Source organism: Sesamum indicum, linkage group LG13 (genome assembly GCF_026168435.1).
Source record: "Sesamum indicum cultivar Baizhima isolate 11 linkage group LG13, ASM2616843v1, whole genome shotgun sequence".
NCBI classification, from domain to species: Eukaryota; Viridiplantae; Streptophyta; class Magnoliopsida; order Lamiales; family Pedaliaceae; genus Sesamum; species Sesamum indicum.
This window is the reverse complement of record NC_142669.1, coordinates 15992383-16063904: the sequence shown is the minus strand read 5'-3', so window position 1 is coordinate 16063904 and position 71522 is coordinate 15992383. Positions and strand designations below refer to the sequence as shown.

General features: G+C 32.4%; 7 protein-coding genes across 13 annotated transcripts; all 7 read right to left on the bottom strand.

The window, feature by feature from the left end:
• Positions 1-1828: 1828 nt before the first annotated feature.
• On the bottom strand, positions 1829-4310 carry LOC105158563 (ribosomal RNA small subunit methyltransferase). Its single transcript, XM_011075351.3, has 3 exons — positions 4104-4310; positions 3276-3701; positions 1829-2652 (listed from the first exon to the last, which is right to left on the bottom strand). The coding sequence occupies exons 2-3, from the start codon at positions 3600-3602 to the stop codon at positions 1909-1911; spliced, it is 1071 nt and encodes a 356-aa protein (XP_011073653.1). The 5' UTR covers positions 3603-3701; positions 4104-4310; the 3' UTR covers positions 1829-1908.
• Positions 4311-15770: 11460 nt separating this feature from the next.
• On the bottom strand, positions 15771-18862 carry LOC105158562 (transcription factor bHLH18). 2 transcript variants are annotated; one of them, XM_088876932.1, is made up of 5 exons: positions 18754-18862; positions 18563-18635; positions 17137-17718; positions 16486-16854; positions 15771-16227 (listed from the first exon to the last, which is right to left on the bottom strand). In XM_088876932.1, exons 2-5 carry the CDS (start codon positions 18596-18598, stop codon positions 16153-16155), a joined length of 1062 nt encoding a protein of 353 aa, XP_088733058.1. In that variant the 5' UTR covers positions 18599-18635; positions 18754-18862; the 3' UTR covers positions 15771-16152. The 2 variants fall into 2 exon arrangements, with proteins under 2 accessions (XP_088733058.1, XP_011073652.2); XM_011075350.3 differs by having other exon boundaries at positions 18563-18627; positions 18754-18838.
• Positions 18863-29387: 10525 nt separating this feature from the next.
• Positions 29388-30963, bottom strand: LOC105158560 (transcription factor bHLH25). 2 transcript variants are annotated; one of them, XM_088877006.1, is made up of 3 exons: positions 30591-30963; positions 30162-30521; positions 29388-29636 (listed from the first exon to the last, which is right to left on the bottom strand). In XM_088877006.1, exons 1-3 carry the CDS (start codon positions 30783-30785, stop codon positions 29562-29564), a joined length of 630 nt encoding a protein of 209 aa, XP_088733132.1. In that variant the 5' UTR covers positions 30786-30963; the 3' UTR covers positions 29388-29561. The 2 variants fall into 2 exon arrangements, with proteins under 2 accessions (XP_088733132.1, XP_088733134.1); XM_088877008.1 differs by having other exon boundaries at positions 30162-30477; positions 30591-30962.
• A 1372-nt stretch (positions 30964-32335) lies between these two features.
• LOC105158707 (transcription factor bHLH25-like) lies at positions 32336-39215 on the bottom strand. Its single transcript, XM_088877232.1, has 3 exons — positions 39084-39215; positions 32586-32954; positions 32336-32495 (listed from the first exon to the last, which is right to left on the bottom strand). Exons 2-3 carry the CDS (start codon positions 32952-32954, stop codon positions 32427-32429), a joined length of 438 nt encoding a protein of 145 aa, XP_088733358.1. The 5' UTR covers positions 39084-39215; the 3' UTR covers positions 32336-32426.
• Positions 39216-39307: 92 nt separating this feature from the next.
• LOC105158559 (kinesin-like protein KIN-8B) lies at positions 39308-47117 on the bottom strand. Of its 2 annotated transcripts, XM_011075346.3 has the most exons (17): positions 46916-47117; positions 46233-46775; positions 46042-46113; positions 45841-45957; positions 45054-45142; positions 43603-43747; positions 43419-43514; positions 43100-43191; positions 42852-42953; positions 42614-42760; positions 42336-42486; positions 41793-41855; positions 41474-41710; positions 41162-41266; positions 40968-41081; positions 40040-40624; positions 39308-39930 (listed from the first exon to the last, which is right to left on the bottom strand). In XM_011075346.3, the coding sequence occupies exons 2-17, from the start codon at positions 46278-46280 to the stop codon at positions 39679-39681; spliced, it is 2415 nt and encodes an 804-aa protein (XP_011073648.1). In that variant the 5' UTR covers positions 46281-46775; positions 46916-47117; the 3' UTR covers positions 39308-39678. The 2 variants fall into 2 exon arrangements, with proteins under 2 accessions (XP_011073648.1, XP_088733357.1); XM_088877231.1 differs by lacking the exons at positions 45841-45957; positions 46042-46113; positions 46233-46775; positions 46916-47117 and having other exon boundaries at positions 45054-45178.
• Positions 47118-55594: 8477 nt separating this feature from the next.
• Positions 55595-60281, bottom strand: LOC105158558 (uncharacterized). 4 transcript variants are annotated; one of them, XM_011075343.3, is made up of 10 exons: positions 60021-60281; positions 59154-59235; positions 58838-59064; positions 58264-58381; positions 57759-57833; positions 57552-57675; positions 56956-57449; positions 56733-56872; positions 56535-56621; positions 55595-56222 (listed from the first exon to the last, which is right to left on the bottom strand). In XM_011075343.3, exons 2-10 carry the CDS (start codon positions 59172-59174, stop codon positions 56114-56116), a joined length of 1395 nt encoding a protein of 464 aa, XP_011073645.1. In that variant the 5' UTR covers positions 59175-59235; positions 60021-60281; the 3' UTR covers positions 55595-56113. The 4 variants fall into 4 exon arrangements, with proteins under 4 accessions (XP_011073645.1, XP_011073647.1, XP_011073646.1 ...); XM_011075345.3 differs by having other exon boundaries at positions 58838-59061; positions 60021-60280; XM_011075344.3 differs by having other exon boundaries at positions 56733-56869; positions 60021-60279.
• A 2511-nt stretch (positions 60282-62792) lies between these two features.
• LOC105158557 (phosphoenolpyruvate carboxykinase (ATP) 1) lies at positions 62793-69487 on the bottom strand. Its single transcript, XM_011075342.3, has 13 exons — positions 69345-69487; positions 68872-69149; positions 67512-67687; positions 66901-67054; positions 66710-66794; positions 65339-65439; positions 64777-65075; positions 64423-64596; positions 64222-64287; positions 63926-64104; positions 63680-63849; positions 63203-63371; positions 62793-63105 (listed from the first exon to the last, which is right to left on the bottom strand). The coding sequence occupies exons 2-13, from the start codon at positions 69138-69140 to the stop codon at positions 62962-62964; spliced, it is 1986 nt and encodes a 661-aa protein (XP_011073644.1). The 5' UTR covers positions 69141-69149; positions 69345-69487; the 3' UTR covers positions 62793-62961.
• Between the last annotated feature and the right edge of the window lie 2035 nt (positions 69488-71522).

The window sequence follows — 71522 nt, the reverse complement described above, 5'->3', positions numbered from 1 at the left end:
GTGGAGTGAGGTTAACATCATTACATTTTTCCCTTATAAGTACAAAATTATTATATGAGAATATTAAATAAGGGGTGAAATTACAAAGTGTTAAATATGGTTACCACCCTAAAGTATTCACCCCACATCAATTACTCTCCTAAAGTATTAAAACCTTTAAAAAATCGCCTAACCTCAAACTTTCTATTTTACCCTTACAAAATTACTTTCTGAAAAAGAAAAAAAATTAAAGACATTCTTAAAATACCAAAATCAATATTTGCTTAGTTCTAGTTTTACTTGTTTATCGAACTCTTTTTATTTTGTAATCCTAAAATATTTGTAGCTTATTTTATTTTGATTTTATTTATTTGTCAAACTAAATTATGCATATGTTATATCTTTAATATTTATATTATTTAATTCATTTTTAATACTTTCTAATAGAAATTTTTATTCAAAAGTAGATTAAAGTATCTAATATTATATAGTTTATATATGTAATTAAAACTTATGGAAAATCACCTATTGTACCCCTACTTACTAGTTAAATAAAACCAATTATTAGTTATATCACTAGAAAGAATATGAGTTTTCATAATGGTCAATTGCCATCCTCTCAAATAAAAATTATGATTAATTATCATAACTAGAACTAAAAAATTGTGACGGATATTAGTTTACTACGGCTTAGACAATGTCAATTAGCCGTGTACAAGCGATGTCAAAATATTTATTATAGCAATAAACTGTGGTAAATATTTTGGTCATAAGTAAAATCAAGAGGATATTGATTAATTGTGATCAAAACTTCTATTTTTTCATTGATTTTGTTTGACCTGATAGATAGTATTGATTTACCATTATATTTAAGTCGTAATAACGTATAATATAGGGTAATAAATTTATTTTAACTTGGTTTGACAAATAAATAAATTAAAATAAAATGTGCTACAAGTACTTTAGGATACAAACTAAAAAGAGTTCGATGAACAAGTGAAACTAGAATTAGATAAATGGTTATTTTGATATTTTAAAAGTCTATTTATTGTTTTACACAAAGCAATTTTTGTAAGGGTAAAATCGATTTTTCAAACTTAAAAAGTAAAGGTCATGAGGATTTTTGAATGTTTTAATACATTTGGGGTATTGATGTGAGGTAAATATTTTAGGTGTAGTAATTGTATTTAACCCAATTAAAAAATTATATAATTTTTTTAGCTAACATTAGTATTTTTTGTACAAACTCTAATAAAATGGGATTCGGTGTAAATCGTGAATTCTTAAAAGAGGTATAAGAGTAATTTTAAAACTTTTTTAAGAAATTATAATTTCATAGTTTTAAAGAAAATTTAAGTGTGGTTAACCTATAGAGAGAGAGAGAGATGAGGGAGAAAAAGGGATATAGAGAAACGAGATTTTGAATAAAAATGTAGGAAGAGAGTTAGGGAGGGTTGTTGAATTCGATTCATCTTTTGAAAAGTGAGTGAAGAGGAATGAAGGAGTGATGTCTTTGATGCATGTGTTTTGTCTTAAAAGTGGCATATTTTTGTAGTATTGTTTTTTCATAGTTGCTGTTCAAAAAATGTGAGTAGCTTAGCTTCTGACAACAACATTTTACATGGGATGGGATTACTTGCTTTATATGGCCCGGATAAAAGAGAAAGTGAAGCATGCGAATTTTTGGTCTTCCTTTTACCCTTTTGGTCGGTATATACGGCAAATTAGTAAGTTTATCACAAGACTCAAAGAATCCATACTCTCACCCACGCCACTGACCATCGTTTGTCATATTTTCATATCACATGTAATTTATTGGAAAATAGATGCATCTATGCATAGAGAAAAATAACAGCAAACCATATTCATAGATGCATGATGGAAAATAGAAGAGTAGAAGACAAAACTGGGACAAAATTGTTGCTGTTATTAAGAAAAATGAATTCCAGCCTTATTAAATAAGGACAGCAGGTGCATAAAATCTGCTTGAGTGAGTTTGGAGGCTCTTTTTTCTTCAAAACCTCCTAGTTTAAGTACACTCAAAACTTTGTCTTTAAAGTTAGAGGCCTTTGTCTCCCCATCATCCATCTCCATATCCTCATCATCATCTTTACCTTCATCAGCATCCATGCTCAGGTCCCCAAGAGTATCACCTAAAGCAGATACACACATTGCCATTTCTTTGTCGTCTGAAAACTCTTCAGATGTGAGCTGTAATGCTTGCAAGGTTTTGTAGTTCTTCTCTAGCAATGAAAGGACAGTCTTTTGTCTAAATAGAGAACCCAAAGTTTTATTTTTCCGGTTGAAGCAAATTCGAACTAAGCCGTCCCACTCCTTAAAATTCATCGGAGGAAGTGGTTTCCTTGGTTCGATTCTGACCACAGAGGAGTCAACCTTGGGCGGAGGCCTGAAGTTGTTCCTTCCCACTTTCAGCAAATGGTTAACACGAGCCAGTAGTTGAGTATTGACAGAAAGACGACAATACAGGGTATCACCAGGTTGAGCAACAAGCCTCATGGCGAATTCTCTTTGGAACATAATTACCGCACACCTGAATAAGGGGCGATGAGATAACAATTTGAAAGTAAGAGGGGATGAAATTTGGTATGGTATGTTTGCCACGCAAATATCAAAGTACGGAAGATCACACTTCAGAACATCTCCTTGTATGACCTGCAGCGAGAATATTCCAATGAGAAATCAGCCTCGAGCATTTTTTCAGCAGTCTCTAATTCACACAAGGTTCAATACTAAAATTATGCATACATACATCAAAAAGAGAACAACATTGAATCAACTCAAGTTCCTTGTCTGTTATTTCCCCAGAACAAAAGAGTTCTGAAATAGAAAACTTGTGTTTTCATCTGATCCCTTTTCTACTTTTTTCCTCTTGCCTTGAGAATCTTGGAAAAGATTAAAGGCTTCATCCAAAGAAAGCATATAAAGATTAACATATAGCATTCCATCCCTTCCTCTACCTTCATAGTTTAACAGGACTATCTCACAGCGAACAAAGATTCAATCTAGAAACAACACGTGGCACAAAATTTTGTCAACTTACTCATGCCTGTCATACCCTACTCATCCTATTACTGTAAGATCGTTGTTTGCATAACACTACGGGGAGCTCAGAATTGATTTTGGAGGACCATGCTTTAGTTTAAGGAACACCAATCCAAATTAAACAGTCCCTTTTCCCAATTCCAACTCGATTGATAGAGTGCAGAACAGGCCTAGAACATCAACAAACTCCAATCACAAAATCTTTCATCAAGAAAATAAAAAAGATCGCGCACCTTCAATCGACTAGAATAGGGGGTACCCTGAAAACGGCGCTGCAACTCGAGCACCATACGCGGATCAAGCTCCACAGCAATAACAGATTTGCCCGCTTCAAGAAGCTTCTTCGTGAGATTGCCCGTACCGGGACCAATCTCAAGGATAACGTCAGTAGATTTTATGCCGGATTTCTGAATAATTGAGTCGACCAAGAGTGGGTTTTTCAGTATGTGCTGGCCCTTCGACTTGTGGAAGGGAATTCCGCCCTGGAAATGAGGGTTCGATGCTGCCGTGGCACCACTTCCTCTCTGCAACTTCTCTCTCTTAATTTTACCTCCCGCCATTGTAGTAGTAGGCGTGCCAGAGTTTTTATAGCATCAGGGATTGGGAATTAGTAGCAAATCGGTAGACTGGAGGTGGCAACAAGAAATGTAGCAACCAGACTGTAACAGAAGAATTTTCATTAATAAAGCAGAATAACACAGATCACCATGACATATTTGAATAATACTTTCCCAAACAAAAACAATAATCTAGCCAACTCTGTATCAATAAACAAATGCGGCAATAAACAAGCAGTAACAGACATTAACAAAACACTTTACTAGAACCGCAGTATCGTATGCCAATAGAAATTGAATTGGAATACTCTATTGTTATTTTTCCTCGTATTGTGGATCACGGAATTCTATTAATCACTTCTATCCAAAGTTCTGCAGCGTCTTAAGTAAAAATACCTAAGTATTCTACTAAACATCTGTGTATATAAGACAGATCAAACCACGGATTTCGAAAAAAAGAAATCAAGACAAAATCAAATATTTGCATAAACCGACGTCAATTACCTTGAAATCGGCTAAACCGGGATCAAGATTGGAAAAATCAAATGCGACAACGCCGAGATCGATCGGAAACGACTGCAGAGAGATAGGGTGTGATGATGAAAATTTTGGGGGCAGCGAAGCAGCGTGAGATAAAGCAGGGGTCTATGCTATCGTGCGCTTGTTGGTTGAGGATAAGAAAGGTAGCCGGACCAGATTTTGGTTCGAATTTTCTCCTTCTATAAAAACAGCTGGACTTTTCCAGCCCGATTAGGACACATGTCCGCATCTCTGTGGGTCTCGTAGGTTTATTTATAAGGTAAGATTTTTTTAAGTTTAGAAATTACCTATATATATATATTGTAATTTATAAATAATACATAATATTAAAGAGAAATAAAAAGAAATGTATGAGGGGGAAAGAAAAAGATAACTACCAAAAAATTGATTTTTGAGTAATTAATTTTAGAAAAAGTAATTATAGATTTTCTAAATTCGCAGTCTACTCGACACTAACTTTTGATGTAATCATGTTTTTTCTTGCTATATTCTCAGTTGCGTGTTAATGTATGTGAATTATATACTATAGGAGATATTTATGTACTTTATATCTAATTTTTTGTTATGTTTAATTAATGGGACTAATTTTGGTTGTTTAAAAAGCACGAGATTAATATTATAAAATATCCGATCATTAAAATTCCAATTTAATGACGCGACAAATTTCATTAATTGGTCAGAATGGACACATGCTTCATTCCGTCAAAAATTAAATGGCGATATGTATTTTGGACACTACTTAAGTTGTGGAGTGTTTATTAGAGTTTTGAAAAAGCGTTTCTCAGCTTTCAATTTCATAAAAGCGTTTTTAAGGTATTTGAAATATCAACTTCTGCTTTTGAAATTGTTATCAAAAAAAAAAAAATCATTTTTAAGCCAAAAATTGTTATTTGAGACATTGACTTCTGTTTCCAGCTGCTTCGTCTTTTTTGTAAATAATTTAACTTCATTTTGAATTACTTTATACTCATTACAATAATATTAATCTGTTTTTACCCTTTTAATTTATTTTTAAAATTATTCGGCTAAAATTGATGTTACATTGTTCAAATAGTTTAAATAATTTATCACTAACAAAATTTATAATTTCACGTATTTAATATTTTATTCTCTATATTATTTGATATTATTCCTATATCATGTAAAAATATAAATTAAGTTGTATTTCCAATTAAAACGTATATCTTTGTTTTTTAAGAATCATGCAAGTTTGTTATTGTGCATGAATGAATAATTATATTACACAGTGGAGAAATTATTGAATTTAATATTTAGCTTCTCTATTAGTATTTAATATTTTAATAATATAAATAAAAAATATTTTAAAATATCACATATTGGTTATACTAATTGAAATAAAAATTTATTATTTTTTAAAGAAAAATAATTAATATTATCAAAAGACAAGTGCAAATATTAAACGAAAATAGTATCTTTTAATTCATATGGACAAAATTATATTTAATAAATTAAGTTTGTTTTAAAAATATTTTTTTTTTCTCAAATACTACCAAATTCAGCTTTATCTATTTTTTATTTTTTTTTAACAAATATTATCTATTTTTTTTAATAAAAATTACTTTTCAAAAATACTCTCTGAAATGGTCTATTGTGCAAAGTATAAAACTAATTTGTCAGTCAACCCACACTGTAGGACTAAAACTATAATTAAAAAAAAAAATTCGAAATGGGTACAGCATACAGCTATTATTTTGTTCGTTGGGATATGGGTAGTCAAACAATGACGCCGGAGAAGTTGCGTTTCACGGTACCCCATGGCCATCCAAACCCCACAGTACCCCAGATTATTGTAATTGAGCCCCTTTAATATGCGGTAATTATCATTGTGCCCCTTAGTTTTACGGAATTATATTTCTAGACAGCTTTCTTGACTCAAATCTTGACTAAAAATTTCGTTTTAAGTCAAGAAATGTTAAAAATTGATTATCAATTTGATGGGGAAAGCCCCAATTTTAGAAGTGAAGTGCCGAAAATACCCTTAATGAAGGGTATTTTCATTTTTCAAGAGTTCAGGATCTGCGCATCTGTGAGACAGGTCGGGTAGACCGAAACCCAAACCCGTTAAGAGAAAGAAGACCCCGAAAATTTGAGGACCGTTCGATCGAGGACATTTGCTTCTCAAATGAGAACACGTGGCCCAAACAACAGTGACCACTTAGGCCTTATAAATACTTCGGCGAACTGTTATTTGAAGTAATTGGCATTTAATTATCTTCGACCTACTTTGCTTTGATCCCACATTTTCTATTCGATTCAACTTTTTCTAACTTGAGCGTCGGAGGGTCAACGTCGAGGACGAACCTGGCGAGCCTCACGTACTTTCTTGTCCTCAGGATCCAACACCGTCTTAGTAGAATACGCGGCTGAACATGAGGTTGCTATGGAAGGTCGCTAATTTAAATCAAGATCACAGTTTGCGAAAAACTTTTTTGGACCTGCACCATTTATTTAAGGTCTTTTATTCTGACCTCAATAATTTTTTAAATTCTAATGTGTATGGAACTATTTATGACTGTCCGATTATTTTTTTGCGTTTGGAATAATCGCGCTCCATACTCCATGTACAAGTTTTCCTGCCATAGCATTTCTTACGGCCTTAAACATGTTTTACTTACAACTTACATGACTTAAGCATCAACGGGCTACTACCGGGACTTTTCTGGTGTGGTTCTGACAGTGTCCGATCTTGTATGTCCTTATCCATAAAGATTTGAGGCATTTTTTCTGCGTTAAGGACAACATAATCATACATACTCTAACCTTAAATACTTTATCCCATAAAAATAACAAACAATATTAAGAAGTTCATGAAAAAAAATGTTTTTTTGAAGGATAAATTCAAAATTATTATCATTAAATAAAAATAAAAAATATTTTCATTATCATAGTACAACACCACGTATGAAGATTATAATCAAATTATGTATTTTGTAGGTTTCTTGAACTGTCATATTTGGCAGCAAGTTGTAGGGGCCAAACAGGTGACACTGAGTTTCTACCACTGGGCTGGAAAATGACCATTAAGTCCTTTTGTCAAACCAAGGGAAAGCGACCGTACAATGTAAGACAAAGTGTCAGAAGGGCATGCATCTATTCTTCTCTATGGTCTCCACTCCATAGCTAAATTTGGCCCAAAATTGCTTCTGATCATTTAATGAAACTTAGCACTCGTCATTTTTCATGTGCCCTATTGGTGAGTTGTAAAGCCTAGGCCTATTTTGGTCATTTCACATGACTAGGCAAGTGTGGCTGGGAGTTTAGCCTATTTTGGTCATTTCACATGACTAGGCAAAACTCCTTATTTAGCATCAGTTGAAGTTATCATTTTATTTGGTACCTATCACATCACATCCTACAATTATTTTAGTATTTTAGATTCTATTTAATTTAATCAATAAAATTATACAGCTAAATGTTAAAAAAATATAGATTTTAAGTTTTTCTTATTTTTATATTCATAAAAATGATTTTCTTTTAATATTTTTCATATACATTTATGTAACTAGTGATCCGTGTGACAATAATTGTTATCGTGGCGAGGATACAATCAAAACTTAGTGTATTAGTTTATTACGATTCAAAATTTTATATTGTACTATCGTTAAATGTATAGTTTGTTATATGATGATAGATAAGTCAATGAGCAAATATTAATTTATTTAGACCAATAAATATTCGTAATTGTTTCTTATATAAACTTTATCCGATACCTACTCTTAAAACATTTATCAATCGTCTTATCTATTTTATACGTGAATCCTACCAAGCTAATAATTGATTTTATGGTGGAAATACAATCAAAATATGGCGCCTATTGACATATGATATAAATATTTGAATTACATCATTGCTAAAAGCTATAATTCTAGGGATTGCTCCCACTCAATTCAACTTTGGCTCATGTTTTATATATTTCTTTTGGTAAATAAAGAGTTTGAGTGACTTTTAAATCTTAAGATTTTCTTTATCTAGTGAAGCGTCTTTTCAAGTGCAAATCATAAGGCTCCGACAAAAGCAAATGATACTTTGCACAAACAGGACTTTGATTACGTTGTATTTCGGATCATTTGGCATCATCTATCAAAATAAAATCATGGGCTCGTCTCTAGTTTCCAGTTTGGTAGCTAGTAAAGTTAGAATGCATCCCGCATCAATTGCAAACAAAAAATTTAAATGCCTTATAAGCTCTAAGTTGTTTACAGGTCAACGAATTGTCTTTTCAAAAATAATACCATGATGTTAGAAATTAGAGTAATAATACCCATGTTGTGAGATTCCGATCGTATCGCATGTCCTATCACATATTTATAAATTTGTGAGATGTAATCAGTCAGACCAACCTAAGTTATTCAACATGGCAATGTTCGGTAACAATTGTTCAATTGTAGAAAATTAATTTGACAAAACCTAAGTTATTCAACATGGCAATGTTCGGTAACAATTGTTCAATTGTAGAAAATTAATTTGACAAAAATATAATTTGAGTCCTGTAATTTAGGAGGTATCATTTTTGTTCCTACATGAATTAATTTTCGCAATTTAATTCTTAAATCTTAAAATTTTGGCAATGTTGGTACATCTTTTGGTCAATTCGGTCTGAAAATTACATGTGATGTGTACATGACCCAATTAAATTATATTTTAGTCCTATAAATCAATTTATATAAGACAAAAAAATCAAAGTTGAGTCATATGATTAAAATTGTAATTTTTTCTGCTAATTTAATCAATTGATACCGAATAATTGTCTTATTCTTGGCTCTATTATTTACCAATGTTGTGAGAAACATCATCAACATTATTTGAGTAGATCCGACCTATTACATTTTTACAATTACTCTTAGAAACAGTTTCACATAAGAATAAATAATATTTTATGTTGTACTTTAAATCATTAAATATGAAAGTACCGTTGAGCATCCTATAAAATTTTACTTGAAAATATGTATTACTTAACTACATGCTTAAATAATTAAATGATGCATTTTAATATTCAGTATATAAAAAAAATTCTTATCGAAAATCAGGTTTAATTGAATTCAATTAATCATATAAAACTGCATATAATTGATCATTATTCTTGAATTGTACATCAATCACATGATAAATATACTATTAATTTAACATCATTAAACTTGTAAAGTTTTTGATAAATCAATCGACTAAAAAATTGAACGTGAATTCAAATTGACAAAAAATTTAGCCAAGTTAAAATATTTTTTTCATGCTCAAAACTTAATTTTTCTTAAAATAAGTTCTTAAATTTTTATGTAAATTTAAAATATTGAAAATTTTATTTTGTCAAATTTATCATAAAAAAAATAATACAAGATTCAATGGGTAAGACTCAAACGAACTCAGATGTTATGGGTATAATTTAGGTAATACCATTATAAAAAAAATATTTTATAGTAATGATTTTTGCAACGACCAAGTTAATAATTTAGAACAACCTTTTTAATTTGTAAGGGCACCCCCTATTGCAGCTTTTTAATTTGAGCATTACAAAATTTTTGTAACGGCCAAATTAACGGCCATGAGAGATTTACAATAGTAGTTCAATTGTAAAAATTGCATTTGTACCTGTTTTTGGAACGATCAAATTAAATTATTATTGGAACGATGTTTATAACACATATAGGTATGGTTAGGGGTGGCAGACGAGTCGAGTTTTTTTTATCAATTTTCACTTCACAATTTTTTAGATTTCTATTTTATTGGGTTATATATTTTATTCTTATTCATAATATATAAAAAATTATTTATTATATATATAAAAATAACATATCACAATGATAATTTATTTTATACACAAAAAAACAGCAGTTATCCCATATGAGAAGGTGAATGGTGGTCCAAAGGGGCAGATTGGAAGAACAGCGACGACTCCATTTACACCATTATGGGTATTGTCAAGAAGTGGCACCCAATCTATATATTAGCACATTTAGACAACATAAGATGTGAAAGGATGAAATTAGGTTTGTTATTGTGAGCGTAGTATGATAGTGATTTAGGTATGTTTAGTGTTGGGTGAGTTCTCATTAGTTTTTGTACTCATTCATTACTTAACTTTGAGTTTGTAAAATATAATAAAATTCCAACTATTTAATTAACTGATTATATTTTACTTTATTATAATTAAAAGATATTTTTTGCAATTAATTTTTTTAATTAAACTTAAAATATAAAATATTTTTTAAAAAAAATCTTTGAACTATATATACATATAATATAAGAACAATATTGTCCAAAAACTTAATTTTAGGGGGTAAGTGTGGGTAAGTATTACATAAAAAATAGTTCAGGGGGCAAAATATATTTTACCCTTATAATTTATTTTTTTCACAAATATTTTTGTTATCATTTTATATCCAAATTTTTTTTATATGCTCGAGAAAATTACGATGATAACTAGTATCTCCAAAAAATACATATAATTCACTACGCTTTAGGGAGTGTTTGCGCGTACCTCAGAAAAACACTTTTCAATTTTTGACTTCAAAAAAACACTTTTGAAGTATTTGTGATATTAACTTCTATTTCTGAAACGGCTCTAAAAGCGCTTTTAGGGCAAAAGCTAGAAGCACCTTGAGTGGTGCTTTTAGCTGCTTTGATTTTTTTGTAAATAAATCTAACTTTATGTTTTACTACTTTACCCTTATTATAATAATCTTAATTTAAATTTTATAAGCTCTTTTAAAAAAATACCAAATATTTTATTAAAACTTATAAGCTCTCCGACGTTTGATACGGTGTTTTTAGGAAGTTATAAGATTAGATCAACACCGTCTAAATCAAGCCCAACCCACTACCTAGAGACTAGTCAACTTGAGTGGGCTTGGTCCACTCCAATAAAGATTCACCGATTTAGCAAATGAAATATTCATGTCGAGATTGAATTTGATTAAATTTAAATAAATTGCACAATAAATATAATATATTTATTATATGAATGTACAATTTAAAAAATAATTAATTACACAATAATTGTATTATATTTATTGTATAATTAATTTATATTAACAAAAACTTGATTTGAATAATATCTTTTCTACTAGAGTTTTCCATAACTAAAATAACAAACAACTCGCAACGGGTAAACTTGAGTTTTTGACACCAAACGCGCATAAGTGTGGTGGAGTGTAAGAAATTGTGTTTTTTTAGGGGTCGATTATAATTACATCATAAATTTCAATCATCAACTATTAATACATTTTTGACAACGTCAATTGTGTATAACTAACGAAGAAATACTATTACAGCAGACCAACAACTATTATTAAAATAGACAATGTCCATACATAGATGGGATTTAAACCCATACCTTTCTAGTCATGAGGCCTTAATTTGATCAACTAAATTAGAGTTTATCGACATTTATATACCATACTTCTCTTATTGGTATGGAAGTTTGGATGTAAAAGTGTAAATCAGTCTGCCCACCCATGTATAGGATTCCGAAATTTGAAATTTCCAATGAAACATTATTATTTGATGGAGACATGACATTCTTGACTCCAACACAATGTACAAAACTCTCTCTGTCCCTCTTTAGTAAAACAGAAACTAACTCGACAAGATTGTACTAAAAAATAATGGTTTAACAATCATTGTATGCCTGTAATAAATAAATATTTATTTTTAATTATAATAATTAATTATTATTAAATATTAATTTTTTTTAATATTTAATCGAATGAAAGATGAACCAAATTCGAGTGCAAACATATTTAATTTATTATAATTATCTCACTAATAGAATTTTGATTTTTTTAAAAAATTTGAAACTAAATTTGATTAGGTCAATTCATTGGTATAATAATTATTATCGATCATGATTATTATATGATTGGATATTCATTCTAAATTATATTAATCTATAAATTATTTAATTTATTCAATATAATTGAATGCGATTTAGATTAAAACTTCTGATGAATTGCATTCATATACATAAATATCAGATATATATTGTATGTATTTATATCTATACTATTAATTAAGTGCCATAATTTTAAAGAATATCGAGTGTGTTATTATTGCTAGTAGAATCTATATTATTTATACTTTATTATTAAGAGAGCACTCTTTTGGTGTTTTATCTTTTTAATGTCTGTCAATTTTTTATTTTTTTATTTTTATTTTTATTTCTCTCCCTTTTCTCAACTTCACATTCTCTCTTTTCTCAGCTTCCACATCTCATTTTGTTCTCTGTTTTTAATTGTATGTATATTAGCCATTGTGGAATCTCATTTTCGTATGCATATTATAAATCATTCTTCAAAATTTAAAATATATTATAAACCAAATAATTGTCATATTTAAAAATTGGTGCAACAGTGTCACTAACCATTCAGAAACGACGGCTTGTGACATTGCGACATCAAATTTTTTTTTTTTGTAGATAATATTCTTAAGTTAATTTTATTTATTTAGTTATTTTTTAAAATGGATATGTTGGTTTATATATTTTATTCTTATATATAATATATTTTAAAGCATAAAAGTTTATTTGTTATATGTATGGAAGGACGGCGTGCCATAAATGCTAATGCTAGTTATAAAGAAAAGAGGTGCTATAGACACTCAATTAATGTTTTGAGACCACTGCACCAAATTTTTGTGATACCAAATATACCCTTCACCTGATAAGAAAACCAGTTTATTAAACTTTTCAAATTTTATATTAATTGATAAATTAATTTTATTTTCTTTTCTTTATTTAATATGGCCTGTTAATTTATATATTTTATTTTTATTTAAAATATATTTTAAAACATAAAAAATTACGTAGAAACAACATATGTCCGGTGAAGAGAAGCATAGCAGTCTAGTGAATGGGCAAAAATGCACGTGATAGCCATTCTATATGATTGGTGATGATGGATGAATTCTGCTTCATCAGCAGCAGACTTCATATATTCGACCCATATCATCTAAAATTGTAATGATATGTGTGTGGGTGCTGTTGCTGAACAGTTCAAATAATGTGAATGATGAGTTTCTATCACTCTGCAACTCTCCAAGGCGGCGGCCGTGTCTGTATTCAGTCACCGCCTCAATTATATATATGGCATGCAGGCGGAGTTCAGTACACTGACATGGACTCAAATTTCAATCATACATACACTTTTACTACATCCCTCAGTAATTCTTGGCTTTGTACAAATTGAATGATGTTTTCATTACATCATATATACATACAAAACTTGTGGGCTTTTTCGTGATTCGACTTTTAAGGTGACGAGTGATTTTCAATAATGCAAAATGTTTTTTTGGTACAATTAAATAAAATTGTTATTTATTCAAGTATCATAATTTTGGTAAGTATTAATTTTAGTTTCGTAAAACACAGATTTCAATTATTTTGGTCCTAGGTTAACTGTAGAAAAAACGTGTATCGCGCATGTCAGTTAACTGCCGTCGGCTTCTGTTAGACCACATGACTTTGGCTGCTTTTGACTTTAGAAGTCCTATTTAACAGTACTAAAAAAAATGTTTTAGTAAAATTTTATTTTATATATATAATAAAATAGCTTTAAAATTATAACTAGTTGATATTTGGATAATCTTTAGGATCTTTTTTATTATTCTTTAAAGTTAAAGTATTATGTAGTCTGAAAATATTTTAATATTTGACCATAAACTGTAATAAACAAAATTTATTTTTTAAATAAAAGTATTAAAGTGCCTTTTTGACTTTATTATTTTAGTTCAGGGGGTTTTATATCCACTGCTACTGGACATGAACTTGGGGAATTTCATGAAAAATCATGACTAAATTCAGGAAAGTGCAGATCAATTTATGCATTTGCAGATTGCTGGAGGAAAATAATCAAATCAAATAAGGTAAGGATGATGTTTTTGAAATGAAACGTAAAAGTCAAACTTATCAAATTAATATAATACAATTAATGAATTACTAAAATAACCCCGCGTAGCCATGTAATAAAAGGTAAATGAGGATTAAAGTAGTATTTTACCCGTACCTACACTAAACATCATACAATTGTATTAAGATAAATACCACCTCATTTTCTCAGGGGGAAAGGGAATCATTTGTATCAAATTCTAATGTAAAATGTGTTTGTGGAAATATAGGTTCATGAGCTTAATTGAAGCTCCAGTCACCATCACTGCTTCACAGCGGCAAAGACGCATTTCATCCACAAAAGAGGTTTTTCACTTGCTGCGTTTTATCTTGGTAGATAGAGTCGTAGGTTTGGTTTCATACGCTTTTATTAGTACTTTATGTTTCTTTCTTTAGAATAGCAACTCTTAATTAGTTGAGGGTAGTTAGTTAGTTCACAGCAGTTAGAAGCCCATCTCATTTGTATAAATACACAACACCCAACATCTTTCTTCTTGGAATGAAATATTTTAGAAAATTAAAATGGCTGCTTTCAATTTCTGCTGCAATTTTTTCACAGTGTCAAATCGCGCACTTATAATATAAATTTAATCCATCCTACTTTTTGGCTATATAATAGATATATTAATGGAATATTTTCATGTTTGCCGTATCGTACATTCCTTGAATCGGCGGTACGTATCGTATGGTAGATTTTGTACTTATTAAACATACATCCATATTTGTAGAGTTTTGTAGCTTCCCAAAGTTCTGGTTAGGAGGACTCTTCTTGGATGAGACATCTTTTGATACAGTGTTTGTAGTCTCCCAAATTTATGTAGGATCAGGACTCCTTTTGTAAACACCTATAAATAGGTGCTCCTATGTATACAAAAAAATACAATTCATACTGCGTGTGTTCTCACACAATACCTCTCCCAAAATACTCTCTCTATTCTCTCTTGGAGTATCACAAAAGTCTCCAAGGATTTAAGGCGTATAAACTTGGGTGGATAGCTTTGGTAACAATCCACAAGGGCGAGAAGAGAGTGCCGATCCAAAAAAGTAACAAACGACGCGTTTGTAGATCCAAGGAATCACTTGGAAACTAGTAAACAAGTCGTAGAGATTTGGGATTTCTCGATTCATTTCGGTTTCAAAACCAAAGTGTTGAGAACACTACTTCTACAGGCATATCTAATAGGTAATAAAGTAAAAAAACAAATAAATAAAAACAACCCTTATATATATATATATATATATATATATCATGCCCCATATTGTTATTTTACCAGTGAAAATAAAAGAACCAAATAGATGATAATTTAATTTTAATTAAAGGTTAATTATACTATAAAATGGAACTGTCGATAAATTAATTTAATTCTTGAATCGACTAGTTCAATATCATTGAAATTATATAATTTATTACTATTTAAGAAATTAATTAATTAAATTTCAAGTTTTACAAAAAATATAATAGATATATGCCACTTGTTGGTAGATTAAGAACCCCACTCATAAGTATATACATAAATTTTGCCTACAAACCCTAATTTAATTGACGAAATTGAAGCCGCATAACTATAAAGTTATGGGTTTGAACCCCACTAACATATGGGATAGTTCTACTTTAATAGTAATTATTGATTAGATATATTTATTTGATTTGATGATTGGTATATGATTAGTTATTAGATTTAGATATATGATATTAATAATTATGAATCGATCTCATTTTAAAAGAAAAAAAGAAGTACAGACAAATATTAATTCAATTATTATATTAGAAATTTACATCAACTGTAAATTTATAAAATTACATTTCTACATCCACAAAACAGAACAATAAGGGTCCAATGTGAATTCTTGGAGGGATGTAGAACCACTTGGAAACCATCCTAGCTCCTCTCATACTCGTATACTTTAACCACAATTACTGCAGATTTGATTTGCTTTTAGTTGTTATATACGTACGCTGTCTGGACATAGTAAAACTCCTCCTCCTCGGACTTTGATTCTTAACCTTGCACCTCGTTTTTATTACCAGTATTTGTTAGGACTTTGAGATTCGATAATCGTCATGTCATGTTCACCACTTATTGGAAAGACGAGTACGTCGAGATTGATAATTTCTGGTCACTCAATTCGCAGAAGAGCCGCACGCAGTCTTTTTACTACATCTTTTACTGTCAGGTTGAATTCTTTATCCATCTGCATAGAGAAGCAAAAGCAAAAAGTGGATTAATCCTAAGAACTTCTTTTTTCACAACCCTCTTTGAATGAGACTATTAGGAGTCGTCAAATATTCAATTTGAGCTATAACTATTGTTTGATAAATAAATTTTACAATCACACAGCAACTGTAAGACAGTTTCAATGTGATTCATTGCACTGGACACCAATCACAGGACAAATCGGTTATACTTGTTATGTGATTGATTTAAGTTTGAAAATACTAATTTTAATTACCTCTGCAACAATAGTAATATCGAGTGCCAAACTTCCGAACGGGGTGACATTGGTGTTGACAACAGTGAGGTTGAGTTTCTCCACTTTGCTGAGTAAATTCACCAGAACTCCCTTGTGCTTCTCGCAATGGACTCTGAGAAGGATGTGGCTGTTGCAGACTCGGGCTTCGATTTCCGGCAGCGGCTGCTCATCGGAACTTCCGCTTTTCTCGTCGGAGGAGCCCTCGTCCTCCACCATTATTTGTGACTTCTTGACGAGCACCACAGATTCCATGGTCTGCTTCGTCGCTTGTTCCTCCAATACCTTCACTCTTTCTTGCAGGTGTTTCAAGTACTTGATCGCATCTCCTAACACAGAAGTTTTATCCATCTGTAGATTAATTGTAAAAAAACGTAATTAATCACACAAAAGAGATAATTATAAGATCATTTTTAACAGGAAAATTAAAAAAAAAAAACGAAATTTTGTGATTGTATTATATTGCGTCTTTTATTTCATTTAATATATACACATAAAATTCATCGTTTCTTAAATAAAATAAATAACCTAATTTCTAAATATTTTGCACTAGCGCAGGGTAGTCCTGACCGGATTTCCAGGCAGGAAATTGTGAAGGCAAAAGTTCCCAAGAGAAAGAAGCGATATATGTACCTTCTTCAGGCCAGGAACAATAGTTGAGAGAGCAACGAATCTCTGGCTGAGCTGCTCCCTCCGTTTCCTCTCAGCGATGATGTGATCGTAGGTCTGCGACGGCGGCCTAACACGGCTGGGTTTTTTCGTCGTCGGCTGGGGACGTTTTGATTGCTCTTCAGGATCCGGGAGGGATCCCTGAGACCTCAAAACTTCAGAGACAGCAGCCTCTTCATCGGGGTTCAACGGCCTCGGGTTCACCTGTTGAGGGTTTTCAGCTGCATTTCCGAAGTTGAGAATTATAGGAGTGGAAGAAGCTCTATCAGGATTTGTTGGCAGGTTTTGATTGTTAATCGTTGAGAAATTGGAGTAGTTGTTTGGCTTTTGGAGTTTGTGTGGTGGTTCACAGCCCATCTTTGGGGATTCCGTGTTCAAGGAATTGATGGAATTGCTGCTTGGAATGTTGATCAAAGTTGAGGAATAGGATGAGTTGTTTCCAGCGGACAAACAGGTCTCAAAGTCTTGCCCGAGTACTGCAGCCAGTTCTTCGTCAAAACAGTCCATGAAATCGTGTTGATCCATGAAAAATGAATTATCCAGCCCCTGTCATGTTATAACATGTGAGACTCAGAGATGATATAATTATAACGTGAAATACCAAAGGAAGTCTAACTAATTATATTAATACTATATAGTGTATAAAATCCACTACTCATTAACTCAATGTATAAATATAAAAATTTGTCCACCCACTCAAATTTCATTTTTGGATTCGTCATTATATGCATGTGCCCTATATATGAAGTGCTTTACAATATAAGATTCGGGTAGAGTATTTGTTCATTTTTAAATAATTAGCAATACTATTTTGTGATATATTTTCTTTTTCCTTACATTTCATTGGACCCTTTAGGAAGTACAGCCTTCTGCAGCACCGGTCGTGCATGTTTGGTTGCATGTAAATGACCGAGACTCCACATATAAATCTCAGCAATTACAGATTTGTATTTTAGCCATAGGTTCAGGTTTTATACATAGAGCCAAAAACCTGTCTGATTTATATATCTGAAAAATAACAGTGAAATTTAACAAATTATATTACACACATATATATAGCCTTCATTTATGTTCTGATCAGTTTGGTAAAAGAATATTTACCTAATGTCCGTGTCAGACAAGTATCAAAGTATTGTATTAATTAGGGTTGAAAATTTAATGAAGCCACTAGATACTAGATGGAAACTCGTTTGAATTCGATATCTCATCTGGAAAGAAGTAATGCAAATTTGAAATTTTTTCAGTATTGCTTATCTCATCTCGAAAGAAATTTAGGTTTAAAGGGTCAGCATTCAAAGTAACAATATATATGTATGTATGTATATGACTTCACGACAGATTTAACTTCTATAAGGATGTAATGAGCAGACAGGCCTGAGAAAGAAATTACCATTTCGGACAGCCATGCAACTTCTGAGGAATCCATTGATACTGATGATAATCCCCTCTTACTTCCTGAATTTCTACCAACAAAAAAAAAAAAAAAAGGAATTCGAAATTAATTTCTAAGAACGTTGTTCATTAGTAAGAAGACAAAGGGCTTCTGTAATGCATATTCTTTGAAGAAAAGAGAAATTGCACCTCTCCGGAAGAAGCTAGCGCTGTTTGAGCTCTCACAGTAGTAGTGGTGTGTGGACCTGACGGGGGAGGACTCAACGTACTTCTTCGACTTATATAGAGATAAATATGTGAGTGTGTGTGTGTGTGAAAGAGAGATATCACTATGAGAGGCTAGAAATCGTCTAATCTCTACTATACCCTGATTGTATGGACAAATATTGGTTGCTTTTGATTGGCTCAAAATGTAATTTAAATTGGGTGTCTATTTTGTATTTTTTTTTCTTTTTTCTTTTTGACTTGTTTTTGGGAGGTGGTATATATATAAATAATAAATTTAAGTGAAAAATGAAGTTCTACGACGAGGGAATCTTGCATATCTACAACGATACAAATATTGATTTTGTTCATATTCTATAGTTTCTTTTGGTCAGGAACGTGACATAAAATTTTACACGCCTCAATAAGGAAAATAATTTTTTTTGCGGGATGGTCTTGCCTTGTTCATATATGTATCAATTTTTTACAATAAATTATAATTACTCTAACTTTTTTTTTCATACATTATTATTGTTACAATTCTGATTATGATCTATAAAAATTTTATGTTAATTATTAGTCATCTATAAAGAACCTCCCTTAACTAACTACTTTTCTAGTTATAGCATATGGTTTATTATATAATTGCTCAGTACCTACATTTTTAAATTCAAGATCTGAACAAATACATATAAGTAATTTCATATACATTTAAAGAAAGACAAAGCAACAAAAACTTCTATAAGTAAAAGTCCATATCTATCCAAATTTATGGAATTTGAGCCGACAACTTAATTGTGACGACTCAATTTTATGAGGTAGTTGTGATTCTAGTCTCATTATATAGGATGGTTTTGCATAATTAGTCCCGTACTTTTCATAATAGACAGTTTTAATTAGTCCATTAATTTTAATGATGGTGTGTAGAAAATGTCCTGCCAACAATTTTCTGACATAATGGCCATGTGTTGCTCACGTGGCCGTATGTCCAACTCATCAAAGTTCTCGGTAAAATATTTTGGGGGAAACTTACATGATATGATAACTTACCATTCTCTGGAGGCAACAAATAAACGGTTTTCGTCTTACATCTCTATAACTTCTCAACCTAAATATTTAAATAAATTTGTTGCTAAATGCATTAGTAAGTAAATTTTTTATATTAATTGAATTTAGTAAGAATTTAATTTTCTTGATAGCTAATTAATTCGATGCTAATTTTAGCATCAAAATTTTTATAATTATTGATTTATTTTTTTGTAGTGAACGTGGCCCATATATGCAATGGTAAACGGGATGATTTTGAATAAATTGTATGAAAGATGAAATTTCATGATTGTATGAGAAAATCAAGAATATGGAGGCCGATATTGTACACCTTTGAAGGAGGAGAAACATTTACCTTGTGTTGTTGATAATGTTATACTTCTATTACGTTTGAAGTTGTTGCTTTGATGATAGAAAAGAGTTGTCCATAATTCCACATTCAAGCATATAAGGTTGTCTTGTTCTGCAGGATGTTAGTGTCCTATCTTGGAGGATAAAAAATTAAAGATTTTTTAATTTTTACATTTTAGTTAGCTATATTTTGGATGTATTCCTCATATTTTCTTCTTATTATATTGTAAGTTGTATCGTGTGGGAATTGTATACTTGCACTGTGAGATATTTATGTACTTGTATTCCAATTCTTGTGAAATAATTTTGAGTTATGGGACTATTTTTACTGTTTTGAAAAGCATTTGAGTAAATAGTGTGTGATTATTTTGCATTAATAGCGAGTCGAATATTTTTAACTTCTGGATTTAACGACCCTTGTGATTATCTGCCAAAAATTTAATGGTGGGATGCTTTATGCACAACATCATTAAGTTATCCGATCAATCCTACAAAAACACTATAATATGAGACTAAAATAACAATTAGCTCAAATTCTATCATTTGAATAAGACTTCATCGGTTGTTAAGTAGCTACTCAAAATAACTACTATGAGTTCATTATTTTAAGTGTTTTAGGACACCTTTATCTTATGTTCGCATGTGCAAATACAAGAGTCGAACACTACTCCTGTTAATTTGGGTTGGAAAAACTAGGAAAAGAAACTAAGGAAAGAATGAATCACTACACACACACAAAAAAGAAAAAGAAAAAATGATTATCAGTGATTGATGGATATATCAATAGTCATAAATTATAAGGGTATGAAATAAATTTTTATACCTAAGATACTTAATAAATGGTCTGCTTGTTATGTATTAATTAGCTTCACCTCTTAAGCTAATAGAGCTGGACAAGTCCTTTGGGATTTTGAAATTTTATACCGTAGGTATCATCGCTTCCTCCATCCCAACTCTAGTGAGCCCCATTTACTTTGTGTGATGGAATTGATAGAGAAACAAGCGTTCATGTTCTGCTTGTTAATAAGTTATACTGACAAAATTTGGAGGATTCATTTTCCATCTATTTAGTCGTCAGATTTTATTAAAGGTAAAATTTGATTTATATTCTTCCGTTATGTTTAACCGAATAATTTGGGATTTTCTTTTATTTATTTACATTGTTAAATTTGGGCCAAGAGCACTTTGTAACGAGGGCTTCATGTTACTATGGCATCGGACTTGGTGGCATGGCTTGATGACCATATCGTGACCCCTGATCCAGGACATGATAATTGAGCTACGTCAGTGGAATTAGCATGTTGCCTTGCCTAGTGTCCAACAAGTATGATGGTAGCACCAGGGACTGGATTTTTTCTTGCTGACTAGTTATCTCTTTCGATTATTGGGTTTGTTATACTCACATTCATTTCAAATATTTTCCACAGACGATGCCGATGATGCTTATAGTAGTCAACAACACCAAAAAATGACAAAGACTGGTTGGGGATCCTAAGATATTTTTGTGGATTAACCTACAAAACAAAAGTTAGTATTCTCATGTTTTAGTGAGTAATAGCTTTGGCTAGAATTAAAACAAGAATATATTAAAAATATGTTGGAGAAATTGCAATTTTCATCTTGCTAGAACTCCATTTGATAATTAATTCCTGCAATTTAAAAAAATTGACATATTAAGAATAAAATTCATTAGAAATTATAATCTGGCTGGAATTTGGTGTTCACTCGAGGGATATGCCAAATTCTGATCAGATTTACAATTCTTGATGAATTTTATTCTTAATGTGCCAACTTTTTCAAATTATATAACTTAATTGTTAAATTGAATTTCAATAGCACTAAAATTGTTACCAATTTTATCAATTGGCCCTTAATTGTCCACAATAAAAAAAAAAAATCCACGATTATAAATAGACCCTGATTGTCGCCATCATTCTAGCATATATACTATATATTAAGGGAGAAGTGAGATCACTTATTTTGGTCTTTTTTTTTTTTTTTTCATTCACTAACTTCCACATTTCTCCCATTATCTAAAAGTGGTAAAATGATTTCTTTTAAATAGTTATTTTTAGTTAATATTTTTTTTCTCTTTCTCCTACTTCAAATATTCTCTTTGAGTATTATTTATTTTCTTTATCATAATCATTTTTTTCTATAATAAACTTATTATTAATTTATATTTAATTAATATATTTTTTTTGTACATATACATTCGATATGCCATATTCAATCAATAATTATAAATATGCCCCTAATTCCAGCCATTTCATCTCTTTTTCAAATCGTTCTACATCCGTTCCTATTTACAAAGGAGAGTGCTATTCACAATGTCCGAACGGTACCTTGAAGCTAACCTTTACTAATCAAGTCATTCTCAAAATTTTAGATACGTAAAGAAATAAATAGAAAACAAAAATTTATGTGGTTCGATTATATACAATCTACGGTCAAAAAACATTATTCTCTCTTAATTTGATATTACAATATTTCCTTAGTTATGTAAATCAATTACACATAAAAATAATAAAAAATAAAACCATAAATATCACAAAAATCACTGAAATTTGATTGTGATTTTATAATCATTTAAAAAAATGAATTCTTGATTCTCAACTGTTACATTCATTGATGACGTGGGTTCATAACGTTTCGAGTTTCAAATATCTCATTTTGTTCCTATTAGTGATCTTTGAGCATTTATGAAGTGCTTTAAAGTTTGCATTTATTACATCTAACATATACTAAAGTAGATGTGAGAGAATCATAGGATTTGACACTTCTCAAACATATTCGAGTTTTGACTGAAGGGACGGCCGCCCTTCATCGTCGTCCATTACAACCTTATCTTCCATCATCTGACGTACGCAAATGCAGCCACTTGTCATTTGCCTTCGCTTTCTTGTAAGACCCCCACACCCCACCAAGAAAGCTCGTTTTTCTGTAATTTTCTATTTTAATATTTTACAAAAATTAAATATTACGTCACCCTTTATAATAAATTGATTTTTTATAAAAAAGTAAATTACAAAAAAAATGTATTACTTCGAAACCAAAATCTTCCACAAAAACAAATAACGTAATAACACAAATATCATCCAGTAAACAAAGTTCATTCCTTACATCATCTGACGTCGAAGATGATCGACGCACCATTGCATTAGATATTATTTTATTTTGATTCCGTACGAACTTTACGATTTTATATTAAAAAAATTTCGTTACACAGATGAAAGTACTTCTAAACTACTTAAATTTCTCATCTGTAATTAATATAAACTATTCATTTATATCGAGACACCAATATATTTTGACAAATGCAATAACTGAGATTTTGAAATATAATAATCTTTTTATTCTTTTCCTCATGAACTTGCTAAAATAATGAAAATATGTAGAGAAAAATCTTCAATCCACCGCCCAATGGTGCAGTGGACTTGTTGAGCAGCTTTACATTATTTTATCATCTTCTACTTCTAGCTACCAGTACAAAATGACATAATGAATCTGTCACATGTGTATCATACCATATCACAGACATATATATATAAATATAATTTCTATAAATTAGAAAAGTAAAAATAATACATTGTAAATTCATTTAAAAAAATTATGTCTGTACGTTGTATTGCGGGTCAAAATTTTTATAATTAATTTATTATCGTCAAAGTTCAAAAACTAATCACATGAAAATCTAATACATCTCAAAACATATTTGGAAAATAAATTTCCTTTTATAGTTCCCAAGATTCTCATTTTATTCTATTCAATTATTCCCAAGGCAGTTCACCTTTTTCTAGTAGTACCAAATGAAATAATAATGAATCTGTCACATGTCAATATCTGTGGGAATCCTAGACCATTTATGGAAAATATAAGTTTTCATGATAATAGTTCCTTTCCAGGGTTTTTTTATTTATTTATTAATATTTATTTACGCTGATTTCTGAGCCACGTATATTATTCCACCACAGAAATGCACATTCTTTCATTTCCTAAAAATATATGTAATTTATTTGATGAAGTTAGAATCAGTAAAATGTCGTGATTGCTCTATTTTTGTATTGATAATATCAATACAAGTTCTAAAATAGTCGTATTTCTTAATTAGGTTAAACCGAGTAAAGGTCTAAAATCCAAGCCGTTAAAGGTGGAGAGCGCGGCATAATCTCAAGCCGCAGAATATTGACCATACATTGAGCATAATCTATAAATAGTATTCAAGAGAATGTATAGTTTGATACTATCCCTGTTTCGACCCATATACTTGTGACCTCACAGTCGTCGTGGATTTGGCCGTTGGGGTGAGTCTTTTAGAATGATTGCGACGCTTCTAACGTATTTTTGATTTCAAGTTTATTCCCCATATAAGATAGCAACAACTCGATAATTTTGACCCTGATTATTGTCACAAAATACACCTATATATACACCCATAAAAATCATAATTGATATAGCCAAAAATATTGAAATATTGTGATTATCTTGCAACACAAACAAAGAGTTAAGAAAAGCTGAGCTCAGTTTTCAGACCAACACTAGAATCTAAGATAATATTATAGAGGAGAATGACTTGAAAAGTTGTGTTTGCTGACTCAAACAAGAAGGCAAGAAGGGCTTATATAATTCTTGGAATATGTGATGCTAGTTGTGTTTGTACTATACTCTCACAAGTTGTAATGTACTATTCCCTATATTGGGGATAACCATGATTTAAAAAATTATAATAAATTAATACTATTTATTATAGTCAATGAAATCAATACAAAAATTTAATTTTTTTAACAAGAATTAATTTAACATTATCATGATTTTAATTATAATTAAAATATTTATCATGATTTCTTATTGAGAAATAATATTTTCGTTCAATAATTTAGGATTTTTTCACTTTTGATCCCATTGATTGTGAAATTACTAAAGTAGTCTTTTGGTTCCATGGCACATTCCCGTTAGATATTTAATGAAAATGATCACGTGGTCGTGAATTAGTACATGAGATAAAAAAGAAAAATATTACTTTTTAAAAGTTATGAAACCAAAAGTGAGAATTCCGTAACTAATGGGACAAAAAATTTAAAGACCCTAATAGACATGTGCTAAGCATGTGTCCATTTCCTTTATAATAAGTAACAGAAATATGTTATGAGATGAAATATATTAAGTTTTTAAAGTCACGGGACGAAAAGTGAAAAGTCCCTAAATAACGGGACGAAAAGTGAAAAGTCCCTAAATAACGGGACGAAAAGTATTATTTTCTTGTTTTACTCATGTTTTAACATCGAAATAATAGTAAATAATTATTGGCGCAATCACAATTAATTAACATTTATTATATTTTTTCTCTTTTAATCATAATAAAATCATGTTAAATAATCATATTTCTTTTGGGCAATACTCTTATAATGTTAACAATTTTGTCTTATTGTTTTCATCGAAAATAATTGTATATCATCTTTTGACCGTAATAATTTTGAATCAAGAAAATAGAAAACAAAAAAAGAAAAAGAAAGAAAGAAAATGCGTAGAAAGAAGAATGAAGGAAATGGCCAATGAAACAAACATTAGAAACCAAAATTTTACTTGTCCTATAATTCACAATCATTCTCTTTGCAGAACAGAGACAGCGACCTGACTTGTTGCATAATTGGTTCGGACAAAAGGAGACGGTTTATTCCTCCAACCACGTGGAGATAGAGCTGACCCCCCACTTGCTCGCCCAGCCTCACCATTCACCAAGTCCCGGGGCAGGGGCACGGGCAGGGGCTGGACCACCTGCATGCATGCGCCACACCAACTAGAGACCAGGACTGCACCAGATGTCCAGCCGCGCCCAGCCCTACCCGTCCTTTTCACCACAAATACACACTTACTTTTCAACCCATTAACTCAACTAAATACAAATGATGTCAATTTGTTTTACTGTAAATTAAGACCACCATCCTTCTAGATTCAACATTATTATAAATACTTTTTTATTAGTTGAGAAATTATTAATATTTTGAATTGTAACAATCGTTTAATAATTTATCTAATTCGTTAATTTTTATTTTTTTATTGTGAATTGATCAAGATATTCTTGTAAAATATTAATTGTAATTTTACTTATTTATTAACTGTTTTTTTAATTTTTTTTATGAATTAAGTGGACAATATTTATTTTTACAATTTTTTAGAATTTTTCATCAACCTCGTCGGATTTTCTTACAATTTTTTTTAAAAAACAATACAACAAAGGTAAAGTTGATAGTTCGAAACATCAATTCAGGGATTACATAATTTCATCAAATATGAGGGGTATTGATATTTTTTTAAATAATGAATAAGAGGAAACTTATAATTATACCAAATATCAAATCTTTCTAATTTACTTGTAGACAGACTAATCAAACATATATATAAAATTTATTATTATATTTGTTATGTGATTGATAATCAAAACGAGCGCTGCAGAAATGTCATCCTCCATTGAAAAGAAAAACAGACAATTTTCGGGTACTGCTGATGATTCTTCTTGTTTTGTTTTTTTTAAGAAATTAATCAAACCTATCTGAATGCTATGAGTAAGAAACTTTGTATTATAAATGATGTTTTCTTTTTTGAACATTAGAATGTCGGATCCCAGTCCGTCCCTACGCGAGGATAAGTTCGAAGAGATTCATGAGTAGTGCTAAAGAACTTTGTCTTTGGTTTTATTTTTTATTTTTTGGAGGAAAATGACAGTTGTATTATTTTGTAGGAAATATTAATTAATAATTTATGGGTTGTTAAAATTTATCATATTTGAAAAACAATGTATAATTTCTTTTAAATAAAGTGAAAATACGGACTCCGTTCCTTGAGATATTAATGAATATTTAATAATATCAAATGAAATAATTAAGAAATATATATAAAGTAATTTAAATTAATAACTATACCATACATCGGCACTGTAAATGCTGTAATGATTGAAAAATAATATTTTTCATTTCATAATTTAGAATTTTTAAGTTTTTGATTCCATCGATTACAATATTATTACTTTTGATCCCGTAATTTTTCAAAAATAGTAATTTTGATCCCGTAGTACCTTTTGATTACATATTCAACAAAAAAGACCACGTGCCATTAAATGTTGAGTTTAAAAACTTAATCAATAAAAGAAAAAAATATAAAAATCCCGAGATGAAAAATATTGTTTCCCCCACCTAATGCTGTATGAAACACAACATTATTTGACCATGTTAATGTAACATTGCTGTCTCAACCAAAAACAAAAAGAAAAAGTAGTAGTTTCTATCAATGTAGAGAATATGTAAATAACATTCTTCTTCTTCTTTTTCTTGTTTTTTCTCTTTGATAAGATTTAGTTCGTTAGATGATTCAATATGCTTAAATATATATATTAATATTTTTGAAATAATAAATATGTTAAGAAATAAATAAAATAAGAAAATTATTATAATAACTAAATTTTATATATATGTCTATATTCGTAAAATTCGAATCCACATTTTTTTTATCTAATAAAAATTCTCTGAAAGTGAAACCCAAGTAGTGGAGGGCAGTGGTGGGGGTCGGAGACAGTCTTGCGTATATTAAATTGATTTAAAAATGATTTTTATACATAGAAAGCATAAATTTTTCTGATAGGTAAAATTAGCACGTGACAAAAATTGAGCATAGGATTTTAATTATTATATTAAATAAAATAAAGTTTGACAAGAAATAGGGTATGGGGACACCATTTGTCCGTTGGAATTGAGTGGATGCCCTTTTTTCGATGTGACAATATCCTTTGGTAGCATCAAATAATTCACAATAATCTATCTTTTTTTAGAAAGGGAAATATCAGAGAGGAAAATGTAACCAGAAAATAAAATTGACAAGAGAGATGTGGAGAAAAAATTACGAGGGGTTCATAATAATTCTGTTATGGCTCTAGGCATGTTGCTTACACTATAAAAAATAAATTGATTATTTTCTATGATATAAATTATTTTAATTTAAAAATTGTATAAATTAATACTATTTATTATGATCAAAGAAAATTGATGTGAAAACTTAAATTTTGATCACGATTATTTTATATTTGTCAATTTTATCTATAATCTTTTAGCTTTTGCAAATATATTAGCTTCGTTTATAAAAATAACGGCTAATAATTGTTGTCCAACCATAGTAATTAGTATCTACCAAAATTTCTTATCTTTAGCCGTGGTAATAAACTACAGTGGAAAGCCATGTTTCTAGGGTAAAAATGCAAATTTGGGTTGCAATTTGATATTTTTTTTAATTAATCATTTATGATTGTATTATAGACTTTAATCATCACGAATCCATATATGTCAATTATTAGTATCATATATGTAATTATATATATTAATTAATAATTATTATTGCAGTAGACCAGCAATTACAAATAAAATAGACTAATACCTACATATTGATGAGACTCGATCATGGGACATCAAGTTCGCTGACTAAGCTAAGGCCTCATTGACTGCATTAATTTGATAGTCTTATTGATCAAATTTATAAGTTAAACTTGACGTTTGCTTCTATCTAACAAATAGATCCCTTATAGTTTTGGAAATAAAATTTTGTATCCTTGACGTTTGTTTTCGTCTATTAAGTAGATCCCTCCATTAGTCAAAATTAGTTAAATTTGCTGATATTAGAATTTTTATTTTTGAATAAATTCATATTTAGTCCAGATTGGCTTACTTGCAGGTCAAACAATTTTTCTCCTAACCAAATTATCTTTATAAGAGTGAAATTTACCTCCTGATATGCACTAGCCTGTGAAGATGTATAAGGATAATTTAGTCATAAAAAAATTATTTTACCTATAATATGTCAGAATTCAGTTAATTATGGGTAAATATAAATTTTCACTTTTTTTGTTGTTAATATTAACAAATTCGATAAATTTTGATTAATAAATAAATAAATATACTTATCAGACAAAAACTCATTTAAGAAATACTAAATGTAATTTTTCAAACCTCAAAATATTTATATTTAATTACCTCATATAATTAAAACTTCTCAAGTGACAAAAAGTAACAAATAATAAATATGAATCATGGATACTTACAATGGCATAGACAAAAAAATTGAAATCCATGAACATGAGTCCATATATAAAAATTGGGTAAATGACATCAATACCTCCTAAAATTAGTTCTAATTATTTAAATATTTTAATTTTTTATAAAATTACAAATACATGAATCGAGACTATAATTTTGATATATATTGACACTTGGTTTTCAAAGACAAAATCTTACATAAATCGCCTAAAATAAATTACATCAGCAGCTATTCACATGATTTTGTAATTTTGTAAAGAACAGTGAACATTAGTATCATTAGATCTACGTAATTTGCCCTTTTTATATGCAAGCTCTCTATGGAGCAACTTGGAGAGCAGAACGTAGGGCTCCCACTACCTCTTCCACTACAAGTTTGAATTCTTTCTCCATCTGAGAACAAATTAAAATGAAGGGCTTAGTCAAATTCTAAAATAAAATAAAATCCACATAAAAACAAGAATTTCATCGTCCAATCTTCCACTAAAAATTCATCTTACGTCACAAGTTGCATTTCATATAAACACACCACGTATACAAAATTCACATCAGGATTATATTAGTTTGTGGCTATAATTTATGGAGGCAATGGGTATATCTCAAACACAGTACACTAAAAAAAATAAATTATTTTCTATGTTTATAAATTATTATGGTTTGGAAGTTATGACAAATCAATACTATCGATTTATTAATGACCAAAATATTTGTCGTAATTATTAGTTGTTGCAAATATTTTGAGCTTGTTTGCAGAAACAATGTCGGACAGAATATTCGTCATTTCATAGTTTTAACAGTAGTAAATTGTGCTTAACAAAAAGCATATTTCTTTGGGTGAGTTGGCGTAAATTTGAATTGCAACATAAAATTGGAAGTTGGAATTTGGAAAGATTAAAACAAAGAAACAGATGAATTAACCTCAGCGAGAATGGTAGCGTCAAGAATGAAACTCCCGAACTGCGCAACGCTGGCGCTGACAACATCCAGATTTAGTTTATCCAGCTCCAGAAGTATTTTCACCAACAGTCCCTTACGTTTCTCGCACTGGATTTTGAGAAGAATATTTTGGTTACAGACTTTGGCTTCAATTTCCGGCAGGCGCCGCTCCTCCGCCGATGATTCTTCTTCCTCGGCATCGATTTGCCATCTCTCGACGGGCACCAAGGGTTCCGTGGTCTGCCGTGCTGCTTGTTCCTCCAGCGTTTTCACTCTTGCTTCCAGTTCATTCATGTCCCTGATGAAATCCCCCACGCCAGAATCATCAGTATCTCTATCCATCTGTGAAACAGCTAACCTAATTATTACGAAAACCTAAAATTAAGGAGAAAAGAAGCAAGAAAAGCTTGCCTTTGCCCTGTGAAGTTGGGGGGAGTGATGAAAACAAGGTTTCTTGAATATAAAGCTATAAATGTGGGGATCGAGGCAGGCCGATTGCCGTGTGTTTGAGGGAACATTTAAAACCACTGGAATTGATGTTTTGATGATGTTAATGAATATAGTTTCTCTAACATAATGGTTTTTGAACACTACTTGGGGTCCCATGATGAGCAGATTTGACTGTTGAAGTTTGTTTTAACTTTTAAGCAATTAATTAATGGTCCTGATCCAAAGACAAAATTTTGTTTGTGATTCACAGGCAGCTTGTGCTCGTAATCGGGAATTTTTTCCTTGTGGAGCAACAGCGGTGGAAGGGACATTCTAGCCCCAACTGATATATATCTGTCGAGAGAAAGACATATATATATAGAAGGAATCAAATATATTATCTGATGTTTGTAGTATGCTGTGTTAGTTGTATTAAGGGCTTCAAATGATTAATTCTCAGGTTCTACACCAGACCACCCGTGTCGGTTTTGAATACATGATCTGCAGTGCGTCATGTTTAATAAGATATTCAGATATATAATTTTTGAATTAAATGTGATAAATTATTATTAATTGAATATATTAATTACAATCATAAATATTAAATATTTATATTTAGCAAAAATTTTATAACTATTACAATTATGTACTAATTATAATATTAGATAACTATATTTAATTAACACATATTATTAAAGTACAATAATACTTACGAATAAAGTAGAATGACATATCACACGGTGGGATTCAAACATATATGACTTTAAAATTATGGGACTTCAATTTAGCCAATTGAGTTCGACCTCATCGACATATACAGATACATAATTGTTCACCCATAGAAGGCTAAACTCTAATTAAACCATGCATTAAGATAAAACTACTAAGAACCCACTACACAACACTACATGACCACTAGACTGCTCTAAAGATACCTGAATGACTATCATACTACTCTCATAATAACAAATCTAACTTCATCCTACTCCGTGCATCTGTGGACTGCTGCAGGAAGAAATAAGACTCTAACTACACAGTGGGGATCCGTCACTACGCCCTTCCATACATTTCTTATTGTGGTTTTGCCAATGCGCCCAATATGTCGTTATGAAACGTGCATTTTTAGGTCAGTAATTAATGAAAAATGTATGGAAATGAACGTGTGATCGGTGATGGCTATATTAATTATGAGACAAAAAATGAATCTGAAGACTAAAATTGAGAAAATTTTCAACTTATGGAATGTAATGTGAAAAAATCGTAACAAATGAAACTAAATTGAAAAATACCCTAACATATGGGGCAAATATTGTATGAAATTGGCCTTACGACAAATCTTACAATGGATTCTAATAGATATCTTTCTTGCCAAATTCCTGCCAATTTTTGTGATGGAATTTGTAAGGACTATCATATCTCAAATTTCATCATAGTATTCATTGGGATGGATTTTACGATATGACTTCTGGACACTTGAGCGCATCTGCCGTCGCAAATTCATTGAATATTCCATGGCAATGCATCTCAAATTCCATGACATGTAACTGTTTTTTCAAAAAAAAGTGAGGATAACAAAAATCCGATCTCATCACAGTATCAGATTCACAAGAATCTTGATGGCATTATGGTGAGTTCACAAATCTCATGTCTCAGCAAAAGTATGCTTGTTACGTTGTATTCCACTTGTACATACACTTCAAATTCAGATATTTATAAATAATCCACATCAAATGTTGTACTAAAGAAATTACATATGTTATACACTTAATTAATTATAATGAAATAGAATATTCAGATTCAATTGTAACATTGTGATGATCATCGTCGGAGAGCCGCACGAAGTCTTTTCACGACTTCTTTCGCCGTCAAGTTGAATTCTCTCTCCATCTACACACAAAATACAAAAACGGCCGGGTTAGGTTACTCCAATTGAAAAATCTTAACATACTCGATTATGAGGATCGAGATTGTTATTACATCTGCAATGATGGTAATATCAAGGGCTAAACTCCCAAACGTTGCGACATTGGTGTGGAGAATAGCGAGGTTGAGTTTCTCCACTTTGCTGAGTAAATCCACCAAAACTCCCTTGTGCTTCTCACATTGGACTCTGAGAAGGATGTGGTTGTTGCAGACTCTGGCTTCGATTTCCGGCAGCGGATGCTCGTCGTAGCTACCGCTTTCTCCATCAGTACAGCTCTCATCCTCTGCCGTGACTTGTGATCTCTTGACGAGCACCGCTGATTCCATGGTCTGCATCCTCGCTTGTTCTTCCAACGTCTTCACTCTTTCTTGAAGGTGTTTCAAGTATGTGATGGCATCTCCCAATACGGAAGTTTTGTCCATCTGTGAAGTAATAGATTAACGAGAAGAAAATTTACAATGTACTACAATTTTATTAATTATACATTAATATTGTTGTAAATAATTACTATCAAATATGATTAAACAAAAAACAATGGAAAAATCTTACATTATTTATGGTAAAAAATATTTTTACCATGACTATAAACCACAATAATATTCTTGTCATGACTTTTAGCTGTGATACTATACTCGTAAAAAACCAATGCCAACAATCCTTGGTTGACTGTCAATAACTATTTACTATAAGTATTTATTTTTTAAATTTCTTTTTGTGTATTAACCGTTCGTAGCACTCAAATAATATTAAAATAAAGGGAAAATTGCAAAATTAGTCATGTAACTAAAGGGGGGTGGCTTATTAGTTCTGTAACTCTACGATTAGCATTTTAGTCCTTTAAGTTCCAAAAAGGTCGTGATTTTAGTCCTCCGAACAGATTTGGTCGATTTTTGGACAATTTTACCCGTTCCTAGCTTTAAAATAAGCATTTTAGTCCATTTTCAATTATTTAGCATTCTGATGCATTTACTTGCATGCCCCGACTAAAACAATATCAGAGCCTAGGTTTATCGAAAAAAATATTTGTTTATATTGTATTTAGATATTTTTCCACCTACAGAGGAAACTCTTTAAGATAATAGAACCAAACGAAAGTTCGAGTTACAACAAGGAATACTTTCAGATTCTGAAAGATCAAAGATGGAATTTCTTTATGGAAATTCTATAAAAGGGAGAAGATTATCTCCAATCACCAAATGAAGGATCGGGTGACAATTAGGAGTATTTCAAATTTTTAAAAAATAGAGTAAGAATATCATCCTAGGAATTCTAAAGAAGGGCATAAAGCAGGATCTTGGACCTCTTATTGAGGATGAACAAGAAGAATGGTGGAGAATTCACCAGATCCAGAAGGTGCTACCAGGAAATACGGTGAAAACCATAAACTCGATCGAAGCCCATGGTAGATTACCAACAAGGAGAAACGGAATGGGTAATTTCTTTCATTAATACAGTTCTATAAATTATAATTAAAGGAGCTGACTGGAAGGAACTCGACTTGGATACCTCGAAGATCTAGCAAGATTTGGGAGAAATTCAAAAGACAGTTCAAGATTATAGACATAGGTTAATTCATATACCTATGAAAATAGAAATCTTGAACCAAAATGTGGACGAGATCCTTAAGATCTTTCCTGATCTACACAAAGATCTACATATCTGAAGTTAGAAATAGAATATCTAAAGAGAAACTAAAGGGAGAGCCTTGAGACATCTAAATCCAGACAAGAGCGAATAAGAGACATTTTTGAACAGTACCTCTTCTGCATCAGAAGGGGAAAGCTTTGAAGATTCCAAAGCCAAAGACCATGAAGATTTGATCATTGCATCCATCAAATCTATAAAGTAATGGAGGTAACTAGAGCAGATCTATCATATTTACAAGAATTGGCGAAATCCTTTGCCCAACTCAAGATTGTAGACTTAGTCAATATCCAAACCAATGAAATCACTCCAACATTATCATTGCCTGAGGGAAGTACATGTTTCAATGATTCTCCACAGGATTATCCAATGAGAGAGAGTGCGGATTTCCACAATAACGCCACTCTCGTGTTCATAGGGACCAGGCTAAAAGAAAAGTTTGAAAGAAATTCAAGAAGAGTGCCTAAAAATACACCTTGGGCGTGAACCATGATCCAACCCTTGCATCCATACGACACTTTACTTAACCTGAATGTTATCAATTTTTGAAATATCGAGAAATTGATAGATGAATTGGTTGTAGCCATAAAGATAGCAGCAACTACTTTAGAACTCGACAAAAAAAACTTTATAAAACTAGTGGGGTTAAGTTTGAAAGGTTCTTTGAAGATCGGATGAAATAATACCCCAGAAGATATCAAAACCAGTATCCTTGCTGGAGATTCAAAAGACGTGATAGCGGATTGGCTAAGAAGGCTTATCAAGATACACTTCATTGAAGATGGTTACTTCGAAGGAAGTAGAGTAGAAAAGGCTAGAGAGTATGCACAAGCTCTCTTTAGGCTTGAATTAAGGAGTATTTGCGCAATAGATGAATATATCCATTGATTTTGCAAGTACTTTTTTCAGAGTGGAGTAGCAACAGAAGTAGCACCTCCAATGTCTTTGCAAAGACATGCAGTCCATGTAGGAAAATGTTGATCAGTCATAAAAAGTACCTGAAGGACAATTAGATTCAATTACAAGAAGGATGTCCTTTCTTAAGACAAATTGAAGAATTGGTGTTATCAAGCATCTATCCAGAAAAATATGAAGAGGTTGAGAGGTAAGATCAAAAGAAACCCTCTCTGTTGTGATAACAATGATATTCCAACTATTATAGGAGAATCGAGCGAACCAAGGAAGAGGAGGAAGCAAAATAGTGTTTCATACACTAGGAGTTGTAGAAGAACTTTTTTTTTTTTTTTTCCGACAAAAATCAGGATATTCCAAGTCAAAAGCCAGATCAAAGAAATCTGGACAAAAAATGGGACCAACAAAGATTTGATCTCAAGGATCTACATGAATATAGGCAATATCCACAGGAAGAACACCTACAAGAAAACTTTTAGATGGGTCCATACCCGAGCCAATGAAAGTTTTAAAGTCTGCAATTGCTGGACTTCCGAAGCAAGAGGTCATATCTCTCTAGACTGCCCTCAGAAACATGGTGAATTACGAAAATTTGAAGTCATGGAGGACATCTTGGATGCAGTCTACTATGGCGATTTGGTACTCATTTATCAATTCAAGATCTTTCCTCAGATGAAAGCATCTATAAGAATAAGGTAGAGACTGATTCTGATGGATCTTCAACCAAGTCAAAATAACTACAGCTAGAAGATAGGCTTCAGACCTTTGAAAGCCTGTCTGGATTCTTTTCCAAAATGGTGGTGTCAAACAAAATCATGAATAAAATCATGTGTCAAGATTCCAACCTCAGCCCATACAATGGATTTAGGATTTGAGGAATCAAAAAAATCATCAACCAAAAGGGCTAAAATCAAAGGAGACATCACCTATTTACAAAGTAAGTTTAGGTCAGTTTGCTATTCCGATGGAGCTAACAGGTAATGTGATGAAAATTCAACTTATTCCTAAATAAGAGATTCTTGAAAAATTAAATAAGCTTAAATAAGAAGAAGTTGTTACAATGAAATGGATCCACATAGGAAGTATTGAAGTAGTAATAAAAACAACTTTTAAGGAAGGAATTGATTAAAATAATGGATTTCTAAAAATCAATAACTTGAGAGATGGTTGCCTTGGAACAAAAATCTAGGTCACACAAAAGAAACCCGAATCAAACCAAGATAACAGTAAAAGAAAGGATTTTTAAAAAATAAAATAAAAATTGGAGAATGTAAAAAATCAAGAATAAGGATGTCGGAAAAAAATAACAAAGACCAACAGTTAGCAAAGTAGGAAAGCTAGCTAGCAATCACATGGCCAACAAGCCATTATGACTAACAGTTGGAAAAGGACGCGGTGATGACGAACGTAGTGACGTCACCCGAAAGAGATAAGATGATGACAAATGCAGTGACGCCATAAAAAAATAAGTTTGAGTCCGAGTTTGAAGTCCGCGGAAGCCTAAAAAAGTAGTTGTTACTATTAAATGGATTCACATAGAAGCTTTTGAAGTAGTAATAAAAGCAACTTTTAAAGAAGGAATTGATTCAGAAATGCATTTATCTATAACGGGTAGAAGAATCAATAACCTAAGAGATGGTTGTCTTGGGACAATGATAGGTAATTTGTATACAAGAAAGTTAATATTTGATATTCATCCTAGTATTGCATACAACCTACCAGAGCAAGATTTCAGCAGAGTCTTGACCCTTCATTAGGACTTTAAAAGAAAAGATCTAATGAAAGAAGGTAATGGACCATATTTTATAACTTATAGAATAGTTTATGCCTTTTCCGATACACATAATTCAGATTTGTTTCTTATGAAAGAGTTTATTGATATTTCTAGAATTTTCAAGGAATCTGCCAAGGTTATGACACCAGACCTGATTAGGATACCTAGAATAGATGGTGTTGATATTATTATAAGATCACCTAATTTTAGATCGAACAGTTAGCTTTAGAACTAAGTTTGGTAGCAGAACGTCCTTTTCGGTAGATAGGATCATAGGTCACAAAGGGAAGGAAAAGAGTTATTAAAAGCTTTAACTCCTCAAGAGATTAGGGTGGATGACGTAAAACTTAGATGCCTTGAAGGATGGAAAGAAATATAAGTTATATTTAATATCACTAAGAACGAAAACCTTTTGCCTTGTGATGACTTATATCATTTGCAGCAACATGTTGTTGGTAGATATGAAAGCATATTAGAAATAGCAACCATGAAACTCTAATTGCAGGTGTTGCAGGACGAGAAAATGGAAGTATGACTTTAGGGTCAAGTTTCCTCAAAGATCATAAATCATGAGGAAAAAAAAGGTAACGGAATAGAATTTAGTCTTGATGGTGTTACCATAAGGATTGAATGATAAGTTCCTTTTTTATATGCATATTTGTTGGTATGGTGTATGATCAATATAAAAATAAAGTATTTTGCAGCTTATATTGATTCAAGATCGGGGATTTGCACGGCAAAACCTAGAGTTTTCCCTAAAAGAAGCAAGGGAAACCTTACCCGTTATTACAGGAAGTGATTTTTAAAAAAAGATCCTAATACTCAATAAGGGAATACGAGAACCCAAGATCATGATCGGAGGACCATTTGGATCACCCAAAATCTTTTGGTGCTTGCAAAATATGGTAAATTACAATTACTTCCTCCAAGTTTAGCATATTTATAAATACATCTTTCTTTTTTTACAAAATTATAAACAGTTATTTAACTTTTACATTTGTCATTGATAATATGATGATGTCTAATACAAATATTTTTCCAAGCCCACTGGCGAAGCAAGCTCAAAATCCAAAGTTGATGAATGAGGAAGCACCCATTCACACAGTCTAGTAGGCCAAGATATTGGCCCGACATAATTGCTACCAGTAGCGGGGGCTGCAGCCCAGTTCTATTGCCCTGCTGAAGAAGCAGCATTCTTAAATAGGGCTCAATCAACAAGCCCAAATACCAAACAACAAGACCGCCACATTAGTTGTATTCTACACATCATGAGCCATATTACTTTAAAAGGACGCTAGGGAGACCTTATACCTACGTGGATCCGAATGTTGGAAGAACAAGCTACTTCTCCTATACTCATGATTGACCTAGTAGGACTACTTTGAACTAGCCTATCTATTATGAGACATCTCCAAGTAATGGATAGACACCATCCCTACAAAGTTGAATTCTTAGGATATCTCAATTGAACCTAACAAATTCGAAAATCTATCCCAAACTCCTCTATAAATAAAGATCTAAGGTAAATTACAGGGTATGTTAAACTCGTTCCACTTCTCGAACAACAAAGCTGCATGGATCCCTACTATTTTTTTGCACTCTTAACTTATATTTCAACTACCATTTTCTCGCGTTTTTCTTGTTTTATTTAATTAAAATTTGTACTGACTTAAGTATTGGAGTGCTAATCATTGTTTTGCAAGATAATCCTCCAATTATCTTAGAATTTTCAAGAAAGTCCTTCAACCTTTGTGGTGTTGCTGGACCTTCATACGCATCAGAGCCCATTCTATTAGCCTTTGTTAGGTTTTCATCCAATTTATGTGGTGAACTACCCAAATTGCTCTTTTAAATTATAAATTATAATTTTATATATTTTGGTAGAATTTTTTAGAACATTTTTATGAATTAATATGCTCTATGATTATTTACTTTACCTACTCTTACTCTTTTTTACATTTCATCAAACGTTTTTTTTTAAGAGAAAATAGCATGGATAAAATAATACTTTCTACTTCATCATATAGGGTGTACATATTATTTTTTATGTGATGTGAGTATTTGTAATTTTTCAAGCAATAAAAAAGAGTAGTCATAACGATATCAAAACCTCCATGATGTAAGTCTAATTTACCCCACAAAATATGTAGTCATGTAGAAATTAACATGTAGAATATTGCTTTTAATCTGAAAGAACACCAAGCTGAAGGTGTTAACGCACCTCCTTGAATTACCAAACTGTGCTGTGATCTACAATAGGATACCATCAAGAAGGAGAGAGAGATCCAATTTTTCCAGCATGCAAGAACTCAGAGGCATTTCTTATATTCTGCCTTCTTCTGCTGTGTTTTCTTTGATTCACAGTAGAAACTATTATGCAAAATTTTAAAACAGTTATCCAGAATAATACTGCTATTACTTACTCAAAGCAACTCAATTTCAATCTACAGAGCAACTTCACAACAATGCATAGAAAATGTAAAGCACATAGCCAAGTACATTACATACACTCGTGTATCACTGTTGAAGATCATGACGCTTATTTACAAACCTGACAATTAAACTCTAGATATTCACAAACTAATTCTGCAAAAAATCTTGTGTAGTTCGGGTATATGCTATTCACAAACAGGATTAAGAAAATGAATTAAGATACGAAAGAATGAGCTAAATGTATATGCCCTAAACTATTTGAACTGCTTCTAACACCACTATAGTATATACATTATGGAGGGTACACGATTTAAAAGAAAAAATGAACCAATGGAAAGAAAGTTCTGCAAGAATCAATCAGTTAAGTATCAAGTTCACCAGCATTAAAACTGCTTGTGCTTGAACTTTGAAGTAACATGGGAAGGAAGCATCTTTCCAACACTCTGCTGCCGGGCGGAAGTTGGAGTTTTTGGAAAACCATGCTGTGGGTTAATGTTACCAACACCTTGTTCTAGCTCGAGATGTCTAAACATACCTGGGGTTATCCCTCCGTGATGTGTGGCCATACCGGTGCTACCCCGTCCAACATATGGATTCATATTTATGTCCTGCCTATTAGCAACAGCCCATGCATCCTACAGAAAGTTAGAAGTTAAGAATTGTCATAAGGGATTTCCCGATGCAAGATTATATAAATCAAGAAACCACCATTCTGCTTAGTCATGGCAACATTTACAATAATACCTGTTGCTGCTGCTGCCAAAAGTCAGTCTTAAAAGATGAACTTGAAACACCATCATCATATGGAGTGATGTTGCTGCTCATTGGTGGAAATGATTTGCGCAAGCCATGTGATCGTTGATCAAGGGTACGAAGGTGAGAACTTGGTTGTTTGCTGCACCACTGCTGATTGGCTGATGGGTATAAACCATGGGAAATGTAATAATATGAAGTATGGTGCTCCTGGAAAAATGTAGGAGGAAGTTTCCGGCTGTCCACAGCAACAGATCTTGAAATGAGTTCCCGGTCTTGAGGACATAAGCAAGGTGATACCGCACCAGACAGACCATTAAATGCAGAACAGTACGATGGAGCATATCGTTCATACTTCAGATTTGGGTAATGAGCCAAATTGGACTGCCCAAGTGGTGTTGTCATATGGATGTCTTCGACAGTTATTCCTTGCTTTGCACCAAGCTCTACTATTTGCTTCTCATCAAGCCCTAAGCTCATGAGAAGATTCCAGAGATTCCTCTGTGCTTCTCTTTGGCTGTAAATAATTTGATCTCTTATCGCGATTTCGAATTGAAGTTCAGTGTTAGTAATTCCCTGCAGAGTTGCAGCATATGACTTCAAGGCTCAAACAAATATGCGCGCATGGAGGAAAAACAGGAAATATAACCATGGCTTATGAGCTCTTTCGAAGGGATAATATTTCCTTAAGTTGAAAGACAAGCAACCATTCCAAATTGAAAAGCGAAGAACATCGTATGCGAGCAAAAACAGAAAAACTTATGGATGTAGATGCTTCAGTTGAAGAGAGAAATTACTAAAAAGTGTAGTCCTTAAAGTGAAAGCACAACATGCATGAGGATGCCAGAATTCATGTTTAGATCAAACTGCAATTTTCTAGCAAAATCAAGCATGCTGTAGCATATTGTATTCTGTTTACCAGCAGTCTGTATTGGCTGAGAATGCCCAAATATGTTTTGTTGCCATTATTTTTAATTGCTTCATCAATCATATCTTGTAGCTGACCCCGGCGCTTCTCATTTGCTTCAATTTCCTGAATGATGTAGAAAAATGATAAGCTTTATGTTAGCAGAGGACAAAATTGTAAAACCAGGGAACAATCAGGGGTACAACCTTCTGATAACTAACACCAAGCTCATCATTATCACGAATATTATCAAGAATCAGTTGACGCCTTGTTTGCAAAGCCTGCACAACAACTCCATCATTTTCAATAACCTGCAATCATGAAATACAGGCTGCTTATATTTAGGCCAAACACTAATCTCCATCCAACACAAATGAATTATGTAAAACTTGGATAAATGATGTCTCTAGTAGAAGGCCAAAGGAGAAGAGAAATACAAAAGGCCAGCTATATAACAGAAGTTATAAACTCAAATTTATCCCAGTAACCAATAATCTGGGCGAAGAAGCCACTTTAACCTGCTGTTTTGCAATAGCTTCATCAAGATGCTGGAGTTCCTTTCTATTACGAAGGTTAGTTTCTTCAAGTTCAATCAGAGCCTTCTGTAAATTTATCCTCTCCTGGACATTTTCACTGGTTTCTTGGCTCAGTGCATCTAACCAAGATATTTCAACATCCACTTGTTTTTCAGGAAGCTTAGCATTGAGCAGCGACTCTTTGTCAGCTAATTCCATTCTCAAACGGGTAACCTCACTCTGCAGAGTAAATTGATTTCTCATAGTACTACAAAATGACTCTTATACTTGGAAACATAGATTATAAGAAAATAACAATTACCTGAAGATTGTCAATCATCTTCTGGTAATCTGATACATGAGCATTTATCGTACCTATATTTTTCTGAGAACCATAGTATTTGCTTTATTAGTACATATGTTCCAACAGACAATCAATCTAAACAAACTTATAAGGCAACACACGGGAAACAAGAAGAAAATCATAAGTCAACAAACTAAGTCAAAAGGAAACAAAAAGTTTAGTGCAGAGTTCGTATTCAATGATATAAAAACTATATCCTGATTACGTAAAACTAAATCCAGAATGAGCATCGATCTAACTTAGAAAGAGGTGATAGATAAGAGTATGAACCACTTCAGTTTCTGCTAGTTAAGTAGAATGGCAGAAAGAATCCGTGTAGCCACCCGCAGTTAAGTATATGATGAGGTTTTGTTAAATTAAGACAAAAACATTACAAATCTGTCCTATTAAGCCATTCTGCTTTCATTTTCTCATATGTTCCAAAGCATGTAACCAAAAAACATAAGTAGATAAAAAGTTATGCCTCATAAGCATGTCTTTCCTCATATAAACGTTACGCACCTGGATATGTGTCTTAATTTCCTTTGCTCGGTCAGCATACTTCAAAGTATTGACTGTATGGTGATACTGATTGTCAGCAGGCGAAATAGTGGCAATCATTACTGTCTGAGAATTACCACTCAGGCCATCTTTAAGAATCCGTGTCAACTTGCTGAAGGGAATTTCAGATTAGCTACATTATCAGGAAGGGCGCACAGCACATAATAATCATCGGAGGAATTGCAGTTATACCACACAACCACACACACACACAGAGGGACACGCAGAGAGACAGAGACCTATTGCGGTATGGCACATAAGCTAGTCCCTTCTTCTGGCGCTTTCCCAAAGCATTTATGCAATTTGCCAAAGCAAGAAGTGATCGATTTATATTGGCACCATCTCTCAATTTTTGGCCCCCACTATTTGTTTCAGATGCTCGTTCACTGCATCGTCAATTCTCCAAGAGGTGTTTCTTACCTTTAAAAGAAGAAAATTTTAAAGCATTTGAAATAAATGCTGGATAGAGAAGCAAACCTGCCCGCAAGATCCACTAGTGAAAGTTTTCCTCTGATAACCTGGTTGGGATATTCCTTTTGCTCTTTTCTTGTCACACTTATCTCTAGGACTGCATGTGATCTGTCAAAAAGAGATTACGAATGTATCAACTTAGAAAGGAAGGTTAATGTACTCAAGTAGATTGATCAGGTTATGAATCGAGTTTAAAGAAAATAGTTTGAAGCGAAAGTTATGAAAACTAGTAAAATAGAGGAAATATCACCCACCGTGAGGAAGTTTCGTTAACCTCGGTGCTTTCAGTTTTTCGTCTGCTGTTTCCCAGATTCAAAAGTTCAAGAATCTTGTCAGCTGAATTCACCTGAGTACACCGAGCAATGGCATTAGGGTCAGATGATACGTGTTCTATGTTTTAGTCTAGAGCGTCTTCTCGAACATGATGGTCATACTATGAAGGAATAAAAATATCCATCACATCTCAAACTTTGTATTAGCGTTATTGCATAGATGAAGCATTTGAAAAAATTTAAACTAATTTACTAGTCTCATAATACGAAACAATTTATACTGAAGGACAGATAGAATTACCTTGATACTTCTGAGGCCAGCAACAACTATTCCTTGGTCTGGATCCTCCCTTAATTCCAAGTGACCTGATGACTTTACAAGCAAGTCATAAATGACCTGCAAGAAAATAAAGTCAATACATAGAGTTTTTGGTCAATCAAGTATCCACCATAATATTCTCGAAGAAAATATGTGAATGACCAACCTCATTGTAGACTTCAAGGTATGAACAAGTAACTTCAAAATCATCAGAGCTGTTGTCTTTCTCAATAAGATGAAAGATTGTATTTAGACTGAGAACCATAAGTCCGGGGTCATCTTCAGTTCCAACCATAGTGTATGTTTTCCCACTGAAAGTTTTACAAGAAAAACAAGGGATATCATAAGCCTATGAATTCCTCTCAAGGTAGGATATGAAATCATGTAGCAACTTCATTGTATTTGTTCAACAGAATGGGTGAAAACATTAACATTCCAAGTTCAAACACATCGCTAGCATTTGATTGATTCAGCTCTACATTTTGGACATAGTCCTTCATCCCTAGCAGTCTAATTGCAAATTGAGCAACTAAGAGCCTCATTTGCCAAGACAATTGACATAGTCAAATTAAACAAGAAGACAAGGGGGCAGCAATTTATCAGTGATAAATTCATAAAATAATATTGTTCTAGAAGCAAAGCCACAAAACAAGCTCAGAACCGGAGAGTTACAGCACACGAGTGTAGGGAATTACACACAAAATTATTCAGAAAATTGATTTCATCATCATTAATATCTAGTACTCAGCAAATTAACATACAAAAGTTGATACAAGCTACTGAAGTTGCAAAAATTGCTGAGGGGAACCAATATCTCATAATGACCAGGGCACCATACTTGTTGATATTAAACAAATCTGATTAACGATAACAAAAGAAAGAATACTTAGATACAAACACTTTGAGAGCATATTAGGCAGAAGTTTTTAGGGACTTCAATTCTTGTTCTTTTGATCTGGTGCTTGTGTCTCCTTCTACATTATCTTCTCCACCTAATTCTAATGAAAACCCAAATGGAAGGTAAACATGTGATAAAAGGATGTCAAATACATAAATAAACATCTAAACGAATCAGGATCTTTACACAAAACGATGCCACCATAACCAGAAGAAACAGGAAAACTGGAATGTAGCCTCTGAAAGACGTCTATCATGCATCCCCAATGATCATAACTTAGAAATCTCCTCAAAACACAGCAATAGAGGATGATAAGTTCTATAAGTATCAGTCAATAGATAGATGGTAACTTCTTAAATAGTTCAGTTCCTAGTTCAAACTTCTGCTAGAAAGTGTATGTTGCATCCCATAAACAACAAAACAATCCGATGCATAAAGTTATTTCCTGAGTCCAAATTAAATCAGTGGACCTGGCTCAGGTTTTGCACGACAGTTGAAAGAAAAGAGATAAATACTACTGATATATATTTGGAACTTTGCAGGTTACAGATATATCAGTAGCATTCAGTCAAACAACTTGAGAAGAAGTTGTTTGCATAAGATGGAACCCTAAACGTGCAAATAACTCCTTGAGTTAGTAAAACAAATAGAATAAACCAAGGTTCTCTTTTGCCATTTGCCCAGTTACCACTGCCATTTGCTTTAAAAAATTTCAATACCTCCCAGTGGAACCATAAGCAAAGATAGTTGCATTTAGACCTTGGACAACCCCAACAATTGTGGAACGTATACTTCTCTCATAGACATCCTGAAGAAAGAAGAAATTCATCAATTATCTACATTCAACAAAAAATCCACATGTAGACCATGAATCCAGCTCCACTGGTAATAACATAAAAACATGCATCATCGGTTCAGATTTTTTGACCTGAAACCTAGAATCTCTTAGTTGTTTTGTTTAGAGAGTCATCTTTAATTTTTTAGTAATATTTCACATAAAACAAAATAGGTAAATTGCTGATAACGACCAACCTATAGGGAAAATATAAAGGAAAGATGCAACTTGAACATGCTGAAGGTCAATATTACAAACAGATAAAGAACATGATAAGATTCTACAACAGACACTAGATGAAACCCTCCTCTTAATATTCTGTGGTCAATTAACAGGAAACCATCAACCGTAAGATCCTCAATAACATATCTCCAGGAAACTGCAGTGCTGTGTCAACACTGAGATCAGCCTTCTCCATAATTTTTGTGTCTTGAGACTTTGAGAGCAATAACATATCAGATATCTAATTGCATGAATTAGAACAATTCGTTCATTCTTCCATTTTTTTTGCATACATGTCAGTTGATATAACAGCATTATAGCAGAGGGTACGAAAAGAGGTATTTGATGCATATGGTTTATCTCACCAATTAGAAGGGCATAAATAAACAAAAAAAATAGATTCAAAAACCAGTCATGAAGCAATATAAGAAGGCGCAGATTACACATACCAAATTGGAACAATTAGGGTCAAATGCATAATCAAAAGTGTATCTCCGCTCCTTGGTTCGATTTTGTACGAGTTCCAGGTAGTCCTTCGAAAGGTCAGGATCCAGAACAAGCACTTCCTACATTAACCATAACTTCATATTTCTTGTCCAGAATTACCCAAAAGCATCTTGTTTTCAGTTTTAATTGGAAGTCAAACAGACCTTAGCATTGCGCACTCTAACTATATCCCGACCACGTTCTCGCTCAGTTAATGGCCTACATTTAACAGCCACCTATAACCAACCAATGACAAGGATAAGAAAACTTGAAAAGTAATGGAGAATCAACAAAACAATAATACGAAATGGGGGCAAAAATTCAATAGGACTTCGATGGAACAGATTGAACTAACAGTAAGAGTAGTGGTTTTTTTGGTAGCTGGAGCTGTGATGCTCGGCATACTTGGTTAACATTCGTTTCCGTATTTCACCCAGAACTCTCTTCCAAGCTTCCTCCAACTTAAAATAGCTTCAGTAATTGAAGAAGCGAATTTTCTCCGAAACATGCAATACTAACATATGCCTAACTACCGTAAAAACTCACTATTCACCACAGAATCAAAATATTGAAGTTGAAACAGAGAGCAATACACATATATACACATACATCCAGAAAATAATAACCAAAGCTACACTAACGAATTGAAAAACGAAACAGAATCAGTAAAAAAAAAAATCCCTAGATTTTAACCAAAAACCACCTCCTCAAGCAAAACCAGAAGCATTACACTGTTCCAACCAATGGAAACACAAAAGACAATTCCCTCCCCAAGGTTAAAAAGAAAAAACACCGCTCAAATTCTGCATTCGTCACAAGCAGCACATTCACATCGAACAACGGCGTACACCAATACGCTCTACACCGGAATCGCCAATTCAGCTGAAACAGCTAGATTCTGAGGAAACAGGAAAGAAAACGAACAGGAACAAATGAAAAACCAAAACCAAAACAAAAATTCTAGAAAATCAAAAAAGGAGAATTAAAAAATAAAAAACAAAACATTCGCGTTTGGATTTCAAATCAGAAGAAACGAACATTGGTGGGACGACGGAGTGGAGAGGAAGAAGGGGAAGGGCATTGCATTGAATTGGAGTAATTGGAAATGTTAAATGCTGGAACTTGAGGCGGGTAATAATCAGGGAGAGAAGAGTAGGTTGGGAGTTTTTATGATATATTGATACCCATTTTTGTCCGTATGTGAAATCGGCTTTTGTTGTTCAATTGTGGGAGGGAAGTGTGTGTGTGTGTGTGTGTGTAAAATGTAATGTATGAGCTGGACAGTTGGTTGGTCCTTTGGGTTTGGAAGGTACTTAGGTACATCAAGGGGACCAACAGTTTCTCGTAGTCGTTGGGTCAGCCTCACGCCTCACGTGCCTTGCTCTTCTTTTCCCTTTTCTTTTTTCAAATATATATATATATATATATGTACAAAAAAATATATATATATGTATGTTAAATTATGTCAGAAATATATTAACGTTCGATGCACTTACAAATAATCCCTCTTGATTATTTGACAAATTACCGACACTCATAAATTAATGCATGTCCAACAATAGACTCATTCTGTTTGTTTTTATTGAAGTTACATTTAGATTTTATAATAAACTGCTAAAATTACTCTTTTAAAGTCTGAAGTAGGATTTTACATATTCTTTAAAATATTTTTAGGGATTATTATATTTACCCCCTAATCTATGATTTATTTACACAAATCGTTCATGTATTTTACACAATTATAGAAACTATTCTGGCTAGTCAAAAAAACAGGGTGCATTTTAAAAGAAATAGTAGTTTGTGTAAATTATGTTGGAGTTATAGTGGGTGTAAGTGTAATTTTTTTAAAGAAAAATATTTTATGTATATAGATTATAGGTCAAGGAGTGTAGATGTAATTATCTCATACTTTTACAGATTGACATGTCATTTTTGTAAAAGTAGGCATAAATATACAGGGAGGATATAGGAAGTTGCACAGCATCGAATTTTTTCAAAAACTAAAAAAAAAAATCCCATGAAGGTAAAATTAACTTTTTCATCTTACCATCCGAAATTTCCATAATTATATATCAAAAATCCGTAAAGTATTAATAAATTTTTAAATAATATAAAAAGTATTGTAATTATATCAAATTCAAAAAGATATATATATAAATGTATATATTCGTTTTATATGGTAATCTTATATCCCATATCACAAAAAACATCACCTGGGAGAAGGGGGGCTGGGGTATGACCATCCTAATTTGTCTCGTGTGCCCATTTCGCCACACCGTGTGCAAACTTGTTACATAACCAAGAAGGGATGTAATTTACCCTTTTATTTAATTTGTATTAGAGAAAGACTATGTAATATGAACATATTATAATTAAGGTAGTTGCTTTCAAATTGAATGGAGACTTGTGCAGGGGTTTGACTAAGCTAACACACATGAAGACAAACTGCAAAAACATCCACATTTCACAAGAAATCATGGGATTCAAATTTTTAAATAATATCAATTTATATGTATAAATTATTTTTCTCTTTTATAAATTTATACATACATAATAAAGAACATCAATATTATTATATAAGTAATTCTTATTTTTTTTGAAAAGTTACACATTTATCCTAAAAATATCAATAATATTATGGAAACTATCTTTACTTTTTTGTTGCAAAAACAACACCTACTATGCAATAGAAACATCATTCCACACCTATGGTGGAGTTCGCACCCATAATCTCTAAGGTCATGGAACCTCAATTTCACCAATATAGTTAGGCCACATTGACTAAGGGTGTGTGTATGTTTGTAAATGTTTAAATAAATATTAATTTATCAGCTGAAAAGGATTGATTTTATATACAGATGCTACTAGTAAAATTATTTAAACTATATTGATTTAAACAAAAAATTACGAGTACTTCCGTACCAATATCTATAGGTTATTGATAAAATTATAAATATTACGCCCGTTTTTTAAAACACTCTAATTTTAATTTTATTTTTTATATTTTACTTTTATTTTCAATTTTTATAATTTCTTAACTTATACTTCATTCCTATCCCAAAAATAAAAATTATTGCAAACATGCAGGAAATGCCACCGCTTGGATCTCATTTCAAGTAGTTTTTCCCTATATGGTACATTTTGTTAGCCTGACACTTCCATCACACTACACACAGACAAAGATCAGATAAAAATATTAAAATTTGAATAAGGACTACTAAATTTCCACTCTAAATAATTTAAGGATAAAAAATTCTATTTTCCCAATTATTTTATTTTTAATTTATTATAAATTAAATAATTTTTTTTATAATCAATTAATTTTAAGTACTTGCACACGTTAATATATGTGAAAATGTGTATCTTACTATTATAAGGATAATTTAGTCAGAAAAAATTTATTTAACCCACAATAAATCAATAATAAGTCAATTGAGGGTAAATATCCATTTTTATTTAATTTTTTTATTAATATAAATAAATTTAGTAAATTTTAACTAACGAGTGGACATATTTTTTAGACAAAAGTCAATCTCAAGGAATTAGATATAATTTTTCAAATCATAAAAAATTTATATGTAAATTACATCAAACCTCAATAAGGGGAGTATAATTAACCCTTATAATAAAGGCCAAATTGTATATTATCATCATGTGTTTTCAAAAGTCAGCTAAAAGCCCCTTGTGTTCTAGAAATAAGCAAAAAAATCCTTCTATTTTTTGAAATATCATACATTTGCCCTTCACCGTTTATTAAAGCTAACGGTGTTAAATTTTTCGTCAAAAGATTGTTATGCACTTAACAATTATATATTATTTCTTATTTTCATGACTGTTGGAGTTTTTAAATTGCATAACAACCATATGATTTAATCAATACATCTCCACCGTTAGATCTAAATTATTAAGGATTAATATTTAACTAATTTTGATATATATTATATCTATAATTAAAATATAAATTATAAATTATTATTTATAAAAATAAAAATATTAAAATTAACCCCACGCCCTGCTGCCAGGTCTACCTCCCCCTCCCTCGTCGCCCACCTCAACCCGGCCACCAAGCCCCTCTCCCACCCCACTCGTTGTCCACTCCACTCCCTCCCCCCCCCCCCCTCGCTCCCACCTCGCACCGCCTAAAGCAGGGGGTGACCATCCAAGTTACCCATGGCGACCGCAATGCAGCGGCCGCCCAAGTCACCCATTGGCAATTGCGACGCCTCATCGCCGTCTCCCAACTTTTTTTTTTTTATAAATTTAAAAATATATTTAGAAAAAAGAAAATTTGATTTTAAATTAATATTTCATATACTAATAATTTAAATTTATTTATTTATAGTAAATAATTTATTAAAATATATTTAAATTAATTACTAATTAATTTTTTATATATTATTTTTTGTATTGTGATTTTAATTTAACTTTATTTAAGGTATAAACTTATTAAAAAATATATTTTTTGTATTTTAATATTTAAATAAATATATCTAAAATAAAATTATTTAATTTTTGGAGGGATGAAAATGCAAAAAGAATCAATTAAAAATAAAATTAAAATAAATACATTTGATCATAGTAATTTTAAACACAATATAAGAGTATTTGTGTCAATTTTATAGGAAAAATGTCAAAATCCGCCAAAAAGTATCATGCCAACTCGCACCACCTGCAAGTGCACTTCACCTTCCGTTAACTTCTAACGAAAGGAGGATTTTTGTGTAGGATTTTAGAAAATAGAGGGTTTTTTTGCCTATTTCTAAAGTATAGAGGGATTTTTAGCTGACTTTTGAAAACAGAAGGGGTAATATGCAATTTTACCTATAATAAACTCATTATTTACAATACCTATGCTAAGTAGAAAAAATACCTACATGTATAATAAGACTCGAAACTCATATATTCAAAGGTATTCATAATTCCTGCAAGTTGTGTACACACACTTTGATGTTTTTTTATAGATAGATTTAGTACGTGATAACATAAAATCGAGACATGATTTTGATTATGCGTTTTCAATTAATCTCTCCCACGCCTCTTTTGTTTAATTGAAATCTCCAACATATATTTTATTCTGTTTCTCAATTAGTATATTTAAAGATTAAAATCCCATAAGTACTAAGAAAAATGAAAAATAGGATGAAGAGGGGACATGGCTGACTCGGATTCTGACTTGATCTAACTGTTACTGTTCTTGGTCCTAATAATGGCCTGCACATCCCAATTACAACGATGTTGTCTTCCATGCATTATCATCCAGATTAACATATAATATTGTTTTTAAAATTTATCATAATTTTAAAATTATATTCTTTTATAATATAAAGAATGATTTGTTTTTCTATAATAAATTTAAGATGGGTAATCGACAAAAAAATATAGACATAATTACCACCGCTCTCTTTTAAAATTTGATATAATTATATGTAAATTTCATTTTGAAAAATTATATTTAGTACTCTTAACGTTTGTTTTTCATTCAACAAATAGATCATTTCATTAGTCAAAATTCACCGAATCTAGTGATATTAACTAAAAGATTAAATAAAAAATCTATATTTATCTCCAATTGATGTATAACTAACTTATTACAAATCAAACAAATCTTTTTTTTTTATCAAACTACCCTTACAGACGCTAAGGCATAGGCATGTGAGGAGGTACATCTTCACCTTATAAGAGTAGTTTGGTCAGAAAATATCTTTTCTACATGCAATAAATCAGTAGTAAATTAATTGAGGTAAATATGGATTTTTATTTATTATTTTTGTTAAGGAATCTGTTTGTCTGAACAGAAACAAACAACAAGGATAATAGATGTAATTTTTCAAACCACAAAAAAATTATATATAATTACACCAAATCTCATAGGAGAACAATATAATTATTTCAAAAGTATAGTATATCTCAACCACTAATCAAGTGGAATGAAGACTGAAGTACTCGAAAACTTATTTCGGACTAATTATAAATTTTAGTATTATGAGATAACTCGGATAATAATTAATTATTCGTTCTGTAAAACGACTATATATATATATATATATGTATCTCATAAAAATTAAAAGATGAAGATCGAAATTAAATGAGAACGAATTTGGACGTTATTTAGTACAAATTTGGAATCCTAAGTTTTAAACAAGTTTGAAGAGTACATTTTGGCAACCCCACTTGATTCAGTTCATCTTTGTACTTAGCATTTTTCTTACCATTTCCACGACAGGGACGGAATCATAATACTAAAATACCAGTTGTAATTTTATTTTATTTTTATTTTGTCTATTGTCTAGTCGCACTCTCATTTTATTTAAAGAATATTTGTATCTATTATTTTCTTTTCATAAAAAAAAAATCATGGAAGTATTTGTTTACAATTTTATCTATACTAATATAAAAGAAAAAGACGCATTTCAGCTTTCACTCGCAAACAACGATTTGTGACACCACTATATGATTTTTTTTTGCCATATCGATAATACCCTTAAGTTGATTTTCTTTTCTTGCTTTCTTTCTTTTTTAAATGTGATGTGTTAGTTTATATATTTTATCCTTATTTATAATATATTTTAAAATAAAAAAAATATTTATTATATACATAGATAGACGACATGCCATAACTGTTAGTATTTTAAGGAAGAAACCACTTGGGTACAATGAAGTGGCGAGGAGCAATGCCACCATTTATGTTCTTTATACCTTAATTAATAGGCTTTAAATTCGAGTATGAAGCATTCTGGTCATATTGAACCGACTCCAACCTGGTTTGAACTCGAGCATGTATGGATTTATTAGGGCAATACGATCAAAACCGCATCAATGATTCGCATAGAATTATACAATTCAGTCATTCCTATAAATATATGCATTCATACTCCAGATATAAGTTTTTGGTTAAACTTGCTTCCCTATGAGTTTTACACCGCACCGACTTAAGTATCAAAATGTTATAATCGATACTATTATTCTCACTAGTTTTGTCTTACGAGGTCGTTTAAACGTTAAAAAATATTATTGGACCTGATCAAGATTTGTGAGACTCTACAGACATAATAGAATTTGAAATCAGGTCATATTTATATATTAATCGATTGAATAATTGAATGAAAAAAATAGATAAATTGGAATTTCCCATTACAAATTCAAATAATCTTGAAATTTTGAAAGTATGAAGAATTAAATAGGGATGGAGTGAGGACGTGTAGTAGTAATTGGTTGGATGAACAATCAAGAAGAAGATTATGATGTAACAGAGAACTCAATTAATGTTGAATATTAATTCATGGGTTGTTCTGGTGTCACTGTCACAGCCAGGTGCTGCTCCAAGTGGCCAATGATAGGCCCATTTCATATTTACCCTTCGACTCAAAGGGTTTTGTTCTAAGGGTAATTCAGAATTAAAATTTTTGAAATTTGAGATAATTATAAATATATATATATATATTTATTGTTTGAAAAATTATAAATATTTTTTGAAATCAATGTCGTCTAATAAATACTTTTTCGTGATAATCCATTGTAGGAGGATATCTGTTAAATAACCCTTAATTTTAAAATAATTATGAAATATTTATAATTATGATAAATTTTTTAAAAATTTATTGTATTTATCCTTTCTTCAGAGGATGATCAAAAATAGTTTCTCAACCCCTTAAAGATTCAAACAAAAGTGTCACCATTGTGACCTATTTGAAGTTGAGGTTTAAAACTTTTCATTGAGGAAAGTTTTGAATTTGAGCTAATTGATAAAATATTATCATATAAAGCATTGAAGTATTTAAGGCAATTTAAATTTAATTTTGCCAAAAAAAAAATGAACCAAATGCCAAAAATTGATAATTCTAAACCACATGTAAAGATTAAGAAAATAAATCCAATTGAATGGTGAAGACCAATCAAATCGTGATGCCTCATTAAGTAAATATAGCAAAATCTTCCACTCCACAATTAAAAATAAGGGCGTTTATCCAATAATTAAGGACACAACTCAAGGCGCAAGTGAAGACACATGTAATATGAAAGCATTCAAGAAGTCTCAAAATTCTTTCCAGCACAATTCCATGAAATTCACAATGCTCAAGACAAAAGTCAAGGCGGTTCATCATGGAAGTCATCCAATTCATTGATTGCTTTGTGATTGTGGTGCGAATTCCATGGATTAATCTTATCAAAGCTCAAGTCAAATTTGATGGAGGATCAAAGAGTTTATTTTATCAAGAAATACTCAAATTTAAGATAAAAACTTCAAATTTATGGCCTTTTCATTCAAAAATAAGTCGAAAGACACTCGAATTAACATTATTAAAAATTCAAATCAATGTCGAAAGAGATCAAAATATCAAATTTTCACCTTCAAAGTTGCTAAATCAAATATTACACCCATGATTAAATTCAGAAAATTCAGAAAATTCATTCATAATATTTTCTTGTTTCGTCAAACCAAGTGTCTTAGACTTGTTACATGATTGACGTTATAGTTCAAGAGAAATGACCATGGTAAGTATAATTGCACTTGTTATATAATTGATACTGTCTGATTTAGTGTACTATTCAAGAACAACGACAACTCACATAATAGGTATAATTACAAGTATTATATGATTGGTCTGATCCGACCAAACTTAATTTAAATTAAAAAAAAAATCCTTGTAATGAGTTGGATTGATGTTCATCATTTAACAGATTTTTAAAAATGCAATTTTGCCAAGAAGTACAGATTTCATAACGTATATGAATAGAGACAAATGAGAATTTGAATGAAAAATTATTAAGCATTTTAACGGTAATTTCTTTTTTTTTTTTTTTAATTTGTCTCCAAATAATAAAATCTGAAAATTAGGTGTAACTACCAGTACGTTCTGCCCAGTTGAGCAGAGACATCAGGTTCATATTCAACTTAGATGTTGACTATTCTAGGTAGGTTTTCGAAAAATCCAATTCAAATTGAAATTGCATGAATTTGAATTAATTAATTATATAATAAATATAATATATTTATCGTAATATTATATACAATTCATGGAACATAATAAATTATAGGATAAATATATTATACATATTATGTGAGGTGATTGATTTAATTCGATCAAATTTGATTTGACTAAAAAAAAAAAAAATCGTAACTCCTTCCCAATGTTTCCTCATGATTTTCATTAGGCCCAATTTGGATTGAACAAACTTAGATTATTCATCAAAACCCGCTTATGAATTGAGCCAACAAATTACCCAAATACTTTCTTAACGACACTTAGAAAACACAATTTTCTTTAATTTTATGCTTTTAAATTATTTAAATTAAAGAAACATTTAAACCAAAAACAATGAACTATCCCCCAGCAATTTTATTGATAAAATTAAAATTTAAAAACCATTTTTCCAACGCTCAAATCTCAACTTTTTCTACCATCTTGATTTTTATTCACAAACAATCCCAACTTTCACCACAACTAAACATACAATTTCCATTGTCCTATAAACAATCCCAACTTCCATTTCACTAATAATTATTTCCACGGCCAAAGTAGAATCTATTTGCCAACACACCCACGCAATTAAGTTGAATCTGAATACGTTCTTTTTGTTTATTGCTAAATTACTTTCCCCAAAATCAGGCATAATACGCGGAATCCCAAATTTCAAAATTAGTACCTGGTTAGTGGCCAACATGGAAGCGTGCCACAATCCGACAGATTATTCGGCTATGGGAAACAAATAACCAAATAACAAAAAGCTTAAGGCTATTTCGCTCTCTCTAAAACCCTATTGGGCAAGAATTTTTCAAATTGTATCGTCATCTGTCAATGATCTAATCGACCACCATAATTATGAATTATTAGAGTCTGCTGCACTACATAAGAAGCCTAAGCAATCAAGAAACCCATATGGATCCCAACCTCCTACAACTTACAGCTTTTCCTCCCCCTCTCATTTTGCATTGTTAACTAGAGAAAAGCAAGCAGCTAGAAAAAGAATGTCAACGCCCACCTACACAAGACAACTAAAAATGATGATAAATTACAGATTCACCTCTCGGTGAAAAGTAAGGTGACGAAAACAAAGAATCCATTTGGTGTGCTCTCAGGCTGTTATAAGGTTCTGTAAAAAGAAATTAGAACTGGGAGTTTCACTCTCCATGATGCACCAAAGCAAGAACACTTGAACCTATTTGCAGTGGCCTTCTCAGGGACTTCGAGCTCTCACAATGAAACAAGAGCCAACGGTTTCATTTGAGTATTTCAATCATTGACGGCTCAGCTTGCGCTTCTTCGCCAATCGCATTCTTTCCCTTCTTTCCTCCTCTTCGATTAGACGGAGCTGTTCTTCGTCCTCTCTCTTAGCAATTTTTGCACTGAACAGTAAACATAAAGCGTCAACAGAGTCCAAAAGCAGAGTTGTTTACAGAAAAAAGTGGCTTTGATTTTACAAATTTCGGTAAGTCCAACAAAACCAGATGAAGACAAGAATTCAGAGGAAGGAAGCTGGTATACAAGTCTATAATTAATAAATTGATACCAAGTTATGTTTCATGTCTTGTCCAAACATGCATTATCCCAATAACGAATAGAAAACATGATTCTACCATTATCAGATATAAAAAAAGAAAGAAAGCAGCAAAATCTAGATGTTAACCCAGAGCAATACTCAGTTTTATCTCACTGACCTGCGTTTCTCCTCCCTCATAATATCATCAAAATTGGCTTCCATGTCGCTAACATCATCGTCATCTCTGAACCTGTTAGGATTATACCTGTAACAATTGATGACACATTCTAAGCCAATAGAGCTTGAAAAACATAAGCACTAGAAAATTTTTAGCACATTACATAAGAGAACAAAAGTCCAAAAAATTCATAATTACCCAAACATCTGTCTGATCATATTTATAGCATTTTCACCATCAGAATCTTCATCATAGCGTGGTCTCTTTGGTTTTGCCTTTGGCCGTTCCTCTGCCAAATTACCACGAGCTGGAAGTTTTGGAGTTGGTCGCTTCAACTGCTAAAATCATATGATCACACTGAAAAAACACTCTCTGGCTACTTCAGAATCTTGGTAATAACAATTATTACAGTAGCTCATACCTGATCTCTAGAGGATGGCAATGGCTGTTTACTGACGACCTTAGGCTTGCTACTTTCTTGATACTCCTTCCTCTGCACTGTGGGTTTTTTAAGTGGGGGTTGACTGCGCGGAGGAGCAGGTCTCTGAGTGCCAGATTGCATATGTGATGGCAATGGTTTACGGGCACCAGATTGTATGGTTGAAGGGTTTGGTCTATGCGAACCCGCCATAGTACTTTTTGCAACGGGTGCAGTGACCTTCCCTGAAGCAGGCATGGGACTCTTAGAAGGCATGCCTTTGGGCCCCTGAGGCCGACCAGGCCCACTTCCATTATGGCTACCAAGCTGTTTTCTAGGTTCTGTTGATAACTTGGCTGTCTTCTCTGGTGCACCTTTAGGTTTGCTTTGACTGCTTGGAGGCATTGGCCTCCTCCCATCACGACCATTGGAGACATCTCTTCCACGATCATTCACCACCTGTTTGCTCCTTGGAGCTAGTTGAGCAGAGCGTGCATCTTCAAGTCCACCAAAAAATCTTGGTAAGTTCCCTTAAAAAATATAATTGCAATGCGCATTTGTGTCAACGAACCAGATAGCATAGAGGAGCAGTGGCACACCAGACTTGGGGGCCGATAGATTTCTTGGTGGAGGGCTCTTTGTTGAGGCTGGAACCTCAGCATCCTCAGATAATAGAAACGAATAGTCCCTCGTATTTTTGAGCATTTCAACTTTTTTTTTCAACTGCATCAATTACCAGTAGACAAGAATAAAGAACAATTGAAGACACCAAATTACCGGGAAAAAAAAAAGTCAGCAACACATACCTTATTAGTAACAATTGGTGGACGGTTGGCTTGAGGTTTTGACCCTGCAGGGGCTGAAACAGAGGTCTTCTTGCTCTGCAGAGAAATGCAGAATGTCATAAAGTGACTACGAAGTAGGATAATTATTTCTTTTACATGAGTGTGACCAAAATTTAACTAAGATAAAAATGCTCCACCCCTCCACATATAGGACACCAGACTCCTCGAAAGCTATGTTATAATGCGTGTGTGACACAGAAAAAAACTATCACAATTAAGACATTCACATGCAGGACGACTTGAAAACTAGACCCACTGAACAACATTAACGCTTGCACAACCAAAAGCAATATCATCAAAGCACCCACTTGAGCGGCAGCAATGCTTAAGAGCCTTAAGTGCATGTAACAATGTACTTATACATGCCTATGTCAGTACTCAAACACAAGCTGTCAGAAAGATGCAAGTAGGGATATATAAAGAAGCAATGCCAACATTTACCAAAATAGAAGTCTTCTATACATACAGTATGGTTAGGTCTGGAAATCCTCGCTGCCAAGTCTGGATTCTCCAACAAGGACTTGCTTTCTTGAATTACTCTCTGTGCAATGACTGGTTGTGAAGGCCCAAAGAAGGAACCATAACTGCAAACATATGAATTAATGTTAAAATCAAACTGAGATTGCCTTCATGCGATAATGCTAATACACACAATACTCATCCGTATCATCGTACAAGAACCAAAAATCATGTGCTGGCCTTAAACAGTACATATTCTTACAAACAATGGGTATGTAATAGGAAAGAAACAGAAGTCTCATCAAAACCAAAACCAATCTAAAAGTACACCAGCCACTAGTAACTAATACCAAAATACATCCGTTTATCCAGGAAGAAGGCAATTTTTAAGTATTTTGACAGTCAAGATGAAAAACAAAAATAAATTTAGGCCTAGTCGTCCTGATGTTAAATAATCCAATAAAGGTTGTAGAGTACAGATCTACTAAAGTTATTCGTGCAGCAAATCAATAGAGATCTAACGAAGAATACATGAAACATGGAAAGGTAATACAATTATGCCACACATAATAAAAACTCACTTGTCTTTACGAAATGCATTTATCTTGTCACGGGAACCAGAATTGGCAGTGCCCAGATCCTTTTTCATCTGCTTTCTGATAGATTCTTTTATCCTTTGCCTCAGTTCAAGATATTCCAACTCCTCCTGGGTCGGCTGTGGAGGTTCTTCATATCCATCCTCACCATCTTCCTCCTCTTCTTGCTCATCACCATCGTCCTCATACTCATCCCAATTCTCATACTCCTGCTTTACAAAAATTCAGCTTAACACAAGTCTCCGAATAAAAAATCCCAAAACATTTTGTTGAAGAAAATTGAAGTAGTAGACTTGCTTACATCTCTTTCATAGCCCCGCATTGCACTTCTGAGTGGCCAGATAACAGTAGATATGCTGGCTCACAGAACTTGAATCCCAAACCTGATCATAGAAAGGAATTACAAAATTACTCAAGTTTTTAATTCAAATCCAGATCTCCATATTCACTTCGAAGCTAAAAAACTGAGTGCTTCGGGAATAGTTTGTGCATATTCCAGCATATCAACAACACTACCAAACAAGAACAACAATATTCTCTGACATTTTCAAGTGCCTATAGAAACAGAATTGGGATACTGCATTGCTATTTTTCCACCTGCCGTGGATCACAGAATTCAATTAATCACTTCTTCACGAAGTTCTGCAGCATCTTAAGTAAGAAACCGATGTATCCCCGCAAACATCTGTGCGTATAAGACAGACGAATATGTATCGCACAACGGAGCACATAGTAGGACGGAAAAGGAAAATTCAAGAAAAACAAAAAACAACGGACATCGTCGGCGGCAACATACAGGAAACACAAATCTTATCAGGCTAAACCTTCAGATCTTCTGCCGCTGGAAGCACGCAAAACCAAATAAAAAAAAAAAACAAGAATCTCCCCAAACCTGTTTATTTCAAGAAATTCAATTACGCAAAAAAATTGACTGTTAAACAAAAAATCCGCACACCAAAAGCGTACGTTTAAACCGAATTAAGATGAGATATCGATCTTTTAACCAGAACAAATTCAAATCCCCCCGATCGACGCTGATATCAACTGAAACCCTTGATGATCTTTACCGGTAATTGGAGGACAGAGAGATATATACGATAAAATCACAGATTTGGCAAAAAAGAAATCAACAGAAAATCAAATCTTTGAATAAATCGACATCAATTACCTTCAAATCGGCGAAACCGGGATCGAGATTAGCAAAATCAAAGCGACAACGCCGAGATCGATCGGAAACGACTGCAGATCTGAATGGATGCCGCCGTGGTGGAGATAAAGGGAGGCAGAGAGATAGGGTTTGAAATGAAAATTTTGGCGAAATCCTTAGCGAGGCAGCGTGAGATAAAGCTCCGCGTAGGGCAATCCGAAGGACCGAGAAAAAGCAGGGGTCTATGCTATCGTGCGCTCGTCGGTTGAGGATAAGAAGGGTAGCCGAACCGGATTTTGGTTCGATTTTTCGCCTTCTATAAAAACTGCTGGACTTTTTCCATCCCAATGGACACGTGTCAGCATCTCTGCGGGTCTTCTTATTCTTTACTTTTTTGTAGGTTTATTTGTAAGGTAAGATTTTTGTAATTGTAGAAAATCCCTATATTTATGGAATATCTATAAACTATAATCAGATTTTTCATATGCATTTTTACTTGAAAAATCATGACTTTTTTACATGTATATGGATAAGATTTGAACTATGGACTACATACCATGCTTAATCAATTAATTTTTGTAATTCGATTATTTTTGTTTATTATATATTTATAAAAAAATATCGATAATCGACACACTGCATGTTGTAATTGACAAGTTCAGATGTTGATTTGATACAATTTTAATTTAATAAGTTGGACGCATATTAAAGTGAATCCATATATTAGATTGTGAATAATAAAGAGAGTATTAGTGTCCCCGCATCGAAAGATTGAGAAATTGAGTTGAAGTGTGCAAAGTATATATAAAGATGGCATTGTAAGAGCTAAATTAGTTTATTCCCACATTGAAAATTCTTTAAAAAAAAAGATCGTTTTATATTAAGTTCAAAGGTTAACACCATTTGAATTGTTAATTAGAGATATCAGGCTGGATTTGTGGAAACCCCAACTTGTGTTGCCATTGCTTGTCCCAAGTTGGGGGTGGGGTGAAATGTTTTAATATCTATTTTTTTAAAAATAACCTTGAAATATATTTATTTTTCAATCATCTCTTTAATTGCTTAATTTTTATTAATAAAATTTTATTAATGCAATTTAAAGTTAAAATGTTTTAGTAATTTTGATAAGTTGTTTATTCTAACCTTTTTTTTTAATTTCATTTAATTAAACAAATCAAGAAAAAAATCTGATTTTGTACATGCATCGATTCTTCTCCCAATTATGTTACTTAAGTATAATGTCGCGAAAACGTGAATTAATAAATTTAGACAAATGAGTCACTATGTACAAGTCAAACCACAAGAGGTCGCAAATTTGGGTCACATGAATTTGGATCGGTAGTTTACTTTTAATAATAATGTCTTATTTATTTGTTTACTTTTTATTTGTTAATTGATTTAGAGATATCGATATATTGAATTAATATTTGAATTTGCATGTACTGTTGTAATAATAAATAATATCAAAAATAAAAATAAAAAGAAATTGAGGTCCAATAAGTATGAGACGGTAATTGCATAATTGATCATAAAATAGTTTATTTTCGTATAACTAAATTTAGAAAAAGTGATTGTGTGGTATCTGTAGGTAGATGTGAATATATATTGTAGTTGTATATCAAACAAAGTCCATGTAAGAATTACAACTCTGCCTTTTAAGACAACATCGATGTGCACTAAAATGTATGCAATTTATTTCCTAAGATACAATAACTTTTACAATATCAAAATTATAGAACTATAAACTTTGAGAAACAAATAACCGACATACATATAAAACGCTCTATAATAACACTAGAATCGCAGAAATGTTGCTACTAAAAAATGTTCTAATTTTGAATACAATAATAGGGTGAATATCAATTTACTCTTTTGTGATATTGAAAATGAGCAAATTATCCCCCCTATGAAAAATAAATAGCAATTTATCCCCTTGTGTTTTAAAAAATGAAGCAATTTATCTCCTTAAAACATATGGGGTAAATTGCTACATTTTAAAAAATACATGAAAATAAATCACTATTTAATTTTTCATAATGGAATTTTTTGCCTATTTTTTATAATACAGATAAGTAGGTTGCAATTTACCTTATAATAATATAGAACGCAAATGGAAGAGGCGAGGAGGAGAGGATGCAACCAAGGGCCTTAACACTTGGGAGAGGGGCTTAGACGGTAAGTGGCTCATCTTCTCGAGCAGCCACACACGGGTTCGGCTTATTGTTTACACAAGAAACACCACGCGGGTCACTGCCCAGCTTCTGAATATGACTCGAGACGCTATTCCGCCACCATCCTATGAATATGCTATGCACTCTGCACTGCACTGAAAACTAACCGTCGCGTGTGAAGAGCCATATAAGGTGGTCCGAACACGACAGATCGGGTCTGTCTGTGGCACTGCCAAAATGAGTTTGATTGCTATTACACACCTAACGCCGATTTTTTTGTACGAAACCGCTTAATTTTGTTTGAAAAAGCATCTAAATATGGAAAAAAGCTTTCTGGCCAACTATCTACCAAGTCAATTTTCTTCTTCTTATTATTATTATTTTTATCTCGGTTCAATTTGAGTGGAAGTAATACACTACACTTACTATCAAACTTGATTTTTGTGTGAAATACCCGAACCTCGATGATAATACTTAATTTTTAACCTTGCTGATCGTGATTGTAAATAAACATATTGTTGATCACTTGGAACATTTTTACTCGCATTTGATTTAAACACAACACAGTATGTCCCATATTCCATTTACATAATGCATTGAGTTGCTGGAAGAACAGTGAATCTTGCGATGAACCAAATATCTGCTCTTTCTTTCTTTAAAATTAACTGGAAGAATTACATAAAACAGAAAGATATAATTGATAACACCTATATATGCGTAAATATAAAATAGTTTTCATGGGTTCAGTTCCAACTCGTGCAGATATTCGGTTCTTCTCATCCTGGGGCTGATCAGAGAACAGGACCAGCAGCAAGAATTTCATCAGTCAACTTGTCATCCTTCCCGATCTTGTGAGCCACAAACCCTTCAAAGTTTGTCTTGAACAGGCCAGCCAGTTTCAGCAGTGTCTCCTTGTAGGCCTTCTTATCAGACCACTACATTGAGAAATCACATGAAGTTTATTAAATGGAAAATCAGAAAATGTAAGAGAGAAATTCAATCAGGGCAGAAGCTGAGGCTTATAGTGCTTACGGTATTCATAGGTTCCAAGATCTCCGAAGGCACACCCTCAACCTCGGTTGGGATCTCGAGTCCAAACACCTCAGTCTTCTTGTAATTAGCCTTCAACAGGCTGCCGGAGTGTATTGCATCAATGATTTTTCGAGTGTATGCTAGTTTGATACGACTCCCAGAACCATATCTGCACAAAACCAATGTTCACATTTGGTATTAGCTAATTCAGAGGTGTGAACATATTATTGTCCAAGCATGAGCCCAGCTGAACACATTTGTGCTCAATTTAGCTTGAGTTGTTTTACATATATTTTACTCCTTTTTTACTAATAGATTTTGAGCAAGAGCAGAGCTTTAGTCGTATTGAAACATAGAATCTGCTGAAGATTGAGTCGTTATTTAAATGAATTGAGCTCAAAAGCAAACTTTTAATGATCAATATTGTATTGATTATCAAATAGTTTGTTGTGATTTTTAGTTGTGACTACTTCATACCTTCCACCAGACCAGCCAGTGTTAACGAGCCACCCTGTTGCACCATGCTTCTCCATCTTTGCAGCTAACATGGCTGCATATTTGGTAGGATGCATCATTATAAAGGCAGCTCCAAAGCAAGCCGAGAATGTTGCTTGTGGCTCCTTAATTCCGTCTTCAGTCCCAGCCACCTGAATGCAAACATAACCTGGTAAGCCAAAATGAGCATGCATTTTTACCTTGACATCCATTGCAAATAATGCCTACCAGGGCAGTGTAGCCGCTGATGAAATGGTACATTGTCTGTGCCAGACTTAGCTTGCTCACTGGAGGGAGCACGCCGAATGCATCACATGCCAAGAGTACGACATTCTTGGGGTGTGGGGCAACACATGGAATTTTAGCATTTGGGATGTACTCAATGGGATAGGCAGCTCGAGTATTCTCTGTAAGAAGGGGGAAGAGAAGATGGAACGTGAACTTTTTACTGAATATTGACATCAAAAGCTAGAAATTACAGATGAAGAGACAGTTTATCTATTGTTAGATGACGAATGTGTTACCTGTAACGGATTTGTCAGAGTAATCCACTTCTCTAGTATGCTCGTCAAACACCACATTCTCCAAAACTGCCAATCATGATGGGAAAAAAGTCTTTTACTTCCTTAGATAGCACATGAGCAAAAACAATAGATTCTATGTTCATCTGATTCAGTAGAGTTGTTACAAGCCATGAAAATTGAGACGCTGAAATGGGACAGTACCTGTCCCAAACTTGATGGCGTTCCAAATATCAGGCTCCTTCTCCCTTGAAAGATCGATACACTTGGCATAGCAGCCTCCTTCAATGTTCGACACACCATTATCACCCCAGCAATGTTCATCGTCTCCAATTAGGTACCGATTGTGATCAGTAGACAAAGTAGTTTTTCCCGTACCTGAGATTTCCAAAAGAAAAAGAAATGAAATGTCCACCATTAGTAAACAGTATAGATTATAAAGCAAAAATAGTCATGCATTTCGGGAAAAAACACTTATGCACAAGGCTAGGGTGAGAGGACACATATCGGTTGGCAGGGGACGGCCCCTCATCGGAAGACTTCCGATGATAACCTTACCTGACAAGCCAAAGAAGAGAGCAACATCTCCATCTTTGCCCATATTGCAGCCAGAATGGAGGGACAGGATTTGACGCTTAGGCATGAGATAGTGCATAACACTGAAAAGGCCTTTCTTCATCTCCCCGGCGTACTGAGTGCCGAGGATGACCATTTCCCTTCTAGCAAGGTTTAAATCTATGCTAGTAGAAGATGTCATGTAGTGTGTGTAACGATTACATGGGAACTGTCCAGCATTGTATATAGTGAAGTCCGGAGTACCAAAATTCTCCAGCTCTTCAGGAGTGGGTCGGATACACCTGTCACCCACCCAGTTATCCAGTGTACAAATAACTAATATGCCATGTTTTTATTGTGGCACCTTTCTATAGCTCTAACTCTCATGAAACTTTCCTTGTTCTCTCAGTAAATGTCGTCAAAGGACTAGATTATAGAAGATAGCAAATCATATATTTTCAAAAAACAATTAAGACAACTTATCTGGACGGGCTTATTGGCACATAGACTGCAAACAAGAACAGAGTGATGATGAAGATTAAGAATATTTGTTGCATTTACTTACATGTTATGCATGAACAAGGAATGGTAAGCCCTGGCTGAAACTATCCTGACTTTGATACGGTTCTCTGGATCCCAGTTCAGGAATTGATCATTGACAAAGACCTGAAATTAACAACATCCATAGTTAACAATAGTTAGTGTATTCCTATTAATTCTTGGACTTCTAAGAAAGAGAATGATTTGTATTTCTATTCCAGGCATCCTTTCTTTGGCCGCTTAATAGGTAAATGCGCCAAATATAGTACTTTTTCTTGAATACCAAATCCTTTTGGTGTATTTGACGGGAGTTAAAGTGACAATTTTAAAACAGATTGTTTTACAAATCATTTATTTATTCATCTTTTGGAAGAAAGGACCAGGGGCATGAGCAGGGATGGAGTGGAAGGTTGTCATCTAAAGTACCATGAACTGTACAGCATTTCACAATTGAAGTGTTGGATTTACAAATAAAGAGGAGTTTCTGTATATGAAGATGCCAGTCCATCCCCCAACCCCACCCCCAAAAAAAAAAGAAAAAAGAGAATGAATAAATAAGAATAAAACTAAAAGCTGTTTCAGCAGCTCTCCCAGTTGATGCGACCCGATATAGGTACATCTTTTGCCAAGATATAATTCATTTTTGTTAATAATTTTTGAAAAATCGAATACCTTTTCTTTGTTCCTAAGTCATAAGCATAAAGAACTAAGAACAAGAAATAACTTAACTGCAAAAAGAGTTCTGTTAAACTTTAGATGAAATTTCAACTTGGGTCTTAGCTGAATCTAAAAGATATGGTCTTTAACATGCAGACAAGAAAAGGTATGGCTATATTCCACTCCTAAGGATCAGAGCAGTATGGCCAAAAAGGACAATATGATAGCATCATCTCTTATCTTTAGAGCTTCAGTTTCAACTTTATCCACAAAGCCGTTCCCATGAAACTTCACAAAATTGCACAGTGAAGAAACTGGAAGGCACAAACTACAGAATGACCTCAGCTTGAACTCTGAACATTATTATGTACTGTTGGAAAAGCTGCATTTAATTGTATGTAAGTCCATCACATGCTCTTCCGATTTTTTCTTATTGTAGCATCCAAGCAACAATTAATGTGGTTAAGTCTAACCTGGCATTCTAATTTGAGTAGAAATGCCCGTCTATTCTTCTCTAGTTAGGTTTCTTCTTGTTTGTTACATCTACCAGATCATTGGTTGGTTTCTACGTTGAAGAGACATTTCATTTCAATTAATATCTTTGGAGGGACCTACTCAAAGATGCCATGCTTCATCCACATACCAAACATGCCACTAACTAGAAGTGGCACACTCACATACTACATCTAATTTCTGCACTACAATCACTGTGATGGAAGCACAGATTAAATCTGATTACCTTATCCAAGGAATTCAAGTAATCCACTGCCCTTTCTCTGTTAACCATGAAGGTGTGCTCGTCCATTTCGATGTTTGGCGAGCCCCTATTTATACAGCGGAAAATACAGTCAGCGAAAAGATAAATAAACAGAACTTTGTTTAGAGAGAACTTCTGCAAAGTTTGCAAATGGGGAGAACACTCCTACGTACTTTCCCCACCAAAGATCATGCTCAGTGGTCTCATCTCTTACGACACGTTTGTCCTTTGGAGAACGCCCAGTCTTCGCCCCTGAAAGGGTTGCCAATGCACCGCTAGATGTAATGAAAGACCCTTTTTCGTACTTTATGGCCTGCTCATAAAGCTCTGCATTGATCACCAAATAATCAAACAACAAGATTAGAAAAGGACATGGGACAGTGTTTTATGTCATTGACCAATTATGTTTAGTAAGATGTTCTAAAATATACAGAAGTAGCAGAATACATTCATTTTACATAAAGTAATTTTGACTATTTAAGATGATTGTATATGCTTTTTCAAAACGGGCCTCCTCGATTTAGCAATCAAGGGAAAAGACAATTTCTGAAATGAAATTTAAGAGGCCTAACAATCTCATCTATTGTAATACAGCCGTGGCTGGAGATATTGAGCTATCTCCACAGCATGTGCCTTTATTAATAGTAAAGTGAACATAAATGAATTAGATTAATTTAAGAAGATTTTTTATTATCAAAAATAATTAAAACAGCTTGTTTTACATTAAAAAAAGAAAAAAAGTGTACCATTTACAAACAAAAGATAATTGAGCATGCAATATTACCGGCAGGTGAGAGGTTGTAGAGGATATGAGTGAACTTCAAAGAACTGTCACTGACACTAATGGTGGGGGTGATTTCGTGGCTGACGTGCGATACTCGAGGGGTCTCCGACTGCCTCGCCGGGTCCCCTTTCACCACCTTAGGTCCAGTCTCTCTTGTCAAGGATGCCAGTGAAGCACTGGTGGGGAAAGGTTACCAAACAATTCAATTAAATGAAAGAAAATGAATCTTCAAACGGTCTACACAATAATTAATGGTCCTAAGTCTCTCCAAAACATAGGGGACGCTGACAGCTTTAGTTATTTAGTTTTAAACTGAATCAGTCTTATTAAAATCCAATTCCCTGCGTAAAAAATTTATTATAACAGTAGAAATGTCTAAGGGGCACGAATTAGCAAGTTACATGTTGTATTGGCCTCTTGCCTCTCTCTACTAAATTTTCTCTCTTTTTTCCATCGGGTGAAGAAAAAAAACACACTTAAATTGCTGTGTTTTAAAAAATATAAGGAATAAATTGTTATTTTTTTTATATAATAATTTACTCGTTTGTATTATATTTTTAATATCAACGAGTTCCTTGCGATCTCCCTTTTTCCATATCCATTTTCAATCAGTTTGTGCATCTAACTTTTTTTTAATTTAATATTTTATAAATGTAGAGCACAGATCAAGTACCCATACCAGTAATAATCATTTACAAGCTATCAATAATTAGTCCATGGGAATTCGCCTACAGTAGACTGCAATTACGCAAGCAGAATTTACTTTAATTACAAATACATAGAAAATAACTTTTTATTTTAGATAAACATAAAGAATATGAAATCTACTTTCTTTTCTTTTTTTTTTTAAACCATATGATTTTGTCTTAACACGTCAAACAGTTGGATCGCATAAATAAATGTACGTTATCACAATGTTGCGTGATAAATACTATTTAATGTTTCCATGTCTATTACGTATAAGAATTTCTTGGAAATTACCGTGTAAAGCTAGGTATAAATGGAAAAATTCTACCTCGGACCCCAAACAGGAATTAATTATATCACATAACAAATATATTACTTGTATTGTGATTGATTTCATGTGATCAAACGTCATTCGAACTATAATTTTTAGTATAAATTTTTTCCGTATAAATGCTACGTCCCTAAAACTTGCAAGGAAAAGTCTGAAACCACCAGCATGAATAGTCTCTAAAGGTTAAAATTTTCAGACAATTTAAAATTTCGGAACCAAATTGGTAAATTTTCAGCGTGTTATAAAATCATCGTCGTGATGACGATGATTTATGAGATATACAATCAACACTTTTATCCAACCAAAATAAATAAATAAACAACGCCGTGGAATTAGTTTTACCTGATGGACTGAAGTTGCTGCTTGCTGCGTTCGTCCTCAGAGAACGCCGCAAAGGGGCCTTTCATCCCATCGATGGGAGTGGTCGGCGCCGACTTCTTCATCTGCAGAGAATGGAGCTCGTCAATCGTCTGAGCCTTCACCGGCGGCGTACTGTCGTCGTGACAAACACCCTCCGCTCTTTTATTCGTCTGAATCTTCGCCAACCCGTTCCGCCCTACTCCGCCGGCGCTGGGAGCCGTGGGCACGCGTCCGTTCCCGTTAGCCGCCATTTCTTCTCCCTGCCATTCCGACGGCAACACAACACAAAAAAACATAACATCAATCATCACCAAAAGCTCTACGAAATTAGATTCCTGCACCTTAAAATCAAAATCACATTCGAACTAAGAGCTTAAACTCCTACAGAAATTATTAACACCTGCAGAGCAAACCGGAAAGACAAAAAAAAAGAAAAACCGGAGAGAGAATCTCACCAGAAATTGGTGGAAACTGCGAGAAAACTAGAAATAAAACTAACTGAAAAGAGAAATGAAGAAAAATGAAACGACCATCAAAGTGGAGTGAGAATTGAGGAAATGAAGAAGAAGGTGATGAAGGGAGAATGGCGCAAGCTCCAATTTATAGTGTGCCGCGGCCATCCTTAACCACGGTTTAACCAGGAATGAGCTAACCGTGGTTAGACTCTTATCCTATGTGGTCAGTGGTCACCCTCATGCATCGAAATACGGAAAATACCCCAATCTCGTGATTTTTTTTTTATTTTTATTTTTTCATATTCAAAGAAAGGAAAATTATTAGCATGAATGAATTGAAAGTTGCACGTATGGAATCAATGAGTACCAATAATTATATAATTAAGTATGAGATAAAATTAGATCGAAAGTGTTATTATTATTATTATTTATTTGGATAAATTATAATGAGCTCTTATGATATTTGTCATAATTATAAATGTCTTTTTATTGTTTAAAACAAAATTAATACCTTATGATATTTGATGAAATTATGTAGTCATCTGATTGAGGTTTGAAATCGTCAATTTTCCTTTTACCGTAGTTTTTAAATAAAAAAAGTAAAACAATGTGGATTTAAAAAATTATCAGTTATGTTAGTAAAATAATTATAAAATAAAATAAAATTATAATTTATAATTCACATGGATATTTTGGATCAGTTCACCACAAAAAATTGAATAAAAACCTCACGAAAACATGTTAGATAACCGTTAAAATCAAAGGGGTATTGATAATTTTTTAAATAAAAAAGGGTATTTATAATTATGTCAAATATCATGATAAATTGTTATGATTTATCATGAGACCTTAACAAGATACACCATGAAATAAAATAAAATAAAAAAGAGGAAAAATAAGATATGAAAATAAAATTCCTAATAATATAAAGATGAAGCTAAAAAGACTTAAAAAGAAAAAAAAATAGATAATAGTTTAATAGAAGAGATAGATGTAATAAATATTAATTTTTTTATATTTTAAAAATTAAATTACTAATTTGACACCACTATATAAATCATATAAAAAAATTAAATATGTCATTTAGTCATAAAATAGGTATATTAATTTAATTATAATCTAAATTATATTTGAAAAAATTATTTATGTGAAAGTAATTTTGATTCTATTAAAAATATATGGTTACATGTGGTGAATTTTTAATATAAAATAAATTTTAACATAAATTTTGCTGTTAATATTTATTCTAAATTTATTCTTTTGTTTTTGCGTAGTGTTCTAAAATTATGATTTCACATATATGCTTGTATATAATGAAAAATATACCTAGCTACACTATTGTTTATTACAACTTAAAAAGATCGGATCAAAATAATTCGTGATGCCTTAGGCTAGCGATTAAAATTGATGTCCCGTAAAAAAGTTTAAGGTCATAAGTTCGAGTTCCGCCTGAAGTGTGGAATATTTGTCTTACTTTATGTGAGATTATTGTGATTTGTTTCATTGTTCTTACTTACACGGATGTATTGATCGAATATTGATATATTTCTCAATTTATTAACATATTGATGTAATCCTGTTATTATCTTTTTAAAAAAAAGAATATGCTACAACAAGCTCCCATGAAGAAATATCCCCTTATTGCGTTAAAAATTATAAATATTTTATGAAATTAATGATTGTCTAATAAATACTTCTTTGTGGCAGCTCATTATATTAAATATTTGTTCAATAATTATTAATTCTAGAAGAGTATTTATAATTTTTTAATAATAATAAAATATTTATAATTATAATAAATTTAAAAAATGATCATAATTTATCTAAAAATTAAAAAGAAAAATGAATCGTACAAAAATTGGAAGGAAGTATTTGTGAATTGTGAGTCCCACTGAAAAGCTGGCAAAAGGGAAACGTCGTCAAAATGCCACAAATATGGGGGTGCCCACTTCCCAATACACATAAGGCTTTGTTTGGACGTGCTAATTATGTAGGAGCTTTCGCATCCCAACAAATCTAATAAACTTAGGGTTGTTCGGTTCACCAGAAAGGAAAAAAGGGAGGAGAAGTGAAAAGGTGATCAGAGAAAAAGAATAATAATTTTTTTTAAGTTGTTTAGTATAATTTAAATGAGTAAACTTTAAATATTTTTTTTATCTGATACGAGAAAAATAAATT

Coding starts and splice junctions, on each gene's coding strand:
- LOC105158563 (XM_011075351.3), bottom strand. CDS start 3,602: ATGGCGGGAGGTAAAATTAAGAGAGAGAAGTTGCAGAGAGGAAGTGGT. Junction 2,653..3,275: donor CCTATTCTAGTCGATTGAAG/GTGCGCGATCTT, acceptor TTCTCGCTGCAG/GTCATACAAGGAGATGTTCT.
- LOC105158562 (XM_088876932.1), bottom strand. CDS start 18,598: ATGGATTCCTCAGAAGTTGCATGGCTGTCCGAAATG. Junction 16,855..17,136: donor TTGTTCCTGGCCTGAAGAAG/GTACATATATCG, acceptor ATTAATCTACAG/ATGGATAAAACTTCTGTGTT. Junction 16,228..16,485: donor ATATTACTATTGTTGCAGAG/GTAATTAAAATT, acceptor TTCTCTATGCAG/ATGGATAAAGAATTCAACCT.
- LOC105158560 (XM_088877006.1), bottom strand. CDS start 30,785: ATGGGACCCCAAGTAGTGTTCAAAAACCATTATGTTAGAGAAACTATA. Junction 30,522..30,590: donor CCCAACTTCACAGGGCAAAG/GCAAGCTTTTCT, acceptor GCTGTTTCACAG/ATGGATAGAGATACTGATGA. Junction 29,637..30,161: donor ACGCTACCATTCTCGCTGAG/GTTAATTCATCT, acceptor ATTTGTTCTCAG/ATGGAGAAAGAATTCAAACT.
- LOC105158707 (XM_088877232.1), bottom strand. CDS start 32,954: ATGGACAAAACTTCCGTATTGGGAGATGCCATCACATACTTGAAACAC. Junction 32,496..32,585: donor ATATTACCATCATTGCAGAT/GTAATAACAATC, acceptor TTTTGTGTGTAG/ATGGAGAGAGAATTCAACTT.
- LOC105158559 (XM_011075346.3), bottom strand. CDS start 46,280: ATGCCGAGCATCACAGCTCCAGCTACCAAAAAAACCACTACTCTTACT. Junction 43,748..45,053: donor GCTTATGGTTCCACTGGGAG/GTATTGAAATTT, acceptor TAAAACTTTCAG/TGGGAAAACATACACTATGG. Junction 40,625..40,967: donor TCAGCCAATACAGACTGCTG/GTAAACAGAATA, acceptor GCAACTCTGCAG/GGAATTACTAACACTGAACT.
- LOC105158558 (XM_011075343.3), bottom strand. CDS start 59,174: ATGCGGGGCTATGAAAGAGAT. Junction 57,450..57,551: donor TCTATCGGCCCCCAAGTCTG/GTGTGCCACTGC, acceptor GTGGACTTGAAG/ATGCACGCTCTGCTCAACTA. Junction 56,622..56,732: donor ATGATCAGACAGATGTTTGG/GTAATTATGAAT, acceptor CAATTGTTACAG/GTATAATCCTAACAGGTTCA.
- LOC105158557 (XM_011075342.3), bottom strand. CDS start 69,140: ATGGCGGCTAACGGGAACGGACGCGTGCCCACGGCTCCCAGCGCCGGC. Junction 65,076..65,338: donor TCCTTGTTCATGCATAACAT/GTAAGTAAATGC, acceptor GGTGGGTGACAG/GTGTATCCGACCCACTCCTG. Junction 63,850..63,925: donor TCAGCGGCTACACTGCCCTG/GTAGGCATTATT, acceptor GTTTGCATTCAG/GTGGCTGGGACTGAAGACGG.